Raw genomic sequence first — 72,089 nt, forward strand, 5'->3', positions numbered from 1 at the left:
CTTGTACCGTACACACAGGGCTAGGTTACAGTAATTGGTTATTATCAATCAATAATCACTTTGATTTCTAGAAGACAGTGCTAGCGCATTCATGTTTACAGAGTACACAGTCTGCATCACACTTGCTGTATTACTACACTGCTGTTACTACACAACCCCCCCCCCCCCACACACACACACACACACACACACACACACGCATAATGTACAAATATACATATTGTTGTGAACCAACAGACTTCCAGACTGATTCACAACAAATAAATCCATATTAGCCGTCAATGGCTTTTTAGGTGGTGATGGAGGCTATATGTAAAACAGTATGAACTGTAACCCCCTGATATTGATATATGATATTACTACTTCTATGGACTGTAAAAATAGCCAGATACTTGAGGGACACTTTGGGATTCCTTAGCTTACCACTCTGGAAATGCTTTTAAAGAGCCTTCAAGAGCTCTTTTGACGTTTCTTAAGGAATGTAAGGTTCCTTGAGTAACCTGATCTAAAAACTATTGAAGTGCATCAGCAACTTATATATGTTGCATTTTCCAGACTAATCACATAGAAGCTGATTGTATCAGTTACTATTTGTATTATTGCTATTTACCACTACCACTATTTTACTATTACTATTATTGCCAGTTTTAATTTCCTGTCAGGACCATGGGCTTTAATCTACCTCCTTCATGCCAGAAGGTGGCAGCACACCCACTTCTCTACAGCCAACGTCCCACTGAATCTCTGCACTCATTCTAAAACTCATTGTCATCTTTGTCCTTACCCTGTACCGACAAGCAGTCAGCCATGACGAGGTTCGACCTCAAGGTCAGAGCCAATCACAAGACTGTGGGATAAAAATCCTCTTAGATATGAAAGCAGTGACGCCTGCAGACATACAGTCTGCAGACATGAAGACTAAACTGTTCAGTAAATGAAACGCTGTTGTTAAAATGCCTACACCCACTCTCCAGTAGTAGTCTTACTGTTACAGTTACTGCAGTGAAAGAAAGACTGCAGTATCAGTAAAAGCAGCCTACTTTTCCAAAAACAGCTAAACCAGCAGAACAGCTGAGTAACCAAAGTCCAAAGCAATTTCTGAAAAAGTGGCCTTCATGTTCAGCTGAATGAAGAAATCACATAAACACCACACACACAACCACTGTGTGTTCCTGCCTTTGTGGGGACTGTAACGAAACTCTTCTGAGCTATCTCACCTTATGGCACAGACCTATAAAAAACTACTGGAATTTCTACAGGCCTCCAATGAGAGGCTGGCTGTAACAATGGCTATACATGAATAATTACTATAGTTTACTAATTGATACACCAATAATATAGATCACTGTAAGACAATGATACAGGGGGTTGAGACTGCAATGCTAAATCCAAGAGATAGCAATCCTTAAAGTCAGGTTAAAGGGTCAGTTTTAGCTATATTAAATCAACATTGCAATGACTGCGTTTCCTAGTATTTTTGCTCCCTGAAATAACATTTAAACAACATAAACATTAACAAAACAGTTTTACTTTTTTAAAGAACAACATTAACCGGATTCATGTTTAGTTTGAGACTTTCTTTCATTTATAGTTTAATGCTGATCCAACACACAGTTAGCATTCAAATGTTAGCCTTGACTGTAATTATAATTTTTAATAATAAGTAAATTGATAATGTATTATAGTGCTATCTGGGATTATATGGATGATCTAAATATGAAAGGTTATAACAGAAATAGAATGCATAATTGAAGCAATTTTTATAGGTTCTTATATACTGTTGTTCAGAAGATTAGGATCTCTGTATGATTACAATAAAATTATAATCCATAGTAATTTTACATGGCAGATCTTATATCACATAAATATATAAAGTATATTTATATCAGTATACATGTGATTTGATGTTTAGCAGTACTTTTTTGTCTAGCTTAGAGGATGTAAGTGTAAAGTTAAATGTGTGACCTGGATAAAAGAAAAACCCTGAATTTTCACAATTTGGGAGTTTTTACAGATGTATATAGCTGCAATATGGAAAACCACATATAGTACAGGGTTCCTTAAAAACCCAGATAACTTTATTCATTCAGTTTTTCACTTCTGTTATTACTGTTATTACTTATTACTAGCCTAAAATGTCAGGACTGCAGGTGGGCGTGCAGCAAGACAAGATCCAGAGCACTCAAGCCTTCTTTACAAAGGTTAAAAATAAGAGCTGAGCTGAGGTCTGCAAGAAACATTGGACCATATTTTCTCTACTTGGTTGTGAGACACTAATCATCAACTACAGAAATTGTTTGATTGCAGTAATTGCTGTATAGGGGTTGGGGTGTAACCAGATTTTGATAAGAAAGGGACATACACATTTCATTGGGTGTTGACTATCTTTTCCTACTACATATATAAAGCCATACTGTTGTATATGTTGTCCATGGTCTTTTTTATGCATAATTAGATATTGGTTAATTACCAAATGTTATCAGAATGTTAACAGCTGCTGTCCACTGAAAACAAATTATTTTCATTTTTGTCCGTTTTTAGTTTTATCCATGGTTTGAACCGTGTAGCTGCTCTGTACATCAACCTGGATGATTAGACCAATAGAAATGCTCTAAATGACTTGAAATAAACTCATATTTTATATGAACTTTCATTCAAAGTTAGGCACATTTTGACCGTCTCCTGTAAAGTCAACATTTTAGAGATACCTTTTTTTCATTGGACAATGACGATATACTGCCCTGCTGATACTGAGAATACTGGACTGAGACGTCCACCAACCACAAATATCCAGCCATCAGCATCCTGTGACCACTAATAAAGGACTAGAAGATGACCAACACAAACTGTGAGACAAAAAGATGAACTTCTGACTTACATCTACATGGTGGACAAACTAGGTAGGAGGGTCTAATAGAGTGGACCGTGAGTAAACACAGTGTTTAAAAACTCCAGCAGCACTGCTGTGTCTGATCTACCACCGAAATTCTACATGCTCTCCAGTGGTCCTGTGGGGTTCTGACCATTAAAGAACAGGGTGAAAGGAGGCTAATAAAGTATGCAGAGAAACAGATGGGCTACAGTCTGTAATTGTAGAACTACACAGTGCTCCTATATGGTAAGTGGAGCTGATATAATAGACAATGGCTGTTGAAACAAAGAGGTGGTACTTAGGCCAGTAAATCAGATTCTGACAGACATTATGTTTACAAAAACCTCTTCATCATTGAATTTAGGTGTTTCATTCAGTACCATTGCCACAGAAGTATAAAACCCAGCGTCTAGCCATGCAGTCTGCCTTTACACACATTAGTGAAAGAATGGGTTGTTCTAAAGAGCTCACTGAATTGCAGTGTGGCACTGTAATAGGAGCCACCACTGCAGTCAGCTAGTGATGTTTCTTAAAAGTGGAAGCGTTTAGAAACTGCAGCAACTCCATGAGCATGTTTCATAAAAGTCACTTGAGAAAAGACTTGAGCCACAACAATATTGCTAAATGGGGAGATGCTAATGATTGTATTGTTAAAATTGTACAGCAGGTGAAATAAGTATTGAACACGTCACCCATTTCCTAAGTAAATCTATTTCTAAAGATGCTATTGACATGACATTCTTAGCAGACATCGGTAACAACCCATCCAAAACACACATGCAAAGAAATCAAAACACAATTGTCCATACATGAGGTTATGTGTAATAATGAGAAATGACACAGGGAAAAAGTATTAAACACGCTTACTGAAATAAGTGTGTTTGGGATCACTGTATCGCTCAAATGTTCACCCTTGTTTCATCTTCATCATCCTGGTGGATGGCAACAGATGTTTATCCCGAATGTCTCGGTACATTTGTCCATTCCTTCAATTATATAAAGCATTCCAGTGCCATATGCTGACAAACAGCCCCACACCATGATGTTGCACTGTTGTCATGATGGTTTGGGGTGATATGCTGTGCCTTTTGACCTCCAAACATGGTGCGTATTATGGCATCCACAGAGTTCAATTTGATCTCATCTGATCAGACTATATTACTCCAGTATTTCACAGGCTTGTCTAAATGTGGTTGAGCTCAACATGCTTCTTCTTCAGCAGTGGAGTCTTGCGTGGTGAGGGTACAGACAGGCCATAGTGGTTGACTGCTCTGTACATCAACCTGGATGATTAGACCAATAGAAATGCTCTAAATGACTTGAAATAAGCTCATATTTTACATGAACTTCCATTCAAAGTTAGGCCCATTTTGACCTTCTCCTGTGAAGTCAACATTTTAGAGATACCTTTTATTTCATTGGACAGCATGCTGCCCTGCTGATACTGAGAATACTGGATTGAGACAAGTCCACCAGCCACAAATATCCAGCTATCAGCATCCTGTGACCCCTAATAAAGGACTTCAGCAGTGGAGTCTTGCGTGGTGAGCGTGCAGACAGGCCATAGTGGGTGAGTAAATGATCTGTTGTTTACTTTGAAACAATTGTACCTGCTGATTCCAGGTCTTTCTGTAGCTCGCCACAATTTGTCCTTGGCTCTTGGACAACTCTTCTGATCATTCTTTTCAGTCCTCTGTCTGAGATCTTGCGGGGAGCACCTGGTCGTGGCCTGGTTATGGTAAAATGATGTTCTTTCCATTTCTGGATTATGGCCCCATCCGTGCTCCCAGGAATCTTCAGTAGTTTAGGAGTTCTTCTGTAACCAGTAAGGTCTTGAGGGAGCTCACTGGTTTTACCCATCATGCGATGCTTTTTGAGTGGCACCTGTTTATAGACCATCAGTTGAACCAGCTGGTTAATTTGCAGTAAGTGGCAGGATTGCTTTTTATTACTGATGGATTCAGCTGGTGTCATGACTTTCCATGGCTTTTTGCACCTCTCTTTCTTTATGTGTTCAATACTTTTTCCCTGTGTCATTTCTCATCATTACACATAACTTCATTTATGGACATCTATGGTTTGATAGCTTACTGTATTTAAATACATTATAGAAAGGATAAGGCTTACTGCCTATTCTGGTGGACACACAAATGTCCCCATAACTGCACAGGGTCCAGATCTGCAGTCACCGTGCTGACACAGGGTCCCCAAAAGACTAAACACACACCCACACATGTCGCTTTGCGCGCCCCCTGTAGGCGGGGAGCGGGGCGGGACCGGCGGCCACACTGCTCTCCATGATCTCACTCGTACTTAGCGGAAAGTCTCCAGTCCGGCGCGGTCATTCACCTCTCATCTTTTTTTCCACGACTAGAAGATCGTCTGAAACGGGCTCGGGTCCCTCTGAATGGCCTCTGAAAGCATGGAGATGAACGGAGCTTTGGATAAAGGCAGCGGAGCAGAGGTGGGTGCTTTTCTGAAGGAGCCGTTAGGAACTATCAGCAGCTTCCCATCCAGCGTAGACTGTAAACACAGCCCCGTCCACCAAAAAAAGGCTGTTTGAGTACTACGATTATGTCAAACTAGGCTTGACATCACGTTAAGGCTTCGTTTTCGCATGGTCAGTACTTACTCAACACCAGTAGGTCTTGTGCAGTGGTCCAGATGTAGTTAAACATGGTGTGTGGCTTTTACCATCGTTTCCAGTATTGGCTGACCATTGAGAGACTGCAGTGTGGAAAAACAGGTTGGAGAACTACAGGCTGCAGAAATGTGATCACACTGCACAGTGAATGGGTTCAGTTGGTAATGTGGCGGAAAATACAAAGAAATGCAGAAGTGGGGCATCTGCTTTTTATTCAACAGACTCCAAAGGCTTATTGTGGTGAATAGAGTAGCTTCATTCATACCCCATACCAGGTAAACTAGAAGTTACTGCAGTCAGGTCAGGACAGGCCGTAAGCGAAGGCATTCAGAGTGGGCTTGGTGTGGAGCGCTCCTTTCTGTAGAGCTTACCAAGGCAGAAGGTTCACAGGGCTGGTGAATGGACCAGACATCTCAAAAAATATTATACTGCCACTAAAAGATCCCTCACGGAAAGTTGTTGCGAATTCGCTGGCTGATGTCTGAGACACTGCTTTCCCATAGTTTTGAAAGAAGCGTTTGCCCTAGAACCTGTTCTAGTCCATGGCAAAGGGGTACAGGCAGGGGTACATTTTTCAGATTTCCGCTGTTTCCATCATCAATATTACAAAAAGACATGTGGGGGTTCACTGGTGGGTTTTGATAGTAGATAAAATGGCTACATTTGTGATGTAGTCTTGGTGACCCCTTGCCACCTCCTGGTCACCCTCACCACCACTGTAAAGCAGCAGTGAGGCTGTCTGGAGTTAGAGCTGAACCATCACATATAACAGTATTAAAGGTAAAAAAAGATATTAGGAGCTAAAAAGAAAGATCTACAGTGTGGGCAAAAGTATTGGGACACCTGCTCATTCATTTCTTCTGATTTCAAGGGTATTAAAAAAGAGTGGATGCTGCTTTTGTTGGAGTAACTGTCTCTGTACTGTCCAGGGAAGAAGGCTTTCTCCTAGATTTCAGCTGAGCATTGCTGTGTGGATTTGAGTGCATTCAGCGAGGTTAGTGAGGTCATCATTCCACAGAACACAGTTCCACCGCTCCACAGCAATGTTCTCAAAGCTGTGGGGCTTTATACCCCTCTAACCCACGCCTGACATTAGGCATGGTGTCAGGAGGTTCATGTTTATCCTAATCTATTGGCAGCACTCTACAGGGACTGGGCAAGCTGTATGTGTGTGTATGAGTGCATTTGCACATCTATGTCAGCAATGGGTGCAACTTAAAGTAGCTGAATGCATTCATTAGAAGGGGTGTCCACAAACATTTGGACGTATAGTGTAAATTATTGTCCCCACTAAAAGTAAAATAGTGATTTAACCAATATCCAATATCTGCTATAAAAAGGTCACAAGCGTAAGAACCTGAAGGACGCTCTTAAGTGTTGAGAGGTGCAATGTGGTTAAGGTAATGTTTATTTGAGGTGGCGAGGCAGGTGCGGTAAGACGCAGGTCAGGAAGGGTTTAGAGAAGGGAGGTTTCCAACAGAGCTCACATTCATTTTGGTTAAAACCCACCAGTCCCTGTGAGACTATGAGCTCACTAGACTGTGCAGTGGGGTTTTCTAATTAAGTGGGTCTCTAAGTTTGGAATAGGGGGGGTCTTTTTACTGTGGACACCAGCGTGTTGAAGAGAATTAAACTTCTAATAGTAAATAAATACATGATGTAAGTTTATTTATTACTTATTGTTATAAGCGTTGTACTAAACCTGAAGACAGCCAGAGGTGCTATATATGATGAAAGGAAGCGGGCTGAGGTCTAAACTCCATGTCTGATTAAAGGAAGTCGGTTGAGGTATTAATGCAGCTAGTGTTAGGCTTTGGTGTGTGTCCACTGGAGTGCAGAGTTGGTAACTCACTCTTATGGTGAGGGAACTGAAACACTTGACCACAAAGCTAAAACCCAAAGCATACCAGCGTAATAAAAATAACACTGATTAACAGAGATGTGTTTGTGTTTCTGTGTGGGAATGTTAAAAATAACAATACATTTAGAATCAGAATAAAGTTCCCTTGCATGCGAGTACTTAGACTTGTTTTGGACTTGGACTTATATTGGACTTACTACTTATATTGAACTCAGTAATATTTGTACTCTGACATTTTTAGGACTTTAGTATTTGTACCTTAACTTGTTTCGGACTTTAGTCTTTGTACTAGGACTTGTCCTGGACTCAATAGTATTTGTACTCTGATTAATATTGGACTCAATAGTATTTGTACTCTGATTAATATTGGACTCAATAGTATTTGTACTAGGACTTGTCATGGACTACATAGTATTTCTGTTAGACTTGTCCTGGACTTGTCCCGGGCTTAATAGTATTTGTACTGGGACTTATTGTGGACACAAAAGTATTTGTATTCTGACTTTTGTTGGACTTTGGTATTTGTACTGGGACTTGTCCTGGGCTTGGTAGTATTTGTACTAGGATTTGTTTTGAACCTAATAGTATTTGTACTCTGACTTATATATATATAAATGAGAAAATAAATAGAAATACTATCTAGTCCAAGACAGAGTCAGAGTACAAATACTATATATAAACATTTCATGTTCATGTGTAATATGCCCTCCTCACCACAATGTTCCAACAGCCAGTGTAAAGATGTAAAGGAAAGGAGCGAACCCCATGGCTAATACCCTTTATTTCAGAAGATGGCCTTACCTACTAAAATTGGTGTCCAGCAGTTCATCTTGTCTGTTCTCTAGCTGTTGCAAAAGGCCTGTTAATGAAATACTAGAAATTCAGGCTTCAGGCAAAAAAGGGTATGAAAATGGGGAAGTCCATGTCAGCTGACCTGGAATTAACATTCCAACATTGTATTAACAGCAGCTGAAAGCCCTGAAAATCCCCCTCCTCACTTTCACTTTCAGGATAAAGTGGAGGGATGATACACCAGGAATGCAATGGCCTGGTCCTCTGTGACAAAGGGGAACTCCACCAACATTTCACATATGTCTACATAATTAAACTATTAGGATGGTGAACAAAGTCATTTAGAGTGGGTCTGGTGTGAAACGCTTTTTAATAGAGACTCTGGCCCGTCGTAAGTGTTCACAGTGGTGGTGAATGGAGCCAGACGTCTGAAGCTCTGATAATAGCTCCCTCACTGAATGCTGTTACACCAGACTATAAGAAATAAACTACCTGATGCCCGAGACACTGTTTTACCAGAGTTACCTAAAGCTTTGAGAAGATCTTTCACGCTGAAGGGATACATGCAGGGTGTCCCTCCTTCACCAGCGGGTTTGGATAGTAAATAAAGTGGCTGTAATAGTGTTGTAGTCATGGCAACGCCTGTTTCCATTCACCACCACTGTAAAGAAATCTGAGCTGGTCAGTTTCTTTACAACCTACCAACTCTGATTTTAAGGCAAGTGCCCACTCTGAATGACTATTTATCTCACAACCACTAAATTATGCAGAAAGGTTTGCCAGATTCTTGGAAATTCTCCTTTACTTTACTTTAGGCACAACAACAATACAACCATTTTCTTCGGAAAGAAAAATGAGCAACTTCCCTAAAACTGGGGGCAGTATGATATGTGATGGGGTCACTGAAAGTTTTCAGTGTATAAAAGAAGAAGCATGTTGTATCTCGGGTTGTAATTGTTTGAGTTTTTACAGTATCACAGTATACGATATTTCCTCATGTTACACTTCTTGTTATTATTATTATTATTATTATTATTATGCATTGACCCTTAAAAGATTGAAAATAAGAAAGATTTTTTTTGTTGAACAAAAATGTACTATACTTAAAATTAAATAAATGAAAAATATGAATGGAATTATGTGGCAATTTGCTTTTGAAAATAAATAAATACATATTATAAATAAATAAGAAATCTGCAGTTAAGGTAACTTGATTGTTTTTTTAACTAGAAAGAAATTGGTTGGATTCTCTGTCGGTTGCATTTTTTTTTTCAGTATTGGTATTAAACAAATGCACACGATATGATAACCATCAATCGTCATATCATGTCACACCATAACTTACAATGGTGTACCACTGCAACCCAGGTCATATCATGTGCAAAATCTTATTGTTGTGAAGCTGTTTTCTTCTGTCTTCATGACAAAGCAAATGGCTCTCCATCAGTAGATGACCGTGCAAGCCTGATTTCCTGTTAAAAGAGCAACATCAGCATGACATGTTTTCTTCTCTTTTTTTAAAAAACGTTAATTTGCCTCCACTACAGATGGATAAAAGTATCCAGACGGCATTTCTAATGAGTGAATTTATCATTACTGATCTTACCTGAATGCAGTCAGATCCTCCTTAAAGCAATGTTTCAATAGAGTAGTGGCCAGTACTGCAGGGGGGGGGGGGTTAAACCTGTTAAATTTAAGATTTAAGAAAATACTGTCCAAGAAACGTTATATAAACGTTTGGACCGATATGTGTATGTACAAAGGTTTGGGTTCTGTCTACATCAGTGGTTCCTACTGTTGTTTCCAAAGGAGCCGAGATCACATTAGCCTAATGTACTGCTGTGGTAGTAGACAATAGACCATTGCATTTACTGTAAAGTTTGGATGCTGCATTTTAACTGTTCCTCTCCTGAGTGTAAGAAAGTGTGCTTCCTCTCTGTGTGGCCTGTAGTGTGAACAGATGTGTTTTCACACTTGTTTCAGGCCTTGGATAGACAATTTTGGACACAAACACTCAAGCAGTGAAGAACAGTGCTAAAAACGCTAGTGTAGAAACGCCCTAAAACTTGAAGGGGAATTCCAAAAAACATCTGCATAATTCGGTGTTTGAGACGCAAACAGAGTCGTTCGGGTTCGGTGTGCAGTCTGGTTCATTGTAGAGAAACTTGCAGACTCCGATTTCTTTATAGTGCTGCTGAACCAGGGGTTGGTCCAGGGATTGGTCGCCATGACAACAACACAAACATGGCCCTTTTATTTTCTATCCGAACCCACCAGCGAACTTTCACGTGTCTTATGAGTAAGGCTGTGAGCTGAAAATGTATTACGATAAAATACTTAATTGCAGTCAATATTGATCATTATTGATAACCCATTTTAAATAATAAGGCCAGCATTCAGATGTTCATTGCTATCTTGGCAACACCCCCCGCTTTGTGCCATTGGTATAGCAATCCGCCATAGTCAGATCGCTCCTGTCACTAAAAGGGAATGACAAGTGACATGCTGATTGGTTTATTGCACATTATGCTCAAAACACACCCATGATTAATTAAGAGACAACAGCAAAGACACACTGACACACCCCAAATCACCTCACTCGCCTAAGATTGCTAAAATAGGGCCCAATGTGTTTAAGTAAAACTATCCAGATTTTAAAAAATGCTTATTGCTATTAGTAATGTGTCTGTCACAACACATATCACTGATGTTTTATTGCCCATCCAGGCCTACTTCTGAGTGGATGATGGTAAAATAGCGGGCGATCTGAACAGATACATTTCCTTTGGGGACTATTTTTCCTGCATGTATCCTTTAGCCATGAATGGCTCATAAAAACAGACATAATTTACAAAGTAGACCCCAAATCTTCCCAGAAGTATGATAAAACAGCATATCAGGCAGTCTATTCCTTTCAACCATGTGGTGTAACTTTCTGTGCTGAGCTTTTAGAGGTCCAGACGTCTGGTTTTGTTCACCCCCACGGTGATCAATTCTGGCTGGGTAAGAACACTGAGAAACCGAGCCTTCCACACCAAACCCACCCAGAATGAGTTGGTTCTCATTTTGACCAGTTAATTATGTGGAGGGTTTTAAGAACACACTCGTTTACACTCTTCTGGATGTTTAGCTGTGCTGTATTAGCTACGCTATTCTGTAGGCCGGGCTAATGATTAACTCTGGCTACTGTATAGTGAGCAGCACTGAATGAATTGGCTCTATTGAGAAAGGGGAAGGATGAGACAGAGAGAACAACGGTAAAGAGGAGACCAGAGGGGGGAGACCAGAGGGGGGAGACTCGCTCGTTGCAGCAGGAAAGACTGATATTGAGGATTAGATATCTGAAGAGATAGTGAGAAGTTACTGACACAAACTGTCACTTTCAGATAAGCCCTTCTGTTACTGAACCCTGCCGCACTGTGGCGGGTTGTGTGTGTGTGCGTGTGTGTGTGTGTGTGTGTGTGTGTGTGTGTGTGTGTGTGTGTGTAAGAGAAGCTGTGGCAAGACTCTTTCCTTTCTGCTTTTGCCAGCTCACACACACACAAAGGTCTTCTGTTGGGCACAGCGACCTCACCCAGCCCCGGTTCCTCTGCAGTTCAGAGACGTAGAGAATGCTAGAGTCTCCAGGTCTTATAGTGTACTTTCTTTTCACTGCAGTCCTAATATCACCACAGTAACAGTCCCTTCACCGGAGGATGGGATTCAGGCTGCTCTCAGGCTGCTCTCTGTGTATCAGTCTGAGCATGTATTTTTTCCTTTCTCCCCCCTCAAGACACCACACCAAAAAGAGCTGAACTGAGCTCCAGACTTAGCTAAAATGTAAATACATGTGTAAATATATTTTACTGAATCAGGTGTAGAAAACTTTTACGGAGTTTTCCTGTAGATATTTGGCACAAAATAACAAAGATTTGAGGTTTGGTTTGTTTACAGAGATGAAATGGTGGCTCAAAGCATAAATTACACTTCCTGACAGCAGGGGGAGCCCATGAGCAAGCAAAGCTAATTCTCGCATAATACTGCTTTAAATAATAAATTCTTTTTTAATTGCTAATATATCGCAAATTCATTTTTAAGGCTTGTATTTATAATTGGTACGCCTTGAAGCTCAGTGGTTCTTACTGTTGTTTCTAAAAAAGCCATGATCAAGATTAGTTTAAATGTACTGCTAATGGAAACACTCAAGGCCCTTAGCAAATTGGCTAATTTGTCTTCCCACAGCTGCATTGTGGCACAGCTTGCTCTTCAACCTAACGTCTGGTGCTGTCCTAAGATAAGATTGGTGACAGTCCAAGTCTAGTGTTTGTTAGCACTGTTAGCTAACACTGATCAGCTGCATACTTCCATATGAATGGCAGAATTAGCCCAGACTAACTGGGCGCAGTGCAGCACTTTCAGATTAAACACCAGTGTACTAAGCTTTGTTAAAATATCAAGATGCATTGTTGAAAAAAAAAATTTCCCCTTAAGTGACCCCAACACCCCTCCTGCTGTTACAGCCCACCATTCAGCATCTCACTGGTCGTAAACGGCAAATAGCATTGTTATCGCTCATGGCAACACTGTGTTTAGACTATGGACCAAACATTACAACACACACTAAATCTTTTACACTGGTGTTGTTCAGTGTCAGTTCTTTATTCGTGTTCTCACAGTCTGTGACCGCCGAATGATTCACTAGTTAGGGGCTTTAAGCATTAATAATTAGTATAAATAGCAGAGCTGTCAACCAATTAAAGAATGAATCATGACTAGTCACATTATTTTGTAAAGCTACTCCTGATTAATCTCATATATATCATATATACATTATATATGATATATATATTATATATATATATATATATATAATATATGAGGTCAGTGGTTCAGCTCCTACCCCAATGACTGTATAGATCACATATATATCATATATATGCAGTCAGTGGTTCAGCCCCTCCCAGATTGACTGTACAGATCATATAGATCTTATATACAGTCATTCTGTCCAATCACAAGCACTTTCCCACATTTTTCTTAGAGAGTCAGGGTAAATCCAGCTATGTGCAACAATGCCTATAGGAAATTACAGCTGTCATCCATCCAAGTCATTGGTCCAAAATGTGAGGAAGGAAGTGAGGTCAGGGAGACTGGCCATATCCCTTTGGTTTCCTTTCACAATGGTCAGTATGTCCTGCAGTAAACCTCAAACTTACTTTCATTTCCTCCCTGGGAAAAAAGCACAAAGAGGCCCCAAGGCCTGGGATTTTACCCCCTGATTTCATAACAGCACACCAGCCTGCTTGAGTATTCAACTAATTGCTTATGAAGGAAAAAAACATCCTCAACACGAGTACACAAATGCAGAGGACCATGCCTGACTAATGCATTGCAAAGGCATGCTCCCTTTGCACAAACCCTGAGTCATTCTACAAAATGGGTGCCATTTTTCAAAACGTTTTTAAATCCACAAAAGGAAAGAACTTATCCTCCAAAAACCCACCTCAGGCATAAAATCCATGTTAATATTATTTAGCCTTGGGAGCCAAAGTCATAATAAAATGTATGTAATGGGGTGGTATATGACACAACATTGTTTTTAATAGTTATATCGTATGCGAACAAGGACACACATATAACCCCGAACATTTATTTGGTGATGTTTTAGATGCCAATGTCATATTGGTCAAGACAGATATGGGAAAAAAAGAAAAAAAAGAGTGTGTTCTCATGTATCATGTTAACAAAAATACTTGAATGAATAGCTGCAAATCCCCAACACACTTGGGTCTGTGTAGGTCTTACGTTACTGCTGCAGTAAAGCACCACGACAGCCACACATGTGGACAGAAGTGGTCTGAGCATTGCTTTAGGTCTGATGGAATGAAGAGGCGATGTGTTTCATAGATCTGGTGAAGTAAGGAAACCAGTTCTGCGAGACTGGAACTACTGGAACTTGCTGCAACCACGTGCTAGTAGGAGCTTAGCCAGGCTTGACTAGACTCTTGAAGTTGTGTTTGAAGCTCCAGATCGGATGTCCTAAGATAATCAAATAGTTCTAAATCTGTCCAATAAACTACACCAAATATTAAGGAATTGTGTGTGTGTGTAAAGGTGGAACTACTCCAGTAAAATGAAAGGACAATAGAAAAATTCCTTCTGCATGAACCACTAGATTGTCTCCCCCTACAGGTAAGGAGTGTAATTTACTTTTATACCACTACAGTAAACAAAGGTCACGTTCATGCACAGCTGTACATGGGCATTTGTTGGTAGGAGATATAGAAGTGGGATCTAAAGTGAAAGAAGTATGTGGACTGAGGTGGTATGGATTGGGTTAGGCATCATTACAGGTTCTTTTAGTTACTTTAGCAGCTTATAATAATGTGAAATGGAGCCTTTTGTGTCAGTGCATCTCTGTTAACAGGACATTCCTTCTCAAAGCACAAAATTATAGGGTGGAGATTGATATAATGGGGCTAGGCTGATGGTAAAAACTGACAGTGTGCATTTTAACATCTTGTCAAATTTTGTCTTGTTTGACATCAATATATAATTTTGAAGTCAATATATTAAGAAAACAGGTCATTTTGACATAAAAGACTTTTGTACCAAAAGGACATGAGCCAGACTGTGCTGCTCGTATGTTAATTATGTAGTTGAGTTGTGTTCATTTGCAAGAGTGTTCTCAGTGAGTCATCCACTCAGCGTGACAGAGATTATACATAATCAGCTCCTAACGGTTCTTAAAAAGCACCGCACACCTCCTCTGAGCTAGCCCACTCTCCCCAGGTTAATAACTGACCATCATTGAGGCCTGAATGCTGTAATAACAGAGTTTCTGCACGTGTGTGTGTTTAGGCTCCTAGACGTTCAAGTTCATGGAGGACGATGTCGCAACCTCTCAACATGAACAGCTACGCCAATAAGAAGAGTGCGGCGGAGAGCATGCTGGACGTGGCACTGCTAATGGCTAATGCCTCTCAGCTGAAGGCTGTGCTGGAGCAGGGTCCAACCTTCAGCTTCTACACAGGAATTATCACCCTCATCAGCATCTCCCTCATTCTACAGGTCCTCGTCGGAGTCCTGCTCATATTCATAGGTGAGCCCAGCGTCTCTTCTCAGTATCCGGTAACCTGATCAGCTATTCAAACAAGGCATGTGCAGTTTGTGTGACTGACTATCTGAAATATAGTATAAATAATGTAATATAAATTATATTTAATTTATTAATTAATATAATATAAAAGTAGGTCAGCTGGTAGGATGTTAACTCACACACACACAATCCACCCAAAGGAAAGTCACTACATGAACATGTTACTAAATGAGCCCAAAGTACAAAGATGCATCATTAGAATCCACATAAAACTATTACTAACCGATAAAAGACTTAATCATCCTAAAACCCAAGAATAATTAAAGTTAGTCGAAACACAGATACATCGCAAAATCTAAAGGGGAAGTAAAATCAGTACATGAACCTAAAATGCAAAGAGACATTATTAAAGCAACTTCAAATCAAACCACTAAATGAATCTGAAACATAAAGACACACTAATAAAAAAACTTAAACCACTTAAACAGCCTAAAACATAAAGATAAACCACTAAATCAACCTGCAATGCCAAGTTAAACCACTTCAACTGCCAAAACTCACCAAAAAAATAAGTTAGCCTTAAACCCAAAAATAAACCACCTAAAATACAAGATAAACCACTAAAACAGCCAAAAATATATTACGTTAGCCTGAAAATAAAAAAAAACACTAAATCAACCTGATGCCTAAATATACCACTAAATCAACCTGTAATGCCAAGTTAAACCACTTAAACAGCCTAAAATCTCTAAATAAGTTTAAGCTTTTAACTCAAAGATAAATCACAAATTCTACCTGAAGCCCAAAGCTAAACCACTAACTCAGCCCAAAAAAAGTTAAACCACTTAAACAGCCTAAAACCCCACAATAACTGAATAAGGTGGCAGAAAACATGAAGTTAAATCTCCAAATCAACCTTAAACACAGAGTGTTAAGTGCAGAGACAGTAAATTAGTCATTTAACCCAGCTAATTAGCATAATTATTCACACACTTGCCACAAAGCAGAAGCTGTTCAGTAATCTCGGATAGACAGTAATCTCTTATCTTTCATAGTTTGTGTGGTTTCTCACTTTAATCTGTGAAGCAGCTGGAACATGGTTGAGGTTAAGAAGCTGTTCTTCACAGGCTGTTTTGTCTCCTGTTTTCTCGACTGTGTAGTGAAGTGGAATCTGAATGATGAGAAGAAACACTATCAGCTCAACCTGCTGGAGAACATCAGCACCGCACTCGTCTTCATCATCGTCGTTGTAAATGTCTTCATCACAGCGTTTGGTGTACAGAAACCAGCCAGCTCACATTCGCCATGACAGCCAACATACTTCCTTCAGGTAAACACAGTCAAATCCCAACACACTCATTTTATACTGGCTATAGTGAGACTACTGCCCTGGGAAAAAGACACACACACACATACTTAGGGTCTAAGAGGTCTAAATTACATTTAAACACAGTTACAACTTCAGACTTTATTAGAAGTTTAATCTGAATATTAATGTTATTAGAGATTCATTCTGGATATTAATGTTATTAGAGCTTTATACTGGATATTAATGTTATTAGATATTCATACTGGATATTAATGTTATCAGAACTTCATACTGGATATGAATGTTATTAAGAGTTTCATACTGGATATTAATGTGAATGAACTTCATTCTGATTATGAATGTTATTAGAGCTTCATTCTGGATATTAATGTTTTTAGAACTTCATACTGATTATGAGTGTCATTAGAACTTCATACTGGATATTAATGTTATTAGAGCTTCATACTGGATATTAATGTTACTAGAGCTTCATTCTGGATATGAATGTTTTTATAACTTCATAATGATTATGAGTGTCATTAGAACTTCATACTGGATATTAATGTTATTAGAGCTTCATACTGGATATTAATGTTACTAGAGCTTCTACAGATGCTCCATCAGTTTTGAATCGTCTGTGTTCATAATTCTGGACTTGTCTAACATTAAATGTAAAATCATACCATACTTATTTTAAATCTATAGGTATTTAATATATTCCCACCTGAAACTGCCTGAAATTAACTGCACTTTTAATAATTAACGGTTGTACAGTATTGTATGTGTGCAGCATGTTTTTTATATCTAAAATAAAATAATGACCCTTTTTTGTCACAGAACCACCGAGCCTCCCATTCACGAAGAACTGCTTCCACAACCACAACTTTCTCCAGCAAACCTGCGACACCTTCTGCATGACCAGCAGGCTGTGAATGCATGAGCTCCAGTTTCCAGGAGACCTCATAACACATGGTTCTCAGATGAACATGGGCAATCTGTGTGGATGGTGCTCGGATATATGTGTTCCCTTTTGCAAATGAGAACAAATGAAGATTGCTTTCAAGACCAGTCGTCACAACTTCAGCCTTACTGTTCTTCTTTTCCGCAGAGCCTCTTTTACTACTGCCAGTGTTTCAGTTGTTATGACGTGCACACATCAGTCTGTATAAACACAAAGAGCTGATCTATTTCTGTATATATTTATTATTTTAGCTCATCCACCTCACTGAGAGCCCCTGTCCTGAAGACACATGTCCCAATGGCTGTAGCTAGTGCTGTTTTAGCAGATTTAGAAAATAAGAGGGAGATATTTTCTTTTACTGTTCTGCAGGATGTTCCCGTGAGGGCAGATGGGACACTCTTGATGTTTACCCTACTCATATTTTTGGATCAAGTTTTTTTTAATGAAATATCACTGTATGAGCGTATATCAAGTGTATGTGTGTGTGTGTGTGTGTGTGTGTGTTTTAAGAAAATGGCCTGCAACGCTGAAGAAGTTTCCCGAATCCAGTAAATCAAGGACAGAACAAATAGTGTAAGCACAAAAAGATAATATAAGCAGACAGAGGGTGTTTGAATCAAACAGACTGTAGACAACACTGTGCAGCAGAGTCAATGGCCTGATGTTAAAGTACCCTCTACTGGTAAATGCCTTCATTACAGACCAGGGGAAAACCTCGCCCCTTTATTTTAGCTTTTATTGTACTTTGATTGTTGACATTGCTGTCAAATCTCAATGTATTATTTTATTATTTTTGTTTCATTATCATTAACCATTATTGTGGACCAAATAAATCAATAAAAAGTTTTTAAATGATATTGTTTAATAGTACTGTTGAAATGTTATTTTTGTATGTACAATATATATTTATAGTGTTTATTATATATTTATTATATAATATATAACTAGGTAATATAAACAAGTAAATTTGGAAATTATATAAATAATCATTTAAAAAATGTAATTCATTCATAATATTCTTTGTGTGTGTGTATAGCTATATCTCGCTGCTGTCCAATGAAAAACATTCTCCATTTTTGTCTGTTTTTAGCTTTCTCCATGGTCTGTAGTAGCTGCTTCTGTACACTGTGTAAATAATTCTGGATGAATAGACCAATAGAAATGCTCTAAATTATTAAAAACGTATTTTACACTGACCTCCATTTATAGCTAAGAACCCTTTTGTCTTCTGTAAAGTCAACATTTTAGGGATACATGTTTTTCATTGGACAGTTGGACAGATTATATATATATATATATATATATATATATATATATATATATATATATATATATATATATATATATATATATATATATATATACATAATAATACATAAAAATAAACAAGCAAAATAGGCAATGAAAAATAATTGAAACCTCATCATGAAACACAAAAGTATGTATTAAAGTAATTTAATGTTGTAAAAATGACACTGAAAAGACGCTGTGCATATTTTAGAGTTTCCATTTCCATTAGGCATTGATACAAATAGTTTGGTTTATTATTAGTTGAATTTATGAACTCATCTAATCTGAGCTTTGTTTAGCAGGGTTCAATTTAATCAATGTATTGCTGAAAGTCTGAAGCCAGGACACATCACACTAATACACTGAATTAGTGTTTACATTCAGACCCAGGAGAAACCCCCTGACTTGGTTTTAAAAGGCACAGCTAACAAGGGGGACTAACTGAGTTATTAGCATGTCCTTGTTAGCTTTTTGTCTCCTCATGGACTCCACTGATTGTTAACTACATTTGCATTTTTGGCCAAATTATCCATTTGCACCATCAGTAAAATTTCAGATACAGAGACTAACATTCATCATGTTTGGAACAGGGGTTCCCAGCCCTGTTCCTGGAGATTTACCACCATACACCTTATTGTTTCAACCATAATCACTTGAGCTGAGGCAGTTGGCAAAGCTGCTCAGAAGCATTTAAGATTTAGCGCTATGCTGTACTGAACGCTAGGTGACAAGTCCAGGATCAGGATCAGGGTAGAAACTAAAGTCTGACATGTGGTAGATCTCTTTGAAGCAGTTTAGAACAGGTTTACAGATTTCTGAGGAGTTCTCCGGAGAGCTCGGCTTCAAACTAAGTTTCAAAGTACAGATATACGTTATATGGACAAAAGTTTTGGGACACACCTCCTAATCATGGTATTCAAGCGTTTTATTCAATCCCATTGCTACAGGTTCTAAAGAGCTCGCTGAACTCCAGCGTGGTGCTGTAACAGGATGGTGCTGTCAGGGGTCAGCGGGTGAAATTTCTTCCGTCCTAGATATTCGACTGTAGGTCAACTGTGAGTGATATTATTGAAAAGTGGAAGTGTTTAGGACCCACAGCAACTCAGCCACCAAGTCTACACCAGACCACGTAAAGTTACAGAGCAGGGTACGAGTGCTGAGGAGCATAGTGCATTAAAGTCTCTAATGCTCTGCTGACTCAATAACTTCAGAGCTCCAAACCTGCTGGTAGAGCTGCAAAGGGGGACCAACTCCATATTAATGCCATGGGTTTAGAACAAGATGTCAAAAAAAGTCCTGTAGTGCAATTCTTTTGCCCATATAGTGTATCTTCAAATGTATAAGGCCAAAGGTGCTAAATCAGAATGAAAGATCCTAACACAAGTTGCTCTAAACAGTGTAACCTCAAATTCTTTGGATTTCTTCTAACAGTGTTTAAAATGTTACTATAATAATAATAATAATAATAGTATAATAATCTGTGCTCATGGCTCAGATTAAAGGCAGCCTGAGTTTGTTATTGTTGGTGTAGAAAGAATAGTTAGAAAAATTAGTGTGATATAACTGATGTCTAGTGAATAATAAATGTCAAGTGTATTTGGACACAGCTGGCTTAAGTCAAGCTGCCAGAGCTATAATAACTTTCTTGAGATTTGACGTTTTCATCAAATTAAGGCAGATACATATTTGAAAAGGGGGCTCTGTGGTCACCCCCTGGGAACCACTGACTCATAAGCTGCCACAATAAACTGCCTTAAATGCCATGTGCGTGTCATCCTGTATAGAAATCTACTGTTGTATAAAACTGCTCTGACGATTGGCTAACATGTAAACAACCTGAAGGCAATTCAAAACCTGGTTTTTACTGGTATTCCTCATTTCCCATTATTTCCCAACTTAGCATAAATACATTTCATTTTCTGTCCACTTTTACTTATAAAACTGCACGACAGCAGCCCCAGCGCTAGCTTAGTGTTAGGAGTATGCTAACAGTATGATTGCTGTGTTCAGATATTTTCATATGGAGCATTTGTCAGTCAAATCTGTCTTATGGGTGGAATTATTCAAATATATTCTAGGTCAGTAGTCGGGGTGGGCAATATGACTATATATTAGTGCTATTGTGATCAATAATACCATAATACACTTTCCTGAGCATATTATGGATACAGTCTGTACTTAAAACGCTAATAAAATAAATGCTTCACTACAAACAACAGTGTAATTGAATTTTTGGTCCCGCATCATATTAACTTTTTTTTAATAACTGTGTAATTACATATAACAATCCATGTAATAACAGTGAAACTGCTGGTGATGTATTTACCATCTTAGAGGGATTATTCTCGCCCTAGCATAATCCACCTAGAACAGCAAGTACGCCACCAGAAGTTGTTTTGCAATATTAAGGATTAATAGTGTGTAACTACCCAGTTATTAGAGACACTTAATATATAGCAAGATTAAGCTTTTTCTTTTAATAATGTTACATTTTAATCACTGATCATTTTGATAGTATTTAGATAAATCTAGCAATACCTGTGCATTTCAGCTATTTCTACAGAAAAAAATAAAAGTAATTGAGAATTTTGAAAATGTATATTTGTGTCATATTGCCCACCCCTAGTGAGCAGTCACCAATGGCCAAGGTCAGAACTCTAAAATATGTCATCTATCTGGTAAAAAACATTCTGATTAGTTAGAACAACCAGAATAAGAGAGCCTAATTAAAAAAATAACTTTGCAGGACGGTAGATTGTCAAAGGTAAGTTGGTGACCCTTGTTCTATAAGGACTAATACCAGGTAGTCCGTTCTTGAGACCATATATTAACAATAACAATACAACCAATTATAATAATAAGTAATATGCTTCTATTGTTAAGGACACTTAAAACTTCTGAAAGTCAGACTTCTGATCTAGGATCAGTTTTATCTTAAGAAACTCATCCTAGATCAGCTGGTACACCGACGCAGCACTCTGCAGTCTGTCATATACCTCGCCAGCAATTTCTGAAGAAAATATAGAAGCTTTAAAAATGGCAGTTGTTGCATTATTTACAGTTACAGTATGTACAGATTCATGCTAACACCCTGAAGCCGGCTGTTGCGAGGCACTTAAACCTGGGGATCTGAAGCTTTTCCCAAAGAAGATGTAGCCCGGTTTCCATGGTAACACCGTTTGCTGTTATCTCGGCAAGCTCATCTTATGTGTACCAGATGAGAACTTCTCTGACCTTTCTCCCGATCCCAAGAGCGGCAAGACCAAGGGCACTGCTTGAGCCCGACACACTCTTAAAGTCTGTATAAACACACACACACACACACACACACACACACAATAAACAATTTATATAGTATAAAATATATAAAATATACTAATACTACAAATATATCGATTATATAACAACACACACAGGGTTTGTATGATTATATAGTTAAGCGCAGTTGAACAGCTCATACCCCCATGGTAATATAACAAAGCTGCTCCTACAACTGCAGTGAAACAGCTCAGAAAGAACACTGGACCTGGATTAAAGCAGAGAGAGGATGATCATCACAAATGAGAAATACATGCAAAAGAATGTGTGTAAAATGTCTGTGTGTGTGTTTGTGTGTGTGTGTATGCATCATGCGAGTTACCCTGATCATTCAGCACAAATCTGTTTGTTGGGATGACAGCTGGACTCGGAACTGGACCCAGGGACTCTGGAATAACCAAACCAATAAATATATAATCACGCAGACACAGGGTTTAATATTCAGAGATTAATATATAGACATGTTATTCAGTTAGTACTATAAATTAAATTATTACTATGAATTATTGTGTATTTCCTATGAATAATTCAGTAATTACAACAAGTATGCTGTATTAAGTATTAATGCATACTTAGTTATTATTTATTTGGTCATTATTTATTTGGTAAGTATGAATTATTTGATAAATATTATTCAATATTGTCAATAAGTATTTTGGATTTTACAGTTCCTACTATTAAATATTCAGTAAATATTAGCAATTGTCCAGTACAAATAAGTATTACTCATTGTTCAGTGAGCGTTATGAATTGTTTAGTAAGAATTATGAATTATTCAGTAAGTACTATGAATTGTACAGTAGTATTATTATATGTTCAGTAAGTATAATGATTAGTTTAGTAAGCATTATAATTATTAGGTAAGTATTATGATTTGTCCAGTACATATTATGAACTGTCCAGTAAGCATTATGGTTAGGTAGTATTATAAATTATTCAGTTAGTATTGTGACAGTATTGTCCAGTAGGTTTTTGAAATATTCCAGTATAATTGCCACGAATAATCCAAAACATACTATAAATTATTCAGTAATTATTGTGAATTATCCAGTATGTATTTACTCAGTATTTACTATAAATTATTCCGTTTTTATTATAAAAGATTCTGTAACCTAATTACAATGTTTAATCAGCAGAAGGCCGATGAGTAGAATCAGTTTCATTTGTCTAGCTGTCTAGATACAAATCCAACCACAGTGTTGGGTTGGCCTATTGTGTTTGAGCGGTGCTAATTACAGAGGTGTTTCTGAGTGGTTGTTTAAGATAGAGCTAAACTCAGGAGGCCTAGGAGTTATGTTAGAGTCTTGAGTTCTGATGCAACAGAATGGGTAGGAAAACAAATAAAGATCAGGAATTTACTGCAGGTATACGGTAGATATGGGTTTTACACTATTGTAAGCTACAGAAAGAAAAAAAATAGATGCCCTCTTTCCTACATTCTATGATTTGGGACTTTAACAGGCGCTTACCTGTGCGGCGACGGAGGCGTGTGGGCAGGCTGAAATACACCTCCTCCACGTGCAGGTGGAGAGCGCGGTAGAACTCTCTGCACGCCTCCTCCCCTTTCTCCTGCAGGTACGTCAGCAGCTCGGCCAGGCGCACACAGGTGGGCACGTCCAGATCCCGGAACTGCACAGAAGAAAATAATGTCAACGGACCGTCCACTTTATTGGAAACGTCTAACTTGACATCCACTATTTAGGTTTACAGACTGCAGTCCATCCGGCACTACACAATGTACCAGACCCCTCTACTCCATTCATCTTTGATTAGTCTTTTTACACACATTACTGAAGCTTTTCAAAAGGTCAGTGCCACTGCTAGGTTAAAAGAGGGTCCACCACCCAAAAATATCCACCCGAAAACAGCTTTGTGGTCAGAAAACCACCACTGATGAAGGGCTAGTAGAGCAGTGGTTCTTAAACCAGTCCTCAGGGCCTCCTAGACGACCCACATGTTTGCTGTATCCTGTAATATTATCCCGTAACACATAATATCAGAGCAAAATATGGACCATTTGAGGGGCCACGACTGGTTTGAAAACAACTGGGCATCAATAGATGGGCTACAGTCCGACACTCCACACCAGCAAGGTGGTCTGTGTAGGTTCAGCATACACAGGAGCCTTGAATGGCATTTTGAAGATGGTTCTCTGAGAATGCCTCTGGCCATGAAGATAACAAGTCTATACCTGGAGTCTTTTTCGTTAAAAGTCTTACCCTGGTGGCCTCCTTGTCAGTGAGGATCTGAGGGTAGATCCGGTTTAGCTGCAGAATAAGTTTATCCACCAGCTCCGTGTCCAGACGGCGGTCAGACCTCAGGAACCAGCTGTCCACCCGTAACTGCTCGTGGAAGCTCTCTGTCGTTCACAAAGAAACAGATACACACAACAACACTTTCACAAGCATTCATATTTTTCCATATCATTTTCTGCATGATGACATTTGTAAACACAGTCAGTCAGAGTGGGTTTGGTGTGAAACGGTCTATTCCAGAGAAACTTCTTCCTAGTGGTGGTGAATAGAAGCAGACATGGTTGGTGTGGCCCAACAGGTAACACCACTACATGCCACTGAGCTACCACACCATGTGGGAGACTGGGGTTCGATTCCCGGTCTGGGGGACTATTCTGCGCTACACAAATAAAGAGTCCTTGGGCAAGACTCCTAACACTACATTGGCCCACCTCTGTAATACGAGTAACCTTGTAAGTCGCTCTGGATAAGAGCGTCAGCTAAATGCCATAAATGTAAATGTAACATCTGAAGAGTAGGCTGCCTCACAGAAAGTTAGTACACCAAATGACTGTGAATACACTGTCTTTTTGAGCTTTGAGAAGATACGGGGCTAAAACTTCAGGGTGGAGGGATACATGCAGAACGTTGTGAGGCAAAATAGCCCCCACAGAAAACTCTCAGATTTTTTCTCAGATTTGCCACTATTTTATCACAGTCATCAACATCTATATCACACTTAGAGGGCATGTGAAGCTTTACTAAAGTTCAAGATATAATTGATATAATTCCCCCTAAATAAACCAGTTTGTACACCACCAGGTGTGATACTATGCTTGACCACCAGTGGGCGCTACGCAGGCAAATTATACATGGATTAAAATTAACATAAAGTGACAGACTTTTGTTCATATTAACTATCATTCATATCATATTATGTACACGCATCGTTTACTATTATGCCTGAACGATGTAAATAAATGCTTTATAATAATAATTAAACAAGTATGTGTCAGGAAAGTTGAAGGAAACCTGTTGACAGTCTGCGGTTGACTGAACCCAGGCTGGCTACGTGGACGGCTTACCAAACAGACCCAGCCACTCAGACTCAGAGCAGTCAAAGGTCGACAGAATTTAGTGAGGAAGCTCCTTAAAAGTGTAGGAATAACTGTGCAGCAAAGCTCAATGACAAGCTGAGGTGAGCTGAGGATCCCGTATCTGCGCATTTTCTTGAAGTTGGAGCCAAAACCAGCATAAAGCTCTTAGTTTCCAACTGAAGACGTGTACAGCTCTCTAATACCCGCCGATAATGTAGAAACACTCTTCACAGCGCTGCTCGGGTTGTAAGGTTAAGTGAAAGTGCCCGTGTTTGAAACCAACCTCCCATGTTGGATCCTCTTGTCCTGCCCTTTGTTTGGACACGTCGGGCACTCCCATCACATGAGGGGCGGGGCCAGAGCTTGACAGGCAGGAAAGGAAAGGGAACCCGTGGTAAACATAACCACGCCCACTCAAGGGCTGCAACGCATTACAGGCACGGTAGAGGGCGCCCGAGAGACAGCGAGCAAACATGAACGTACATCTCTGTAACCATTCAGAATATAGTAAATTATTATTATTATTATTATTAATTATTATTAATAATAATATTATTATAATACTACAGCATTAATTATGCAAGCTGATGTGCAAGCTGCAATTGTTCTAAAACAGTGTTGTTTTTTTATGGGAGAAGGTGCCAGCACTGCAGCTTGCTGGGTATCGGTTGGCTGAGCCAAAGAAACAGATCATGAATCATAAATCAATCATATCAATATTAATAGATCATAAATCTGTGTATTAGAGACCCTGTGGAAGATGGTCTGATTAGATTATCTTGGCTTTGCTTGCTGATGAGATAAAGGTGAAGTTTAATTTTACTTCTAAATTTGAGCTTCCTCCAAGTGATCAGTCAGTTTGCTGTATGTGATTTTGGCTCTGCATGCATTAATATTAATATGAGACTGGACCACGTGGCATGTTGCAGGAAGACCACTGGAATAAAAATACTTTACTTTATATTGGCTCATATTTAAATATTATTACTTGTACTATGTGTTCATGTTTGGTTGGTTATTGTACTTAACAACAACAACAACAACAACAACAAATAGTAAAAAATAATAAATTAAGTAATAAAACAAACTAAATAAAGAAGTTGTACACACCCATGTGCATTTTCCTGGCCAAAAAAGGCCATAAATAAATAAATATGTAAAATAAATGTATTTGTTTATAAATTAAAATACAAATAAAATAAAATAAAAATAATGAATAAAAAAATAAATCACATATTTCCCAAAGCAAACTAAAGTCAAATGTAAATGCAAATATGAAAAACAACACAAAAGCAGTATTTTTTCAGTCTGGTTTATTTTGCCATTTAAGAACCGTAACACATTGCATTGCCATGGCTCCCATGACATTTAGCTTCTCAACTTTCCCTTGAAATGCACCACAGAAATGACCAAACAAGTTTCTTTTTGTTCATTAAAAAACGTCCAGCTTTGTAGCTAGTAATAAAAAAGCGCCAGACTGCTGACCACAGCCTAGTCTGTAATTCAAGTAGACATAAAACAGCAAGACATTCAACAGCCTACAACACTCAGCTTAACACACACACAAACATTACATATACATACATACACACATATGCGTAACAGTCTAACATTAGCTGATGTCACGGGTTATGAATAAATATCACTGAACAACATTATTTCATATGTTAAAAAAAAAGAAAAGAAAAGCAAAAGCTGTCTGAAGTAAAAACTGGACAAAGTGATCTGAGCATGATGGGATAAAATGCACTTAATTAGCTAATTCCAAAAACGCTGACAGGTTTTCATTGTCCCAACAAATGGGTTCAGTTGAAATGGTGAGTTTCTGCTTATGAAGTTAGTAATAAAGTTACATAATGAAAGATTGACATTTAAAGGGGGATTGTACTTATTTTACTAAGTTCTTTGCATAACTCAGAAATCAGAGTGGGAGTTTGGTTTGAAATTTGATTAATTGCAAAGAAACTTACTGACTCAGATTTCTTTACAGCGGTGATGAAAGGAACCAGACGTCAGTCGCCATGACAACACCAAGTTAGCTATATTTTATTTAAAGGGGACTACTTTTCTTGACTCACAGCATGCATCCCTCTGTCTAGGTCCAAGGATCAAAATCTTGTTATTAAGATGATGCAAAACAGCATCTCAGGCATCAGGCCTTATATTTCTAACCATTTGGTGAAATGTTCTGGTTCCATTCCATTCTGGTGAGCAATTCGGTCATGGCAGGTTTCACACCAAGCCCACTCTGAATGACTTTGTTTACATCTGAACTGATGAATTATGCAGGACCTTAGAAAATTTGGCAAAATTCCCCTTTATTAGTCAAACTGATACACAGCCACTAGTACACAGCTCAAAAAACATACACTATTCACCAGCACGGCGTCTCGTCCATGTTGAAAACGGTGCAGAGAACAGACGGAGCTTAATACTGAACCAAACACTGAAAACACTGAAGACTGCTGCTCTCCTTATAAATGTGTTAATAGTTTTATAAAAGGCACAAGTGGTCTACAAGGAGACTTCTTCAAAAGCTTCTCCATTTTTTTTGTTGTTAAAACCCGATCCTGACCTTGTCCAAATACTTGCCGAGCTCTGGAGTGGAGAGAGAGGTTTTAGCTTGCACTGAAGCCAGCGTTGTGGTGATCCACTCTGAAACATACTCCAGCGCTTCCTGGAGTAACGAAATGTAGTTTTCTTTCAGTTTTTAGGACACAAAAGTGTCAAAACAGCGTGAGAATGAACTTCTGCCTCTCTTGTATCGATAAGAATAAGACATACACACCTTTCTTAAACCTGTAACTACAGTTTTCCCTGGGTTTCTCTCAGAATATGGCAGAAAAGAATCCATAATATAGTTAAAAAAAAGTAATAATAAAATAACACAATTATATTATCTTTTATGTTAAATACATAATATTAAAGGAGTGGTGTCCACTGAAATGTGTATGTCTTATATAATGTGGAGAAATGTCAAAAGTGCAGTTAAAAAAAAGCCCCACTTTATAATACATGTCTGTAAGAACTGTGTAATTACACAATTAATAGTCCATGCAGTAACAGCATAAGTGCTGGCTGTGTATTCACCTGTTACAGATGGATTAGTGGAACAGCTTACATAATTACACATGTGTATCAACTGCAGGTTTAACTCATTATGTTATGCAGTATTATAAAAGCAGCAGTTCATACCAAACTATTACACATTTATAACATAAGAGGGACATATACTGTTCCAGCTACTGAGATCCACGTGTGTGATTACACTTTGCCGAGTCAAAACTGAAGGTGGTACACCTGTGTGTACAACTGTAGCCCATCTGTAACATTGAAAAGAAAGGATCAGCACTAGGGACAATGCTGTTCGATTAATTATTAATGTGTAATAACAGTTATTAGACATACTATATAAAGTGTGACCAAAAAAAAAAAAAATGAGAGAACAAACTTGAACTAAGAAAGAAGAAAGACAGAAGACCAAAGCTGCAGGACTCCTTAAATATTATTAAGCGCATTTGCCTGCATAACTAAGGAAGGGAAGGAACTGTGTGTGTGTGTGTGTGTGTGTGTGTGTGTGTGTGTGTGTGTGTGTGTGTGTGTGTACACTTGTGTACTTTGAAGCGCTCTGGAGCAGGACTGTCAGTGGCAGGGCGATTTGCTTTGCAGTCAGGGACTAACCACTGTTCTCCTGGGCAACTACAATTACTGTAAGATTAAAAAATACATAAAAATCATCATTAGAATCATCACAGCGATTTCAGTCATACCGAATAATTTAATAATTGTATTTACAATTGATACAAATCATTTAAGGGAAAAGTTAAAGAGTAAAGCAAAGTAACACAACTGATCTCTGACCTCAGATACAGTCGACCAGCCCAAGACACGTTTGGTATTTGACATGTGATTCTTTAGTTTTGCAAAAAAAGGAGATGCTAGGCTAACGTTGCTAACAAACACTGGACTTAGGCTGTCACAGCGGTCTGTGAGGCCAATAAATGCTTTGCAACGTGTTCATTTCACTGCCATCACAAATGAGAGAAATTGAGAACAAACCGTATCACTGTGTCCATATGGCAGTGTTTTTACATAGAGATGAGACAAGTGACAGTCTAAGGCCAGTGTTTGTTAGCGACGTTAGCCTAGCACCTCCCTTTCTAAACTAGAGAAGCACACAACAGATACCAAACAGGTTTTGGCTGATCGATTGAATCTGGGGTCAGTGATCAAACATGTTAACTAGATTTAATCTTTAGGGTTAATATACAGACACAGACAGTTACTATGACAACATGCCACAACAAGTAGAGAGTTAATGGACCACAAATAACTGGAGACTCAGTTACCCATCATGCAGCTGGTTTGCGGGAGGAGAACTCGCATGCAGATGGCATTGGGTGGTGATTTATGTACAGCATGGAATACAGTCTTCCGTAATGGAATACAATGGAACTGAACACACAGCAGTATACAAAAGACTGTAAATGGAGATTCTCCATTAAGGATAAATTAATATAATCTGATCCAGGTCTAATATCAATCAAAGGGCCCTGCTCCATTTCAGTCGGACCTCCAGAGCCCCCAAATTATGTCCAGTCTCAGACATTATCAGGACGTCCAGTACATATTCTCCAATCAGTATCCCTTTTAGCTTACTATTAGACTAAAAATGAGGTCCGTATCCCTAACAGTGACCTACTTAAAAGGCTGAATGAGATGTTTTGCATCTTCAGGTGTTGTTTAATGAAGGACCACCTCTTCAGACATCAGCACAGCCAAAGGAGTCGCAATATGGGTCAAAACGGCACAGAAGGTAGGTTATTTCCTGCTCCTGGGCTACGCGTAAAGTTGGGTAGTGTAATAATCCAGATTTCACTTTTGAGAGTGCCCTCATGGACAGCTGTACACATGCATTTAATGACAAACGGAGAGATACAAAAGTGAAAGCAGCATGTGTACTGAATACTGGATTTTACACAAATATGACTCGTTAGCAGCGTTACGCAATTCTGACAGTGTTCCAGCCCAATAGTGTACAATCAATAAGATTCTGGAGCTGCTATTTTAAGGTAAAATGCTACAAAACCAGAACTTACTGCTATTGGTTTCTTTCAGATTAGTTAGAAAGTTTCAGATCTCCTGGACTATAACTCTGGGGCCCATCGCTTTATCCGTGGCTGTAAATGGTACAGCAGGATCAGGCTCAGTAAAGGACGTCTGACCGCAGGATTACTACGACTTATTCCCACTGACACTCAGATGAGAGCTTAGCAGGCTAATGCTGAGGAATTAGCCACACACAGCTGGAGTGTGTGTTCCCTCTGAGCTGAAGTTGTGGGTCACCAGAGGGCAGCCCCAAACTCACAGAACTGATCTAAGAAACAGATTTAATGCAGGTTAGAGTTACGCTTTCCCATTTCACACAGCTGAAGGGCCGGCTCTGTCTGATCCCAAGAAAAAAAATATAAATAAATAAATATATGGTCTTGAAACAGAATTCTGACCAATCTGGTCTAACCAATCAACATTATTTTATTAAAATAATTATATATTTTTATGTCCTAATAAAATATTTATTAAAACTGTATTTAAATTATGCTTAAAATATAATTTCACACTATTTTAAACCATCACAACAGTCACAAAACACAGGAACAGCATGCATCAGATGCCTTCACACACATTAGCACAATCAACATGCTCCCAAACATTCAAGACATTAGAGCGGCATTTAAAAACTTCCCCACTTCAACTAACAGTCAGGTTTTTGCTGGACTGTAACTGATGAATCAATTATTATTTCACTGACTGAATAATGAAGTCTGCTCACTTTGCCTCACAGCTCCATCGTTCAAAATCCCACCTGTAAGTAATTTGTTTTCACCATGCAATACAGCAACAGAAGTCATATCGCCTCCTATGCTTCCTGCCATGTTCTGAAATGTTTTAAAAGAGCAAGTTTGCTAATCCAGCTTCCAACTAATCTTAAGAATTCTTTTCATGCCTAGACTGTGCGAGCATTAATGCTTCTTCCCATGTAGATCATCATTGGTGCTGTATAACCCTTTAGAGGTCATGGCTGCTTTGACCAGTCAACAAGGGGTATTCGTGGCAATGCTCAATAACCAACACTGCTGCCTTAAAAGACATAAACTGACACCAGAAAAGTTAGTGTTAATGAGGATGCTGATGCAAATGGCAGGTGCGTTGAAACAGCCATGCAAACATGATGCTGATGATAGTGGTTGGTTAGTGGATGGTTTCAGCAATGATTTAACAGTTCACATGGAAGATGATTAGTCCAAACATACATCAGTGAACCAGGCCAGAAGACTGACAGTTAGTTGCACTGAGCGATGAAATACTTGGGATGGTAAATGGTTAGTCAGGTTCAGCGATGAAGCAGGGGTGCGCTGGATTAGATGGTAGATGGTTAATGTCACACAAGATCTTGTACTTCTCACTGCAGAAGACCACAGGACTGCCCACGCGGCTAACCACAGGGCTGCCCACGCGGCTAACCACAGGGCTGCCCAGGTTGCCATGGGGATGTGGCCGGCTTCTGCATGGCAGTCTGGGACTTACGTGCGGGCTGGACGACGAGGCCGGTCCCTTGCCCCTAGAGAATGGCCCTTTCCCTCGGGCAGCAGGGTTACTGCCCCTGCGTGACTGCTCGTGGTCAAACTCCAGGTCCTCCAGGCGTTGGGTCAGAGCCAGCTTCTGTTGGATAGCCATCCGGAGCAGCGAGTTCAGCGTCTTCTTCTCATCTTCAGCTGCTGCCAGCTGTCTCTGCATGTCGTCCAGCTGAGTCACATACTCGTCACACCTTCAGAGAGGAGAGAGAGAGACTTGACTCCTGAACACTCTTACCCACCATTTAGAGAGAACAGTGGAAAGACTATGATGACTATGACTAATTATACAAGACTAGAAAACTTCATCACAGCCATTTTTCCTCCTAAAATCAGACATGAGTAATTTGATAATAGAACAAACCCATAAGCACAATAAAAAAGTTTTAAGATCCATCTTAAAGATTTCAACATTTCTGATTCATAAAATACTGACCTAAAAATACAGTGAAAATACAATGTAGATCAACAGAGCAAGGAATGACATGGACAAGAAGAAAGTAATCTATGAGAATGAGAACACAGAGCTGCCTGACACTTCCTCAAAGTTTCTAAGGATCAACCAAAATCAATTAGTGTAACTCTCAAACCTCTTACCCCTTTACCTCGGTAAACCTGCACCTGTACCTGTATCTATTACAAACATAACTCCTTCCAAGTCAGTATAAATGATGTTGCTCATAAACCAAAAAGTTGCAAAAGCATTTTGGTAGCGGTGCAGACATGTTTTTCCCCATAAACAACATTGCTGACTACTTATTGCATCCTTAAAAAACATAAAAGCAGCCAAAACATGGACAAGGAGAATCTAATCCATTAGAATGAGAACAGAAAGCTGCCTGACCCTTCCTCAAAGTTTATAAGGATCAACCAAAACTACATAATTTTTAAGGAAACTGCAGGAGTGCTGAAAGGCTTAGGTAGTGATACCGGTCATCTGCAATAAGTAACCAAACCTGCAAAACAATGTCTTAAAATAATGTAAAATGTGTAGCTAAACTATGTACAAGCTAATCTTAAAAAGGTGTTTTTTCACTGAAGACACTGTCAATCTAAAGTTTTAAGCTCATGACTGATCTCTGTTCACATCATTTGTTTACATTCTGACTTGACAAGCTGACCTCACATGGGCAGTTCAGACATTCTGAAGACTTTGCGACACGACAGTACGCATGAAAGCCTGCTGGTTAGTAGCACAGTAGCATGTGCAGGTGGTTCACTGGTGAAGAATCAACCAGCCAAGAGGAATGGCTATGATGCTAAAGCTATGTGTGAGAAATGTGTCTGTACCCAAGGAAGGAAGGTGTGTGTTTACCTGGTAGCAAACATGGCTCTGAGGGAGGAGAAGGTGGCTGCGTCCTCTTTCAGAGCCTTAAGCTCGTTCCTCAGCTTCATCATCGTTTCCGTGACAATAGTCTTCTCGTTCTCATATTTACTCTTCAGGTTGGCCAGGGCCACCTCCGCTGTCTGCAAGGGGAAACAGATCAGGTCAGAACAACAGAGCTCATAACCAGTCATAACTACCATCACTGCAGGATTGAGAATGACCCACCACCCAAATAATACCTGCTCTGTGATGGTCAGTCCTGTGGGGTCGTGATCATTGATGAAGAGGGTAAAAGGTGTGCAAAGAAACAGATGAACTACAATCTATAATTATAGAACTACACAGTGCTCATATATGGGAAGTGGAGCTGATCTAATGGGCAGAGTTAATTCCAAACCAGGGGTGCTCATAATATTCTGATATGACTGCATAGATGGAGATAAAGCTGTATAGAGGGACTCTGATTTCCCCAACGGTTTTACTCTCATCAGGAGACCGCAAGTTTGATTCCTGAAAATGCCACCGCCAAAATAGTCTGTAATTACTGGCGCACTGTCAGCATTAATTTTGTAGATAGACACAAAACCACCAGTCACCAATATCAAATGACAATCATCAGACTCAACCTATAAAGCTACTACTGTTGGCACACATATCCCAAAACACACACACACACAAACACCTCACCTGTTTGTTGGCCTTGAGCACAGTCCTCAGTGTGGCGATCTGTTCTCGTTTAGTGCTCAGCAGGGACTTAAGCTTCAGGATCTCCTCCATGCAGGCTGTCTGGTCTTTATCTGGCACAGCAGTCAGCTCCAAAGAGGCCACCCTCTGCCTGGACAGCTCAGTGGTGCGGTCCACTGCCTGCTGGAGGTGCCGAATCTGGTCCCGGATAATGGCCACCAGGTTATAAACGTCCATTGACTCCTTTTTGGAATCTTCTCGTGCCGGGCCAGCGGGGGCGCTGTTCATAGTGCTGTTTGCGGATTCAGAGGCAGGGGTTGGTTCTGAACCAGCGGGAGTTTGAGTAGAAGTTGGACGGTTTGTTTTGCCATCAGCTCCCTTGCCCTCCTTGTAGAAGTCGAGCATGACACGGCTGGGCGTCTCGTTGTTGCACATGCAGACGTGGTGGTAGAGGTTGGCCAGCTCCTCGCTGAAGGCCACCAGCTCGTCCTGGGCCACGCTGAGCGCCCCCTGCGAATCGCCAGCCAGCGCACTGGTCTCCTGGAGCTCCCTCTGTAGCCGGGCCAGCTGCTCCCGGTCCGCTCTGCCTCCACTCTCCAGCTGGGACACTTGGGCACTCAGCTCACGCACCTGGCTCTCCAGACGCTCCTGGACCTCAGCATGTTCCTCCCTCACCTGGGCACGAAAGACAGCGAGACTTTTCTCATTCATACAAAAGAAGGGATAAACAATGACGTGCGCCACACATATGCTAGTGCTTAAAAGTTTTGAATTAATGAATAATAGTTATTTCCCCAGAGCGGATTATTATTAACTAGACTCCAGGTTTGTTTAATTTTATTTATAATTTCAAGCATTTTTGCATCATTTTTAAATAACAATATAATAGAGATCTTGGCCCAGTCTGAGTGTGTCTACAAAGAGACAACAGCTAGTCTCTGAGGGTCATTTGATGGGGGTCAGTTCTTTCCAGACATTGTTTTCGAGTGTAAACAAAAAGATACAAGCTTTTGAATGGTAGCCCTGGCAAGTGAAATAATATTACTTGTACCCAAAAAAAAATAAAAAAATAAATAAATAGGCAGTAAGGTTTCCTGAATTATTATGAAAAATGTATTTAACAAAATCTAATGTTCTAATATAAATATAACTATAAAAAAACTAATTTCTGGATATAATCACTTCTTTAAGTAATTATATGCAGTAAAACTGTCCATAAAGTAATAATATCCAGAAATTAGTCAGTTTTTTTATTTATTAGATTGTATTTATATTCTTTATCAGAGAAAATTAGATATATTAAATATTTACACTACATGTAAGGTGACAGTAGAACAGGTCTTAAATAGTGTGGTGTTATACTGAGATTTAAATTTAAGGCAACTAAGATGGTGTTAGTTGGGGCTAATAAGTGACCAAGGACCCATTTTACATGTGAAATTAATATTATAGCTAATAACATCAATATAGATATATTTTTAAATTAAATTCAGCACTAGCAAGGGTAAAAACTTTTGATACATGTGAACCCGCAGTGATCTCTTTTAGAATTGCTGCCGATGCTGCATCGTCAACGTGCTCGATTGAAAATGCTGGGTCCCCAGCTCCATCACACCAGCTAACAGATGTCTGTGTCAGCCAACACTGCTTTTTTAAGAGTGATTAGGGGAGAGAGCACCATCTACTCTACCGTAGAGAAAATGGCCCAGTGTGCTCTCTCAGAGTCCCCGTCCCTGTCCCTGTCCCCATCCCATAATGACAGCACTGTAGAACGCCGAGACACATTTTCTTTCTGCTGCAGTGGCTTGCTCTCTTGGATTAACATTTAGAATCAATGTAATATATATATGACAATGATATGATAAAACACTATGCTAAAAATGGTCTATAATAACAACTGTCCTCATCAACAATTGGAAATCTGTTACAAATTTGTAATTAATAGTTTTTTTACTTCCAGGTTGCCAACAGCAACTGGTACATTTATCACATGATAAACATGCATATCTGTTAGGATGGACCAAAGACATCACCAAAACCAAGAAAAAGATTCGTACCAGCCACGTACTCCGAGAACATGGCAGCACAGTAGACAAAGGTAACAAACGACTTTTTAATGGAGCACCAGAATGAACCATAAACCATGTGACTGAACCTGAAACCCCGCCTCACCTCCTCATGCTCCACCTTCAACGCCTTCAACTCCTCCCTCAGCTCCCCAGCCTCTGCGACGGCCACCTCGTATTTACAGCGCAGGATCTCAGGGCCATGGATGTCCAACTCGTAATAGTCCACATCTCCTTCCTCACGGCTGTCTCGTTCCCGCTCGCTGTCCAGAGCGGACTGCCTCTCTTTTCCAGCATGGAGCCTCCGCATGGCCCCCAGGTCATCGCTCAGCCTTGCCATCGCCTCCTGCTGCTCAGCCAGTGACCCGCGTGCCTGCTCCAGCTGCTTCTGAGATTCCTGCAGGGTGGACAGGAGAGCAACCTTCTCCCTCTCAACCTGAGAGAAAAAGTTACCATTTTAAATCCAAAATATCAAATTAAAAAACAAGTCCAAATGTTTGTGGACACCCCTACTAATGAATGCATCCTGCTACTTTAAGTTGTACCCATTACTGACACGGATGTTCCAAATTATTTTAATTTAGGCATTCAAGTTTGAAGGATGCTAACTGGTGAACATAAGTTTGCATTACTCATTTGCGACATAAGCCTTATAGCTCCAGTGCAAAAGTCAACAACAACGGGGGAAACATTTAACTCTCATGTACTGAACTTTTTCTTTAAAAGCTCACCTGCATGAGCTGCTGTTTGAGTTTCTGGATCTCAGAGATGTTCAGCTCGCTCAGCAGATCATCCACCAGGCTGGGAGCTGGCCGGAACCTCTCACCCTTCTTCGGAGTGGACGACCTGTTGTCTTCGTCACTGTCGACCATTTTAGCGAAGCCGTTTTCGAAGGCGCGGACGGCCTCATCGTTGTTGGGCTCGTCCAGACCCAATTTAAATGTGTCCAGAGAACTGGCAAGGAGAGAGTCCCCAAGGGTCATGTGATTGGTCAGTTCTTTCCGCAGGGCCGCTTTCTGCTCACGCTCGGTCTTCACCGTCTCCAGTGCCTCGGTCAGCTGCCGCTCAGCGATCTCCCGCAACCGGACAGCATCCTCCAGCTGACTGTTGAGGTACTGTGCCTCCTCCTCTAGCCGCCGGATCTCATGCTTCAGACCCTCAAACTCCACCTAACCAATCAGACACAGGGACAAAGCACGGACAACAGGGAGGTTAAAATCATGGCCTCAAGATTTGATTCCATACTGAACCAAAGATTCAGTACTAGATGATTCCTTCAGTTCTTTAGGTGTTGATTTAGTGCATCAGTATATCGGTTACCTAATTTAGAATTAGGTAAGTCCAGCTCTGTTTCACAAAGTGGGTGTGGTTGTCAGAGGACCTGTCCACTGATCCACTACTGTAATAATTACACAGAAGTAAAGGAAGGAACCCAGCAAACCATAAAATCTGTGTATGGAAAACTGAAAGCAAAAACAATTTTCTCAATTAAAAATTACATTAAAAATTACTTTAAAAACTGAAATGTAACTGTAGATTGTATTTATTGCTTTTTTATTTCAGATTTGGATTTCTATCATTTAATATAATAATATAATTTTAAACTAAAATAAATTAAACCTAAAATGAACTAAAACTAAACAAAATTAAATAGATATAATTTTTTTTTAAATAATCACTTTGAAACCAATGACTAATTGTTTAATTATAATTATACATATGACTCTATATGTAAATATGAAAGGGTTGATCAGTGAACCATGGTGATCAAATGTGATTTAAGTGGACAGTCATGAAGCCCTCTGTCCTGCCTCACCTGTCCCTGTTTGAGCAGAGAGACTTGTTTCTGCAGACTGATGTTTTCCTCCTCCAGCTCGGTGTAGTCCTGCAGCAGCCGTGATTCTCTGACCTTAAACTCCCTGATATCATCCCGCAGCCGAGCACGCTGCAGCTCCACCAGCTCATTACTCTGACACAGAGAGAGAGAGATTTCAGAGTAAACTTAACTCAGAGTTGTATATGAAATGTTAACCCTAGCCCACCAGAAATGCCAAATGCCAAAAGCATACTGTACAATTACATTTATGTGTACATTATAAATGATTCAATAACTGCTATGAATGATTTAATTACTGCTATAACTGATTAAGCATCAACCACAAACGAGTCAGTAACTGCTACAAATGATTCAGCATTTGCTATAAATGATACAGTAACTTGTATTAATGATTCATTTACTGCTAGAACTCATTAAGTATCAACTACCAATGATTCAGTAAGTGCTATAGATTATTAAGCATTTACTATAAATGAATTAGTAACTCCTAAATGATTTATCATCCAAGACAAATGATTCAGTAACTGATTTAAATTATTCAATTACTGCTATGAATAATTCAGCATCTACTTTAAATGATTCAGTAACTGCTATAAAACTGTAACGGAACTTATGTTGTAAAAATAGGTCTTTATATCCAGTTTCTGGCCTTGGCCAAAATCCAGTACTAGAATATGGACTCAGGGTCTGGGTTTGAAGTCCTTAAACCCCATATTGCCATAGTTGAAACATAGCTCTGGCCCATTCAAAGCTCCGCCCAACTCACCTCTCTCATCTCCAGAGCAAGAGCGGCCAGTCGCTCATTTTCGGTCTGTGTGCTGGTTAGCGTGGTTCTGGTCTGTCGAAGCTCTGCCTGAAGCTCCTGAACCCTCTGCTCATAGAAGGCCTCTTTAGACGCGGACTCCATGATTAGGGACTCCTCCCGGCTCTCTCCGTCTGCCGCGACCTTCCGTTGGTTGGAGTGGGCCTGGCCATATGCCTGCGTACAGGACCAGAGAGAGAGAGCACCCTGCTGAAACCCTCAAACTCTGAGAATAAATAGAAGGAGAGTAAACTCTCATACTGGCTGAACGTCTGAAAGGGGCTGTATCCCAAATGACTCCAGATTCCCTATTAAAGGTCTTGAAATGATGGTTCCTTCATTCAAAACACTGCATAGTATTTCTAACAATAAGTAATCTAGGATTGTGTGCAATTTCCTACTGGATATAGACTGATATTTGGCTTTACTTGGAAGTAGAGATCATTTGAGATTCATTCATTTGAGTGTTTTTTTTTCGTGGCCTTTTGTGGAGTTCTATGAGTTGAAACAGGAAGGCCGCTGACTCAACAGAGAAAACCCTGAATCTGTGTATTGAGCATGAAAGAGCAGCTGACCTCTGACTGTCCATCTATCACACTTTTCTACACAAACTATCAGAACAAGGTCCAGTCCGAGGCCTTCTTTCGTTCTCCCTCTTTCTGCTACATCACTCAACTTCCTCTCCTTTTCACCCTCTCTCCACCCCATCCTTCCCTCTTTCACCCTGCTCTTCCCATCCACCTCCCAGTAGGCCCCTCCATTTCTTTCTATTTTTTTTTCTTGTTCCCCTTTACCCCTTCCAACTGGACCCCCTCCTCCTCCACCCCCCTTCATCCTCCCTTCTTCCATCTCTTAACAAGGCCTGTCTTTCTCCTTTTCCATCCCCCTCTCGTCTTCCTTCTCTCTTTCTATCTTTTGTTCTTACTATCTCTCTCCCTTTCTCTCTCTTGCTCTCCTTCCCATCTTCTCTCACTCTTATGCTCTCTCTATGCCTCTCTCTCTCTCTCTCTCTCTCATCAACTCCCTGCCTCCCTCCCTCTCCCTCTCTCTCTCTCTCTCTCTCTCTCTCTCTCTCTCTCTCTCTCTCTCTCTCTCTCTCTCATCAACTCCCTGCCTCCCTCTCTCTCTCTCCTTCCCCCATTCTACTGTCTCTGTGCCAGGCTGGATGATGTCACTGCTCTGTGCTGATGAATGCCTCAGTAACTGAGAGACTGTGTGACAGCTCTGTCTGCTGAAGCTAAATGCTAATGGTCTCTCAGTGGAGAAGTGATGCAGCTCAGTCACTGTACAACAGCCATGACATGATTACAACCTAATCTCTCTGTAACAACTCGCACACTCCGAGAGACACTCTGACCATCGGTCACTTTGCAGTGACCCCGAAACACCTTCACACTTACAGGGTCTTTCATTCTCTCTGAGTTTCGCTGAAACAGGAGGAGCAACGGTGTATAAGAGCAGATTGAAAAATTTCAGTCCTGATCATTTCAGAGTCTGTCAGGAAGGGAGCACATAAGGTACACTGACACAGAGGGAGAGAGAGACAGACAGACAGAGAACTGAATTTAACAGAGAGAGAGAGAGGGAGGGACAGGGACACACACAGAGAGAGAGAGGCTGCAGTAGTGGTAGTGGTTTGTCCTGCTGGGCTGTATGACGAGGCTTTGGACTGAATACTGATGTGGGCGTCTGAGATTTTCTGGCCCTTAGCCACAGAACCGCGTGGCCTCGTCTGACTAACAAAGCGAACATGTTACTGAAGAGCAGCATTCGCACAGCATTCGCACAGCAATGTAAAATAATAATACAAAAATTATTATTTAAATACAAATACAGAATCATTAATAGACTAATGTAATTTATTAATGGTTATTAATTCAGTAATAAATACCTTTAAGACCATAAATATGCAGATATAGCACAATTGAAAAGGCCAACAGTGATCTTTTCACAGTCCTTCAAAGTGATCTTGTCTTCTGGACCAGTCAGTGTTAACCCTCTCAGCTTTAGCAGACTTTTCAACAAGTTACATTATTTATAATATACTATGTCTTTATAACCCCAATCAAGGTAAAAATAAAAAAATTTAAAAAAAGAAAGAAAAAAAAGAAAAAGAAAAAAGCTTTTCCTGTCTATTTTATGCAATGGGGTGTTTGGGTTGAGCTTGACAGACCCAGTCTAACATTTAAATAAATAAATAAATAAATAAATACAGTAAATTTTTTATAGGCAAAACAAGTTAGTGTGATGGGGTGGTCAGATGCTCACACCTAGTGAACATCTAATAATGAACCAAAAGAATTAATTTTAAACGGTATACCTAATGAATCGTCACTTGGTCCAGCACTACAATATATATTCATAATATACTATATTATATATATAAAAATCGTAACCCCTGTAATAGGGTAGGCATTGTATCGACAGTTTCTTGTCAATATACAGTGCTAATATAAAGCTTCTGTGTGAACGCCTCTTACAACAGTGAGGTTAAAAGGAAGGTGGACGGTCAGACAGGAAACACCACCACATTACCTGTTCCAGACCAAATCCTATTGGGGAGGCGATCAGATACTCATGCATGTGCATGTGCGTGCACCAGCGTGTGTGCAGCAGAGTGTGTGTGTGTGTGTGTGTGCGTGCATGTTTGTCTGTGCATATGTGCGTCATCTCCTGGACGAGACTCACAGAGGAGAATAAAGGGTTTTATTCTGTAAACACAAATCTTCCTGTGGCCTGAATCTGCTTCTAAGCACCAACAGTCGACCGGCCAAGAGTGAATTTAGCTTCTTTAGTTTTACACTGGAGCTACGAAGCTAATGAGCATCAGACGTCTATATGGCACCAAATAGCATGGTGCTAACTACAGACCTAAATCATCACACATTCTCCCCAAACAGTGTGGTGGTGTTCAGTAATCTGTGATAGACCTGATTATGTTGTTTGACACTGTATGACTCACATACTGTGAATTAAACATGGAAAAACTTGACAAAATATAAAATATAAAAGTTTTAGTTCACATTTTTCCATATTAAGGGTCATCAACTGACTAATCTTAAATGACCAAACTGAACTCAGTCTTAATTCATTTTATCCAGAATCCACTATGAATTCAATCAGCACTAGGAATAATTTAGAAATTGCTACAAATTGTTTGGTAACTTTTATAAACAATTAAGTAACCACTATGAATTATTCAGATACAACCATAAATTTGTCAGTATATAGTATAGACATTTCAGTTTCCAATAATAGTTTTCCTGTATCTACTACTAGTTATTTCGTAACCACTATGAATTGCTCAGTAACTATAAATTTTCCAGTCTCCGCTATTCAGAAGCCTCAATGAATTGTTCAGTTATGCAGTATAGATAATTCAGTACCCACTTTGAATTAATCAGTAAAAACTATTAGTCAGTAGCTACTAATGGAAGTGGTTGGAGGACAGTGTTTAATGGTTTAAGCAGGCAGTTAGCACCTTGCTACTTGGTGCCATATAGATTTCCATAACTTGTTAGCAAAAGTCTCATTAAAAATTAAATAAATAAATAAAAAGATGCGGACTAACATATCTTTACTACATGTACATTTAGAGTAAGGGAGAAAACGGAAGCCTTCATATTTTCCTCAGCTATCACTTCATAGATCCTACAGTAAAGGCAGGTCAACGCTCTGGAGCTACTCTATTAGACTTTAACTTGAACAAAACCTGAAGATCTGTAAACTCTCTGGCTCGAGGGTGGACCACTGCAAAACCTCTAAAATGTTTGCATGCACCCATTCTTTAAATAGACCTGGGCCCCCATAAGAACGGCAGCCAAGCCTCATTAGAAAGAGCCAAAGACCCAGACAAGCGGCTCAGTGGCTGGGAAAGTCCCGCCCCCACGCAGCTGTGGACACTTCTGACTGGTGGAAACCATGTTCTAGCTGTTTCCTATTGGTGGAACACACATTCCACTCTTTTTTCCTCCCCTTCTTCTGATGAAGAGCACAGCTGTACAGCTCCACTTCCTCACTTCACTGCAGTTTTTAGACAGAGCCTGACAGAGCAGCTAAACGGAGGCGTGAAAGGCAAACTGTTACATAAATGACATTCCAGCAGCCTCCCGTCAGCACTGTAACTGTCTGAGAAGGTTCTTCACACATGGTTTGGTTGGCACAATAGGACTTTTTAAATGGGTCCACATTTCAGAACTTGGACATTACATTTCCTTATAGTACATAGTTCATAGTAGGTACTGAATAATTCACACTGAATACTAAAAACTGATAGTAGTGATGGGAGTGGTTGGTGATGCTTACATACATCTTTATTAATTATTTTACTATTTGTATTTGATGCAATATGCATTTTATTTGGCTCTATTTAGCTCCGTCACAGTCACAAGGCCTTTCAAGATTGCTTGGAGGATTATGTTTTATGTTTTTCAGGAAACTGGGGTGTTCTGCTGAAGGCCGTTATAAACATGCTTTCGCTGTGTTGGGCAGAACTGAAGCTGAAGAGTGGGGTCAACCCACAAGAGTATAAATACAAGAGCCAATAAGTGACATTCTTCCCAACCAGTATGGCCAGTGCACGCCTGTTCTGCACAGAATGAAGGCCAGAAGACCTTCTCTCAACCACCCACTTCTTCTCTTTTACCTTTTCACAGCCTTTAAGACGCTTACAGAGTCAAGACCTGGCTGTTGTGTTTAAGAAGGCACGGTGACATTAGAAAATAACTCATGTTTAAGCTGTAGGAACTCGCACAGTGGACCCTTCACGGTCATCTGAGCTGAACAACATGTTAATTGGACACTGCAAGGCATCTCCCAGGAGATAACACGATGATGTACAAGAGGCATCATTGTGGGAAAAAGTATTTCTCAGCTTTTATACACATTTGAACAAAAAGTGGCATGTCCAAAATTATTCATACCCTTTGAAAACTGTCACAGTATATGGGAAAATCCAAAGTTTTATACCATTCCAAATAGTCCAAGCTGTTTTAAAGCATCCTAATTACCCTGATTCATTGGGAACAGCTGTTTTAATCAACTCAACAAGAAAAACAGCAGCTCTCTGCAGTTGGTTTGTGGACAGTCATGGCTAAGACAAAGGAGCTCACTAAGGACCTGCGGCTGTGCATTGTGGCCGCTCACAAGTCAGGAAAGGGCTATAAAGCCATATCAAAATGTTTTCAAGTTCCAGTGGCTACAGTGCAAAGTATTATTAAAAAATACAAGAAGTTCTGCACTGTGGAAAGATGTGGTCGGAAGCCAAAAGTGACACCTGTGCTGGCCAGGAGAATAGTGAGAGAGGTGAAGAAAAATCCAAGGATCACCACCAAGGCCATCCTGGTGAATCTGGACTCTGCTGGTGGTGACATCTCAAGGCAGACAGTTCAACGGACACTGCACACTGCTGGGTTCCACGAACGCAGGCCAAGGAGGACACCACTTCTCCAGAAAAGGCACACAAAAGCCCGCTTGACCTTTGCAAATGCTCATCTGGACAAAGAAGAAGACTTCTGGTGTTCTGTTTTATGGTCAGATGAAACAAAAATTGAATTGTTTGGCCACAATGATCTGTGCACCATTTGGCGTGAAAAAGGAGAAGCCTTCAACCCTAAGAACACCATCCCCACTGTCAAACATGGTGGTGGGAACCTAATGTTTTGGGGGTGTTTTTCAGCCAATGGACCAGGGAACTTGATCGCAGTAAATGGCACCATGAAAAAAGAGCAATACATCAAGATTCTCAACAACAACATCAGGCAGTCTGCAGAGAAACTTGGCCTTGGGAACCGGTGGACATTTCAGCACGACAACGACCCAAAACACACAGCCAAAGTGGTGAAGAAATGGTTAGCAGACAAAAACATTAATGTTTTGCAGTGGCCCAGCCAGAGTCCTGACTTGAATCCAATTGAGAATCTGTGGAGGGAGCTAAAGATCAGGGTGATGGCAAGGAGACCCTCGAACCTCAAAGAGTTGGAGCTCATCACTAAAGATGAATGGGCAAAAATACCAGTGGAGACATGCAAAAAGCTGGTCAGCAATTACAGGAAGCGTTTGATTGCTGTAATAGCCAATAAAGGCTTTTCTATTAATTATTGAGAAGGGTATGAATAATTTTGGACATGCCACTTTTTGTTCAAATGTGTATAAAAGCTGAGAAATATTTTTCCGCACAATGATGCCTCTTGTACATCATCGTGTTATCTCCTGGGAGATGCCTGTGTCATTTCCAGGCAAAAATATAATTTCTGGTTAAATAAAAGTAAATTTAAGTCAAACTTTGACAGGGGTATGAATACTTTCGGGCATGACTGTGTATATATATATATATATATATATATATATATATATATATATATATATATATATAAAAAAAAAAATATATATATATATATATATATATATATATATATATATATATATATTAATGCTGAATCAATTTTCCAAGTAAATGTTTTACTATCTTTTACATTTTAAACATTTTTCCATTTTTTTGTTTCAGATTTTGCCAGCCATATATCAGCATTGGGAGTTCTCATATAGTTTATATAGTATGTTTTATCTTGGGTAATTTAACACAGAATGACAAAGTAGAGACTAAACAACTCATAGTGGATACTGAATAACTGACAGTAGATACTGAATCATTTCTAGCAAATAAAGAATTCATTGTAGTTACTAAATAATTAGCTGTTGCTAAATAATTCACTGTGGAAAATAATTCCTTTATAGCAGATATCACTGATCAATTCACAGTGACCCCTACATAATTTATAGTTTCTGTCAAAGAATTCATAGTGGTTCCTTTAAAAACAAAACAAAACAAAAAAAAACACAGTACACATTGAAGCAAAAAATTATTTGTAGGGGTCATTAAACAATTCCCAACGGTCACTGAGAAATTCCCAGTGGTCACTGAACAATTCATACTGGTTACAGAATAAGTAATAGTAGTCACTAAATAATTCACTGTTTTTAAATGAAATGTTGGACTTACTTCTAAGAGAAGACTGTAATTGGTTGGTATAACCTTTCATTACTTGTTGGCTACATGTTAGAGCAGCATTAACACTGGTGTGTTTACCCATGACATGTGTGTATGTATGTGTCTGTGTCTGTATTAGGGGGATTACACTGTCCTCTCGTCACCTTGCCCAGAGTCTGATCCTGGCTGTCTGAGCCATTGCCGCTACACATGTCTGTCATGTTTTTAACATGTTCTTCATGCACAGGAAAACACACAGTCGTTACGTGATGTGAGGCCTGAGGGTAATCGTACCGTTAGAAGATGAACACCTAAATCCCTGGTACAAGCACACTGCACTGTAATGCTACTCTCAGAAACTCAGATGGGTAAGACCTCTTGTCTTAATTTATTATCAAGTATTTAATACTGACCCATGCTTTTACTGGAGGGGAATTCAACTTGCTTGTTTCCAAGATAAGATATGACATTCCATTCTTTGTTAGCAATATTAGCTTAGCATCTCCAGCTGAAAACTAAAGAAGCACATGTTTGATAACAAACATGTCTTGTTTATCAACTTAATCTGGGATTAGCGATGAATCATTTTACTTTGATGTTTTGCAGAATTGCTCCTTCAAAGATATTTTCAGTTCATCACACATTAGTTTAGTTTTGACACTGTTACCAGTGTAGCCATCAAGCTGAATTAACATACACTGTTCCGATCAATGACTGTAGAAAACACGTACGCCGTGGTTCCTGTCCCTACCGTTCTATAAAAATGAAGCCAAAACTGTCTGCCACGTTGTGAGATTTTCAACCAGAGGTGAAGTCAGACTCACATACTCATTTGGTAGACCCGCCCCCTTCTCCGTGACCAAGGGTGTCTCAGACCAACTCTATATGTGCAGAAGCAGAGAAGATACGGGGATGTCCGGAAGGTCGAATATTCAACAGTAAAAGTGTAGCTCATGTAAGTTCCTCTACAAATCAGCACCATGTAATGAACAGAAAGAGTGTGATGCAGCTCCTGTCAATCACTGTCAATCACCTGTCAATTAGTTAATTCCTTTTTTTTCCTAAAAAAGCAAAAAAAACAAAAAACAAAAACGGGCCAATATTAGCACAGGGAATAGTAGACACTGGAATCAGACACTAGAGATGGAACGACAGTTTAGAGGAGAAAAACTGTGAAAAATGTGCTGGTTCGTCTTTGGGGGCTGTGTGACATCATGCAGTTACACATCATACTGCAACCAGACAGTGCAGTGCTAGACCTAAAATTTCTGTAATAAACAAAAAACATGGCCTACAGTAAAGCACTGCACCAGGCTGAACCAAGCTGCGCTATACTGTAAAACACGTGCTAGTGGAGCTCCAGTGTTTGGGGTGAGGTGTTGGCGCGTTTCCAGCCCCCAGGGGCTTTATTTAGCTCGATTTTGACACAGATCCTCTTACTGCCCCAACCGACCTTCCCCTATATTTAGAACTTACTTCAATCAGAGAAGAATAGATTTCTGACAGCTGAGAGAAACACACAGTCAAAACAATGATAAGGAAAGAGTTCAGATATGTGTGTGAGTGCTGACATCCGAGACCGAGAGCAAGAGGGAGAGAACCATGAAGAGATATAGACCTGAAACTAATTCCTGGTGGAAAGATATATACAAGATGTTGTGCGGCAAAGACAGAGCCCAAAGAAAACATATTTGTTGAGGTATGCCATTGTTTTACTATCGTCAGCACTGCATTTAAAGCTCTTATGGAGGTTTACTGATGGGTTTGGATAGCAAAAACAACGGCAATGCCTGGTTTCATTCACCACCACTGTTTACATCTGAAACACTGAATTATGCAGCAGTGTAGTAACTACAGTGATTAACCAAGTCACATACAACTAAAAAGAGTATTTTTCCAAGTTTCTTATTAAAGGTAATGGTTTATATGGGGCCACTTCTTTTCTTTCCTCCCTTCCTCCTCTCTCTCTCTCTCTCTCTCTTCAGTGGTTACAGTGGGATCTATAAACTCTGGTATTCATGGCTGTGTTCAGATCGACTTCTGTTCTACCGAATGACGCTCTAAACATCCTGCTTTTTCACTGCTCGCACACAGGAAGGAAGTATGGGGGCTTTTTTAAGGCTATTTGGGTGGGAAATGTCTGATTTCTCCAAGCTGTATGTGTGTGTGTGTATAAAAGATGATCTTATGATTTTAATATGGAAAAAAAAAGAAAACACCTGTTGCACTTTGCCACATCTCTTATTATTTCTTGACAGTTATAACTTTATAATGTTAAAACTATAATGTTTTTTAAGGGTTGATATATGAACAGGAATGCATACAGCCATATGCAAAACCCAAACTCTAAATGAAAATAAAATATATTATTTTGTTATTATTACCATGTACAGCACCAGTTAAAAGTTTGGACACACTTGGTTAAACACATGCTGATTATCCCAAAAACATCTGTACATCCAAACGTGACCATGTTTTTGTTTTTAAAATAATCAAATTAATGAAATATAAAAAAAACTGGGGGGGATAAAAAGTTGTATGTTGAACTGAAAGGAGATTATGTGGTCAGATTTATTGGGCCATTTATTGGTCTTGTTAAATGAATTAATGTTAAATGTACTAATGTTTATTAACATACTGCAGTTGCATGGTATGAGAGGTATTTCCACCATCACACATACACACTGCCACAGTCCTCACTGGATTCAATATTTATTGCACTGCCCATAAATTATATATTATATTGTATTGTTTGTCTGCACTTGTACTGTGTTGCACTTGTGTTCTGTATGCACTGTGTCTATATTGCACCATGGTCCTGGAGGAACGTTGTTTCATTTCAAAGTGTACTCCGTATGTAGTTGAAATGACAATAAAAACCCACTTGACTTGACTACTTAGGCCTACTTAAACCCCCCAGCCACAACGTCCAACTACAGTGGATACCTGGGTGTCTCCAGTGGATGTCCTAATCCTAATAATAAAGTTTCACCAATTCATATTTATATATGCTATACTAAACTGCCATCCAATCAGCCACTAATTACCAGGCAGTTTATGCAGTCTGTATCTCTATAATTGATCTCTTTTCTGATCCAGGTGTTCAGTGATCTAGAAATATTGCCTCAGACCGGTCATACACTCAGAACGTTGTCCTCTGCTGCAGTTTATCACAGTCATCACATAACTCATCACTACATCACCTACATCATCAAGTGTAGGAGTGTGTGTGTCAAAAGATGAGATCACACATACACGTCTGCATTAAAGGGAACTAAAACCAAATCAGCGGTGCTCCACTGAGTCAGTGGTCCAGTTCCTCTGCTGTAAATACTTCAGCATTCTTAAACTGTTCGGTTACGTCACTGTGGAAAGATTAGTGCTCCATCGCTTCGAGGACAGGACAGGCCGAGAACACCCTGAATTACTCTGAACACAAGTTTACTGAGTTACTGAAACTGGCCAACAAGTTTAATCCACTCAAACCTGACACACTTTCAGACAGTTTTATAACAGGACCTCTCTCTGCCCTGTTCACTTCAACAGCAGCGGAATTTCAGGGCTCATCGTATATGTCCCGCTGTTGTGTTTTATACAGCATGCAGTATACAGGAGACGTTTTAATGAACACAGAGATGTATTCAGAGATGTATTCAGTATGAATGTTATTAGTTATTAGTACTGATTCTAATAATCAGTGTTTTATTGTGTAAATAAGCACTTACTGCCCAGATAAGCAGCTTTTCAATCTGATTTACACAGTTAAGTAACTATTGCCCAAAAACAGTTACTGGGTTAATATTTGTGTCTTGCTAGCAAGAGAGCATGAGAGCACAAGAGAATAGTGGCTAGATAATGCTATGCTAATGACGATGTTCAGTTGGGTTCTCTTTTTAATTTTTATATATATATTTATTTTTTTATTTATTGGTTAAACCTTTTATTTAATTTCAGTTTTTAACATTACTCCACATTATTTGGGCCTTTCATTGTTTTATGGGAGGGAAATGTTGAATGTGGGGCCTCTGCTTATTACTGTGAAAACAATAAGGAGAAGTTAGTTAGTAGAGGTTTATAAGAACTTTGAGAGTATTACTGTTTATCTGAATCACTGCACAGGAACTTATGTCATAACCTAATTCTTACAGCATGTGGTCTAGTCTGACACACTTCAGCAGTCTGTCAATCTCTCTCTCTCTCTCTCTAATTCTGTAACTCTTTTGTTTCTTTCAGTAAATTATGGAGCAGGTAAAGAAGGCTGCAGAAATGACAGGGTGGGGACAAACAGTACAGACAGTACAGACTACACTCCCCAGCTGCTCCTTTAGGGCTGATTGTTTCCCTCTTGTTTGTAAAACAGTTCAGAACACAGTCTATGGAGATATAGAGAGGTACAGAGAGGTAGGGTGTGTGTGTGTGTGTGTGTGTGTGTGTGTGTTTACTCTTAATCGAATATGCACCGATGTTTTTCTCAGCATAAGCATCAAACTCAGGGAGTCTGAATACTATTGTATTTAAACACCAACAAGATATTCCTACTGATATCAGTTTAGTTTTGGGGTGTATTTGAAGTGTATAGGTAATTAATGCATATTCTGCCACTTTAAGTTGCATCCATCGCTGACACGGAAGTGCAAATGAACACACACACATCTTGTCACAGCTGTAGAGAAGTACTGCCACTAGAATAGGACACTCTGCAGCAGATATACATCAACCTATTGGCACCATGCCTAATGCCAGGCATGAGCTAGAGGGGTATAAAGCCCCCCATTATTGAAAAGTGGAGCAGTGGAACTGTGTAACTATCATCGTTAAAGTGCTAGAAATGGTTCTTCGAGTGATGCCATAAGGAACCACACTTGTGTTAAAGGTTTAAAGTAGATGTAGATGTTATTTACCCTCTTGACAGTTCTTCACATTCACATCCATGTTAAAAGGGTTCTTCATTAAGAACCGTTTGTAGCATTTTTATTTTCAGTGTATTATATGCTGTAGAATATCAGTGGACAGCAGTGATGGACAATGTTGATAAATATCAGTATTTCTAGCATCACAATTTAAGTCTGTGTCTTAACCATCAGCTCTGTTATCAGGAGGTCGCCGGTTCGATCCCGGTGATGCCACAGTCATCCATGGACAAGAGCCCCAGAGTGCATAACTGGCCTTGCTCTTGCTCTTGCTCTCGCTCTCTGGGAATTGTACTATTGTACCAATAGATAGCTGCATTAGTTTTACTGGGGTTCCAACTCCCGCTTAAGTTCACATATAAGCCCATCTCGTTTAACCGAAGCCCATTTGTAAGAGTGCATGTGTGAAAGGGGTTCCAAATGTAACCTTACCCAGCACTGTAAGCATTAACCAGACAGAAATCTACACAGTTACAGAAAAGCAGCTGCAGTCTACCTACTGTGCCTTTCCCTAGCCACAACCAATAGGATCCTGACAGCTGCATTCTGACTGGCTCGCTGCACAACTGCCTGCACAACTACATGGATATGATGTAAACATCAGACTGGGTTTGGAGAAGCTGTCAGAATCGTTCACAATGATGGTGAACCTCTAAAAGCTCCCTCACTGACAGGTTTACCATGGTTTTGAGAGGGTTTCAGCCTGAAACCTATTCAATGGTGGAGGGATACATGCAAAGAAAACCTATTGTATTTTACCATCAGCATCATTCTTATCAAACTTAGTAGACACGTGGAGATTCAGTGGTGGGTCTGGATGGTAAATACAGTGCCTATATTTGTGTTGTAGTCAATTTTGACACCTGTCTCATTCACCACAACTGTCAGAAAGTTTCAGAAATTTCACTCTGAATGACTTCTTTTCCATTTTCACTGTCAGACTGGATAATAAGAGTGAAGTACACAAAATGAAACTTAAAAACAGGACTATTTTAAGACATGAATCGTATGTATTGTTCATTAATCATGCACTAAACTAGACCCCAATACCACGGTACACCAATATATCGCCCCACACTCGAGCTGTTCTGCTCAGCAGACAGTCTCACCTCTCTGAGCTGCTCCAGCTCCTGTCTGAGGGTCTCATATTCTCCTTCCAGCTCCTCATATCTCTGTGTGAGCTGCTGTTTCTCCTCCAGCACGGCCAGCCCGTACTCCGCCGCCTGGATCTTCTCCCGGGTCGTCTCGCCCAGTTCCCGGGACAGCCGCTCCACCTCGGCCCGCAGCCATGAGCCCTGCTCCGTCGCGGACATTTTTACCTCTCTTACACTTACTCACCCCCCACCAAAACACTCCTCAGCCTGCGCTTCATCTTCACTTTCCAACACTAAACACTTCAACCGCTCCGAGCAAGCAGGGGAATCCAGCTGGCCTGAAAAAAGACGCGACTTCTTTAAGACGTTTGAATTCCGTTGACGGGAAATGGAGTTCCGCTGCAGCGGGAAAGTGTAGAGGCGAACATTGAAAAGACTACAAGACCCAGAATGCTCAGCGGTGTGGACACGAAGGCGACTTCTCCCGTGGATACTGACGTCATTTGGACAGCTGAAGCGCTATTTTATTTTTATTTAATGTACGTTTAATATATTTAATATATTTATAGTAATCAATTATAAAACATATTTAATTAACTTACATTTTCTTTTATTTCTATCCCCATGTTCACATTTTATCTCTGCAGTGTATTTTTAATACATGTTAAATATTAATAAAAAAGTTTTTTTGTTAATTTAGCGATTTTGCACAGACATGAAATTACATTAGAAATAAAATTAAATAAAAAAATGCTTTGGGAAAACTTCATTTTATTGTATTTTTGGTTACGTCACACGTTGACTATTCCTCTTGCATTTATTGGTCTTTAGGAATGGTGAGAGAATATTACAGAAAGAAAGTAAAGTTAAGCTCTTTAAGGGTTCTTCAAAGGTATTTAAAGGCCTGTGGTGTTTTATGTAGAAGGACAAATAACCCTGTAGTTTATTTATTACATGGGAAAGCCTGGGGGCTTCTTCCCCCACGTCACCCTACAATCAGGGTCGTACACGATGCTAGAAATGGTATTATTTAAAATAACTGGGTACGCATGGGTGAAATGGGCTTCATACAGGGCTAAAAGTCACATGGACACAGACACTGCTCCCTGCTGCCCCCTGCTTGATATAATCCACCATCACATCGCTGCTGTATTTTGATTTGCCTCTGATTAAGCCTGTGTGGTGGATAAATATATATAATTTGTCCAGACTGTTTGTTCTACACATTTGAACAGGGGCCTACTTACAACAGGGGTGCAAAAGTATGTGCACCCTTCTTATGTCAAAATGATACAAATATAAATATATCTATATCATAGCAACCATAGCAACTGCCAAATTGCCGCCACATGGAACGCCTTAGCTATCACCTTAAAGACCATAGCAACTACCCTACCACCCTATCACCAATAAACACCTTAGCAACACCATATTGGCTGTTCAGCAACCACCTGAAGTATCAGGACCACTACCCAAGCAATTACCCATTTTGAAGTACCTGCCCACTCAGCCAGCTCTGCCCACTCATACTGAAGTTATAAGGTGGGCTTCAGCTCTGAGTGCTTTACAAGAGGGACAGCCAATCAGAATAGAGCTCAGTCTAAAAAATAGCATAGTATTATAAACAAAGGTAATGAAAATGGTCATGTGAAAACAAAGGAAGACTGTTGTAACTGTCATATGTGGAGCTCTGGGGGGAGAGGGGATTAATACAAGTAAAAAATAGAGGATAAATATTTTAAATCAGACATATTTATTTTAAATATGATGAAAATGAATGAATGACTTCTTCTTACTTCACGATTTTACTGGAGGTGCTTGGTTTTCTACACCTGTGGCAATGGGACTGAATAAAATCAACGATTAAGAGATGTGTCCCAATACTTTTGTCCATTTACTGTAGCAACAAATAGCTTCTGATATTGCTACAAGCTACAAAATGGTCTTTTAGGTATTTCATACAACCCTTTATCATCAAAGTGTGGAGTGCTTTGGATCTACTTTGGTTAGAGAAATGGTAACTGTGAAGGAACTGATTTTGACATCTTGGTATTTTCTGTATCTTCTGATTACACCATGAAAAAACACTACGTTAATAAACCCTTTCCAGATTGAATATGTCATCAGATCTGACAGCATGAAAGTGAAACTAAGTGTGTGGGGTTTTCCGGCCCTTTGTTGTCAGTGTTTAATGTGTGTGCTGTCAATAACCTGATTCACGAGCTTCCCCTGGAAGTGTTCTCATCACTCCTGAAGTCAGACACTTCAGCTGAGAGTACCTGAGCTGATAAACGCTCAGGCCTCAGAACAGAGCACTGCTGATTTCAGGACACCCACAGCAACATGTTGGATTTCTACTATCACCGTAAGTGTGTTTCAGCAGGAACGTCATTGTTGGTGGGTGAAGAAACCAAAAGTAAACTGGCATTCCCGTGACTCTGAGATGTCTGTGTTGTTCCAGATAAATTTTATCATTTCTTCTCTGTTTGCTTTGGGCTGGGCTGTGGACTGTGCAGCTACAGGCCGTATTACCGTGAGTGCTTCCATCATACCTGTACTCAACTGTAATTGCTTCTTAATTACTAATAGCACAAATGGCACATCCCTGACTCAGCTTCTTCATTTGCTCTCTTGTTGAAGCTCATTTTCAAACCTGTGGGCATGTCTCTGCTATTTTGCAGCTTTGGTGATGCCGGCTATCCTCACGGTGTTCTTCATGATTGCTTTTGAAATTGTGGGAATTTGTGTCGGTAAGAGCCGGTTCTGATTATTAAAAAATAAGACAAATCTCAAACACATACATTCAGCTTGATCACATACTGACCTCCTCTCATGAGGACTACCGTGTTCTCATTGTGTAAGGATTACAAGTTACAGAAGGTAAAACTCACCCGAAACAAGCCCACCCTAGTACTCCAACTTTTGGCTTCTTATTTAAATGTCTTTAACATTTTGCAGTGCAGTAAACAATCAGGTTGTAAACATACCTAATGTGGGTCCTCAGACAGGAAAACAATGCTGCCTACCTGCTTCAGGTGTGTCAGGAATGTGGATTGCCGTGGCTTTCTGAACACTAGACTTAGAACCTTTTATTTACAGTAAGGTTTTTTTTTTTTAGGTGTGATCATGGATGTTAAGGTGTGCTCAGGTGTGAATCAGAGGTGTTTGATGATCAGGTGTATGTTCAGGTGCATTTAAGTGTGAGTGTGATGTATGTATGTTTGCTTGTGTTTATTGAGGTGTGTTTTGGGACTTTCAGGTGTTTTCAGGTATGATCACCTGAGTTCAGGTGTACTGAAGTGAGCTCAGGTGTGAACAGGAGTGGTCAGATGAGATCAGGTGTGTTCAAGTGATTTCAGGTGTATTCTGCTGATTTCTGATGTTCAAGTGAGTTCATGTGTTGACAGGAGTGTTTACATGAGTTCACGTGTGATCAGTTTGTTGAGGCATGTGTAGGTGTGATCAGGTATGATCAGGTAAGTTCAAATGTGATCCGATATGAGCAGGAGAGTTCAGGTGTTATTATGTTTACATGTAAACAAGTGTGTTCAGGTGTACGTTCGTGTGTGATCAGGTGTGTCCAGATGTGTTCAGGTGAGCTCAGATTTTTTAATAACAGGTGATTTCAGGTGTGCTCTGGTGATTTTAGGTGAGAGCCGTGATTTCGGAGGTTCAGGTGAGGTCATGTGTGAACAAGAGTGTTCAGGTGAGTTTAGGTGAGACCGAGTGTGTTCGGTTGTGATCAGGTATGATCTGGTGAGTTCAGGTGTTCACATGTTATCAGGCGTGTTCAGGCGTATGTTCATGTACGATCGAGTGTGATCAGATGTGTTCAAGTGAGACCTGGTGTGTTGAGGTGGGAGGCAGTGGTAAGGAATTTTAATGCCATACATATCAATATATTTGGAAATATCCACAGGTAGTTTTAGCAGTTGGGCTTCGATTGCCGTTGAATGTAATGGATTTCTTTTTTAAAATCTGTTCCAGGTTTGCCCTCACATACTAAAAAATGTAAAGGACCGCCTTTCCACCGGAAAGGTAACACGAACACCTGCAAACAAAATAATAGAAACAAATATAATATTCACCAAGTAAAATTCACTGTCCTCTCTGTCTGTCTCTCTCTCTCCTGTCCTGCCTTACTCTCTAGATTTAGTCTGGGGTTTGATATTTGCCCTGTTTGTAGCCATCTTACATCTCAGATCTTACCATGGTAAGGATCAGCTTTTGCCTGTCCGAGCATCAGGATTAGGGTTAGGTTTAACTTTTGAGTTAGAACTGAGCCCCTTAACTTTTCATTGGTTTAGTCTCCCCTGTAGATTGGTTAGAGGAATTCAGTAAAGTAATTAGGTGAACTAATTAAAATTCAGTTGAAATCAATTAAACTGAATTAAACTAAATGTAAAAAAGAATTGAATATAATATATATTGAACTGAACTGAACTGAATGAGGTTTAATGATGAGTTAAATTTAATCAAAGTCAACTAAACTGAAATAAAATGAAGTTAACCAAACTGAATCTACAGAATTGGACCTAAAACGCATTCCATTTAAGAAATGGAAAAAAAAACTGATTTAAACTGATTTAAATTCTCTTTAATTAAACTGAATTTGCATTAAAGTGAACTAAACTGAATGTACCTTAGCTCTAACTTAACTGAAGTGAATCAAATTCAGTTCTCATGAACAGCTCAGCGAAATTCAACCAAACTAAACTCCAAATAATCCAAATAATCTGAATTCAGGGAACTGAATCAAATTGAAGTTAACTTAGGTGAACCAAACTGAACTCCATGGAAGTGAAATGAGCTTGAACTCAAATGACCTGAACTGAACTGACTGTGCTGGGATTCACATTGTTCTGTCTGCAGTTTACACTCTGTCTTATGGAAGTGGGATCGTTGTGTTCGCGGTGCGGGGAGCTAAGCGGAAGTCCAGCTCTCTATGGTGTGTAACTGATTCCACAAAATACTGTTCGCACATGCTCCCCTATGCTAAGCTAACAAGCTAACAGCTACGTGCCCACTGGGCAGTTCTCTTAATTCAGGCAGAAATGTGTTTGGTCTAAACTGTACAAATGTGCCTGAATGCAGGGAGATGTGGGAACATGAGCAGTGAACACACTGGACAGGCTGAAAGTATTGCTGGTAAGACGATCTGTGCAAAAAGCTTCAGTACAAATATTTCAATGTTTCATCGTGTGCTCCAACTGATGAGTGTCAGAAGTGACACAGAGCTTCACTCAGGCTTGTGTATGTGTGTGTGCTGCAGTGTTAAAGCCATGAAGATTAAGAGGGAACTCACCAGCATTCACCGAACTGGAGAAGGGCCTAACAGACTAGACTCCAGCTTTACCAGCTGAACCCACTGAGGTTAGAGAAAATCACTCTGGACTGCTTTCAGTTCATGATTAAAGCTTAAAAAACAAATCTCAGCAATAATTTTCCATAAACCGATGAAGTAAACGCAGTGTAGAAGGTGAAATTGAAGTCACATGCTATTGTGTTTTAGCTGAAAGTGGAACGCTCTCAGATTTCAGATCATTTTTTCTTCTCTTACACTGTTCTGTTATTTTACACTGTAGTAAAGGGTGATTCTCTACTATGTGCTACTGGAAAGGGCTCTTTGACTTGTAACAGTAGTGCTCCGTAGGGTCATAGGATCATTTTTCATCTACAAGAGGATTTCTTTGTTTCTGCAGAACCCTTTAACCAAAACAGAAAAGAACTATGTAAGCCTCCAAATAGTTCTTTGAGTTGCAAAGGTACTAAATACATGCATCACTGAGCTACACTTGAAAAGGGCAAGTAGGACAACAACAATACTAGTAATAATTATTTATTGTATTTTTATATGTATGCGTTATTGTTGTTGCTGTACTTATTATTATTATTATTATTATTGTTATTATTATTATTGTTATGATAGTAACACAAAACAATCTGCCGTCTTCCTCTCAGTGTAAAAATTGAAAACAGCGGTTAAATCACTTCTGTTCCTCTAAGACTTTTACTGTGAAATTAAATAAAAGCACTAATTTGTGGGTGTGTTTTCTTTAAAATGAATGAATGAATAAATAAATAAATAAAGTATCATTTTTACCAAGTTACCATTAATGTGCTAAATATTAACATAACTGATGTGGGTGTGGATTTTCTTTTAGAAAAACAATTAAAATATATATTTATATGTATGTTATGTATAAAGTACAGCTAAAGCAATCGCATTTCATGTACAGGTAATGTATTAATTTTACTTATTTCGTCTTTTAAATATAGTTTAGTACAAAACTACAAAATAAAAAATGGACTAAAATAATAATGATGACAATAGGACTGATAAATTGGGGTTTACGATACATGTACACTATTCTGACCAGTAGGTGGCGCCAGTGTGAAGTTTTAAGCCCTTCGAATCATTTTGGAATCATTTTTCAGTGAACGGTTCAGTTGGTTCAGTTTTAGGAAGCCACATTTCTCCATCAATACCTGTCACACACACACACACACACACACACACACAAACACACACACACACACACACACACACCTAAATTGAATGACTTTCAAACTTGGACAGCCAATCAGAAAACAGAAAGCTGTCAGAATTCTGATTAGCTTAGAGATCAGCTGCGTTCCAAAGCGTGGCAGGCTGCATTTCTCGGCCTCTACATCTTAGAAGGCTGTTCCAAAGTGAAGGACCCTGTGCAGCCTACGTCCAGAGCAATTTGGATGTCTCACCTGATTTACCCTTCCCGGAAAACGAGAGAGCAGAGTTCATTTAAAAATCCAGAGGACCCATCCTACCTAGGCTTCGAAACACAGCTTCTGTCTCTGCCTTTGAGGCAGAGACTATGTTGATGTCCAAAATCACACCCTACTGTGCTAAATAGTGTACAAAAATAATAACAGTGATAAATCAGCCAGTGGACTAAACCGTGAGGCCTAGTAATGGATTGGTTGATTGATTTGCTTCGGTTCTTGCATTCACAGAGTCTCAAATTCCTGGTGAAATAAAGCACACACACACTCCTGATCTCTCAAACTCAATGCAGAGGGCTTTAATGAGCAGATTAAAGGTACATAGAAAAGTAAGAAAGGGTGTGTGTGTGTGTGTCTGTGTCTTTTACAGGATGACAGGCTGGTGGGCACAAACAGTACACTCCTGTATTTCACTGAACACACTATTTATAGAATATACAGGTCTGCTGTTTGCCCTCGTGTTTGGGTTGAAGGCGTAGTCTGATGAGAAATCAGATGATCATGATTGATCATTGATCCTAGATACAGTCAATCAAACAGATGCTTTGGTATGTGATGTGTGCTTCTTTAGTTTATAACAAGAGATTCTAGGCTAACATTGCTAACCCTCTCGTTTTAAACATGTCTTGGCTGATCAACTATATCTGGGGTCAGTGATCAATCAAGGTCATCTGATTTTTCACCAAATTGATCCTTAACTGAATTTAACACAGTAATGTATTGCTCTCCCCATACTCTGTAAAACAACAGCTCACTTTACTGGGTGTACGTCATTCGTACATCATGCTCAACCAGTTTGGTCCTACTGGTTGACTAGCATGGTAACATTGGTTGACCAGTTTGGTCAGGTTAGTCATCCTGGACAACAAGCTTTGTCATACTAGTTGACTATAGCTTGGTCATGTGGGACAACAAGCTTGGGCATACTGGTTGACTAGCTTAGTCATGCCAGTCCACATGCTGGTAAAGTAGCTTGGTCATACTGTTTGACTAACATGGGCATGTTGTTCATACTGGTCAACAAGCTTTGTCATACATGTTGATCAGCTTGGTCATAAGGGTTGACTAGCTTGGTCAGGTTGATCATGCTGGTCAACGTGCGCGATCACACTGGTAGACTAGCTTGGATATGCCGGCCATTCTGATCATCAAGCTTGGTCATACCGGTTTACTAACTTGGTCAGGTTAGTCATGCTGGTCAGTGAGCTTGGTCATACTCCTTGACTAGCTTGTTGATCATGCTAGTCAACAAGCTTGGACATATTGGGTGACTGCATGATCAGGTTGGTCATGCTGGTCAACAGGCTTGGTCATAAGGGTTGACTAGCTTGGTCAGGTTCATCATACTGGTTGACTTGCTTGCTAAGGTTGGTCATGCTGGTCAACGATCTCGGTCTTACTGGTTGACTAGCTTGTATATTCCGGCCATTCTGATCATCAAGCTTGGTCATAACGGTTTACTAACTTGGTCAGGTTAGTCATGCTGGTCAGTGAGCTTGGTCATACTGGTTGAGCAGGTTGAGCATGGCGAACACACACAACGGTAAAAAAACAAATGGTAGAAACTCCTGAGCCAACTCTGTTTCCTGTACTTTAGGTCCTGTAATGTAATGATGCTCCTTCTCCACTGGACTTCATCGCCCCGCCCTGCGTACATCTCCGTTTGGTCGTTTGCTTTATTTCGTGCCTTTTCTTTTTTTTCTCTACAGTCTACTAGGTCATCACAACAATGAGATTCTTTCAGACATGGTTGCCATAACAACACATACAGTACACAGACCCGTAACCACAGAAAACAAGCCCCGCCCCCTTTCCAGAGCAACATTTTTTTCAACGGTTAAAACGTTAAACTAACGATAAGAGCTTGTTCGGTTAAAAACTCACAAAAACATCACTTAGAACATTTCCACAACTTCACCTTTAAACTCCCACCACGACCTGGCAGTGACTCTCAACCCTGGAGCAGAATCAAGGGGTGTGTGTGTGTGTGTGTGTGTGTGTGTGTGTGTGTGTGTGTGTGTGTAAAACAGAACAGTGTGACAGTGATTTTGAAACGTGCATCACATACTTCACTTTACTACAGTACTTACACAGTGGGCGGTCACAGTGAATAAGTGGGAGGGGCTACAACTTCAAAAAGGAGTCAAGTGACACTGGCTGTGGCCAAAATATGTCCTATTTACTTTGTAGTGCACTACTTTGGGTTATCTTAAAAAGCCATGCTATTTATTAAACTTAATTATTTTGGGCAACGTCTCAAATTACACGCTATTAACTATGTAGTGCACTATTTTGTTCCAACATATGTGTTACTGACTTTGCTTTAAACTTAATTATTTTGGGCAACGTCTCAAATTACACGGCATTCACTACATAGTGCACTATTTTGGGCAATGTTCCAAAGTATGCCCTAATCACTACAGTGCATTACTTTGGATTATTTCTTAACTTACATCCTATACATTGTAAAGTGCACTATTTTGGGTTATGTCTCAAATTACACACGGTTTCTTATGTCCCAAAGTAATCGCTGATCACTCTGAATTATGTCTTTAGTGCACAATTTTGCCAAATTTAGTGAACTATATTTGGGTGTCTCAAATAATGCCCTATTTTCTATATAGTTCAGGATATGTCTCAAATTACCCCATGTTCCCTAAATAGTGCACCATTTTAGACTGTGTGCCAAAATCAGCACATTCCCTATAACAGTATTCTGTGCACCTGATTTTCCATTGTAGGAAACAAATATTGTTTAAGGGACCATTTTGGACACAGCGACCGTCTTAGTGGACTTGGCTTTCTGACTGGCTGGTTTGGGTGAAGTGGGCGGGGCTACACATGGTGGGTCTATTTGGCATTGGCCGAGCTGCTGATCATTTTCCTGACGGCCTGGACGATGGATTCCCGGTCGATGCCGTAGATCTTGAGCAGGTCGGACATTTTGCCACTGCGGGGCACGTGGGGGACGGCGAGGCGCTGCAGGACGAAGCCAGACTCGTTTACTAGTGTAGAACACACTGCCTCCCCAAGACCACCTGGGAAAGTTACAGCCAGACAGGACAGAAGAAAAAATAATGAAGGTAAATAAATTAAATGATTAATATGGTCAACTCTAATATATATTGTGCACTATACATAATATATCCCAATAATTATAATGAATAATATTACTATTATTACTGTCTCATAATGTTTTGATGTTCTGGACAGCGTTGATGTGTAGGTTTGTTTTTGGCGCCTCCTAGTGGACTTCTTCATACAGCAGTAATTAGTACCCAGAGGCGTCACAGTGGCTTTATAAAAAAAATTACAATATAGTGCACAGTAGGATATTATAAAAAAATATATAGATATTTAAACCCAAAAAGATGAGGATCACCAGAACTACTCTCTTATGACCCCAGTGTGACCCCTGGTGCCGCCTCCATCTGTGGATCTCAGACTTTTCTGATTTTGTTCGCTATTCTTCATATGTTTGAAAATCCGCTCACTTTATCTGTTCCTTCAGGCCTTTCCTGTCTGTTATACCAATCTCTCTCTCTCTCTTTCTCTCTCTCTCTCTCTCTCTCTCTCTCTCTCTCTCTCTCGGCAGTGTGTGTGCTATGTAGGTCAGTGTGAGCCCGGTGGGCAGTCGTTTGCTTAAGGAGAGATGACAGCCCTCTGCCATAAAAACCCACCCACTATTCTATCTCTCGCTCTACTTTTCCTACCGTCTTTATCTCCACTGCAGTCCCTCTCTTGCTCACACTCTCCAATCACTCCATTTCTTTACCATGTATCGCTCGCTAAAGCCTTAATGACCCTTACGAGAAGCCACCGTTTAACTTTTTAACGTTTAATCCAGACAGCATCAGTGTCTGTAAGAGGAGTAGATCATTTATTAAGACTTGAATTTGATGATCGTTATTATTGTGTGCACCTGTGTCTTGTTTATAGAAGGTAAAGACATGATTTACATTTTTTCCATGTTTTGTCATCTTTTTTTGACACTAAAATAAACAGAAATGAGTCAAAAGTTCAGATTTGAACATGTTCATGTAAATGAAATGTCAATGTAATTAATTACATTCAGAAATGTAATTAATTATGTAATTATCTAGTTAACAAATATCAATTGCGATCACAGGGTCTGTAAAGGTTGTCTCTTTGTTTCTGCCTCTTTCTCCCTCAGAAACAGACAAAGCCTGAAAGCACACCCAGTATGACAGCCAACAACGCATTTCATACTCTGGACCAATCCCAAAGCGCCAACACATCACATGTTCTGCCATCAAACCAATAGCAGCTTGCCACAATGGCACATTCTGCTGCCGTCAACCAATCAGACAACTCCATTGGGATACAGTGCAGCCACCCTGCCTAAATGCTGAATGATGCTAAGCTTATCTCAAACCCACCTTCGTAGTAGTGGTCCTCTACAGTGAGTATGCGGCCCCTGGTGCTGCGAGCGTGGTCCATGATGACTTTAGCATCCAGAGGTTTGATGGTGAAAGGGTCGATCACTCGAATGTAGATCCTCTCTGAAAAAAAAACCCCAGAAACATTCACATTTGTGTGTAGCATTAGCATGGCAGCATAGCAGGGCTAACCAAAGGTAGCATTGACCCTAGTGGGCATCCAATGTGAAACCGAGGACAAAACGTTCTGGTTCCCAGTTGGGCTCCCCATACAGGCCCCACATGGACATCTTAGCTGGGTTGTGTTGTACATGAGTCTCATAGCTCCAGTTCACAAACATGCAAACACGTCTTTTCTTTATCACACCTTTCTTTAGCTGTTCGGCTGCAGCGAGAGCCTCATGCAGGGTTACTCCAGCTCCAACCACCGTCACCTGGTCCTCCTTACTCTGACACACCACCTGAGGCAGCAACAACCTATTTATTAATGCTTTTAGATCTTGTATTACACCGATATATATCACTAGGCTCCAAAGAACTCCAGATCTTTGAGACCTCCAGAGTTTTATTAGCTGGTATTAATGTGGCATCGCTTGGACAGGCATATTAAGGGCTTCATCCTCTATAATATCAGATTTAGAGCCATGTTCAGCACTAAACATGCAGATACCTTGGCCTGTCCGACATGGAAGTCCTCATTGCTGTTGTAGATGATGGCATTCTCAGGGCGGCTGGTCCGGATGTAACACACTCCCTGCAAACAGACACATCACATTTTCCTGGGAACTTTCTCTCTACCATACTAAAATGACCATGGTCTGAAATACAGGTAGTACCTTATTTACATAATGTCTACATTCATCATATCTCACATCATATTTTTTAGCTTTTGTAGTGTACTGTATGAGTAAGCTGTTAGTGTGGAGATAATGCAGTATTCATATGCTCTGTAAAGAGGACGCAGGACAATTTACACCAGATGTCAAGATGTTTGTGGACACCCCTTCTAATGAATGCATTTATGTATTTTAAGTGACACCCAGTGTACAGAAAAGGATTCTCTTTAGCAGTATTAAACTTAAACCTTTTGGCACCATGCCTAATGGCAGGGGTGGGCTAGAGGGGTATAAAGCCCCCCTCCCCAGTATTAAGCTGTTGAGAGGTGGGACTGTGTTCTCTTGAATGATGGTGCTTCATCTAATACTTTTGGGATGAGGTGGGGTGGCGATTAACAACATCCTGATCTCACTAACGCTCTTGTCGCTGTATGCCCTCCAGCAATGCTCCAAAGTTTAGCAGACAGACCTTCCCTGGACAGTAGGGACAGTTACTCCAACGAAAGCAGGATAAACTCTTTTTTAAAGAAACAATGAATGAGCAGATGTTCCCAATATTGGAATAAGTGGAATTTATACAGTTTCCTTGCAGAGCAGTAGTGCAGGTACCTTGGTGTTGGCGGCCAGCTCTACAGCTTTCTCAGTGGACACACCGTCACTGGGATAGAAAACAGTAGCATTGGGAAGAGCCCTGAACATAGCCAAGTCCTCCAGACCCATGTGGGCAGGTCCATCCTCACCTATTATATGCAACATACACACCACAGATATAAGCATAAACACTGAACATTAGAACTGGGGCATAACACTACTGGAGCTGGATTAGTTTTACCAGAAGAGGCTCTGTACTGTAATTTGTAATTTGTTAGTTTAATACAGGCTAAATGTGACTGACCGTATCTGTTTAATTTGTCTGCAACCCGTGTCACACTTGCAGATTCATACTGGATTATAATCACTCCATGGTTGTTACTGTCAGATTGTAAAAACAGATTCGTACTGGAACAAAATCACTCCATAGTTATTCCTGTCAGACTATATACACTACATACACTATAGATTCATATTGGATTACAATCTAATGTAACTGTCAGATTGTAAAAACTACAACGGATTCATACTGGATTTAAGACACCTCAAGACACCTGCTGCTGTCATACTTATATATAAATATAAATACATTAATGATTCATACTGGATCAAATTGGGTTAAACTCCTCAAATATTACTGTCCGACTGTAAAAACTGCATATACAGCAAATTCATGCTGGAATGAAATCAGTCCATAATCACTACTGTCAAAACTCTCACTACAGATTCATACTGGATTAAAATCACTGGAATCAAACTGTCAGACTTCAAGAACTACACACATTGCTTATTCAAACTGGATTCAAATCACAGGTCTCAGATCAGATAAAACTAATGCTGCCACACTTGGGCTGCACAGAATGCAGCATAGACAGACAGATAGACATAAAGGGCAGGCAGTTATACAGGTGTACAGACAGATAGACAGACAGTTACAGTGACATGCAGTGTACCTGTACTAATGAAGGGACAGGTGGTCACCCGGAGACAGCCTCCGAGATGGCCCGGGGAAGTGAGAGAGGGAGGGGCTAAAGAGTACTCCACCTCCAGACGGGCAGGAAAACAAAACACATAAACTCAGGAGAAAACAGAGAACACGATAATCGCCAGGCTAATCAACTGTCGTACAATTACAGTAACATCACCGTCATCCCAAAACCTCACATCCCAATACAGGAAAAGACAAAACGTTAACATACTTTAATATATGCTGACGTAACAAGATATTATTTTGTATTTTTGAATATTTTTTATTGGCTTAATTACCAAACACTATATGGACAAATGTTTGTAGACACCCCCTTCATTTGTTGACTTAGACATGCAAATGCACATACAGAGCTTGTTCCTGTAGAGAAGTATTGCCAATAGAATAGGACTCTCTGGTACCTATTGGTACCATGCATAATGCCAGGCGTGGGCTAGAGGGTTATAACATCCCCTGGCATTGAGCTGTGGAGCAGTGGAACTGTGTTCTCTGGAATGATGGTTGGTGCTCCATCCAATACTTTTAGGAGGAGTTGGGGAGTTGTGGGTGAGATAAAAAAGAAAGCCTTCCCTGGACAGTAGAGACAGTTACCCGAACAAAAGGAAGAAACAATGAATGAGCGGGTGTCTAAATACTTTTGTCTGTATAGTTTACAATGAGGTTTTGGTATGATGATAACCTACATAGTCTTATATACAGAGAGTTGGAGGTGCTGGAATATACAGTAGGTGCAAAAGACAACAGATCAGAAGAGTTTTGGGAAAGTGCACGTGACTGAGAGGGTCAGGAATTGTGTTAGGGTGGACTCAGATGGTAAAGGAGAAGGAGCCACTAACCGATTGACAGGCCGCAGTGCGAGCCACAAAGATTGATGTTGCTCTCGGAGATGGTAGCCATGCGGAGCTGGTCATAGGCGCGGGTGAAGAAGGTGGCGAGTCCACTGGCGAACACGATGTTGCGCTCACGAGCAGCACAGCCTGTGGCCACACTCACCTGAACAGGTAAGCAGGGTGAGACAGTGAGCTAGTGTTCATTCTCTGTAGCATTTCTACTGTCTATAGACACTCAAGGCCAAATAAAGCACAGTCAAATTAGGCAAAGCTCATGGGCTCCCCCTACATTTGGGGAGTGTAATTCAGTTTTACTCCACTGCAGTAAATACAGTTTTTGCTTTGAGTGCCCCCTCATGGACAGGAGTACTTGAAAGAAGCATGTGGACTGAGGTGGTAGAGTAATAGTATGTGACTTCACACAAATATGACTTGGGTTACACAGTCTTACGCAGTTCTGGAGAGATGCCTTGTGCAGCTGCGTCATGGTCCAGAGTGCCAATGATGGAGATGACATTCTCCCTGTTACACTCCGTGGCACATCTGCATGGTTCTGAAGCTGCTATTTTAAGGTGAACATGGAGGAGATGCATGTGTGGGTCCTGAGTGTGAAAGGGGCTTTAATTGTGAGTTAATGACCTGTGGTGACTGCATTAAAACTAATGTCTAAAGGAACATTCTCCAAGAACAACCCTGCAAATACCTCTCCTGAACATCTGCTTAACATCTGCTTTAAAGAACAACTTAACAGCCCAAACCTCCTGCTCTCAGAGAGCTTTATCAAAGAGACAGAGGCAGAATGCTCAAACGGGAATTCATCCAAACCCTGCATATGAGTGTGATCATACACACACTCATGGTCATTTCCTGTTTCCTGTGTCAAAATCCCCTTCATCCAGTTCATTTTTCAAGCAGAAATCCATCGGCCTCTCAACATATGTGTAATTCAGAAGCTCTCAAATCTGCCGGTCAGCTCCCTACTCCAACGGAGAAGAGAGAGTCACATCAAGGACTGAAACAATGGAAGTCAAAATTTGCAGGCATGAATGTAAAAGTTCAAAAGTGTGCTCAGAATTTAAATTCACCCATGTTGGTTTCTTCAGAGCCTCTTAAAACAATGATCTGCCTACCTAACACTGATTTTACAACAAATATTCACTGTAAATCAACTCATGTCTAGTTAATAAATGCTGACAACAGGTTTATTTATTAGAACTGATGAACCATGATGACCTCGGCCTTCAGTTCAGTTCAGACCCACATAAGGTACCACAGCAGTCATTTTGTAACACCCTGGCAGCAACCTAAAAGACCATAGGAACCACATGGAATACCATATCAACACCCATAGCAATCACTAAGGAAAACTGTAGCAACCACCTAGAAACTATGAAGAAACTCCATAGCAAGTACCCCGGCACAGAGCTGCCCTGGCTGGCAGGTCGTATTTACAGTCAGTGAGGTATGTAGGGCTTCCAGGAGGCCTACAGTGACAATTTTTTCGACTAAACTACTCCCACCCACTCGAAATCTAAATGCAATTGGTTGACTCCTCTGTCAGTTCCTATCAGTCTAGTCACATTTACATGATGACATTGTAACAGTAATGAATCTGCAGAATAACAGATAATTTGCCTAAGATGTTCCCATCTGCCAATGTTTTGACCCCTGCCTGCCTTACGAATCCTGAACCGGTTTTACATATGTCTGGAAAATCAGGTCTGGACATTATCTAGATTTGCCCTTTCACATATGTAGCGTACAGCCAGAGATTTCTGTTTCAGATGCGTTCTCACTTCAGGAAATGTTCTGCATGGTTTAGGCAAGGGACAGCGACTATGTAGAGCATGCAAGAGATACGGCAGGACCCACTGTGAATTCTCCGGAAAATTACCTGCTCTCACACATGGGCTCACTCTGTACTAGGGGACTGGCAGGATGAAGTCTGGGTAATCTGCTGCTCTCTTGTTTGATTTTGCTGCTGTAAAAACTGACTTTCCCTGTGGGATAAATAAGTGATCTATCTATCTATCTGATCTATCTATCTATCTAATGTCTGGTACATATGATCTGGATATTTGCATTTATACATGCAGCTCCTCCAGGTAATGTCTGGAAACATTCCTGACTACTGTGCATGTTTGAAAGGGCCTTTGGTAAAGTCTAAATTTTGTATTTACTGCTTCCTAATATTTCTCACTTCAGTGCAGTGAAACCCAGCTCATGAATCCTGCAGTGGTGTTGAAATCATGCAGAGGGCTTTTCTGCATGGCAGAGTGCAGGAGGAACACACTGCAGCATCATACCCTGCAAACTGGAGCGTAAGTGGGTCACTGCTTCACCGCAACTGCATTATTGATGCGCTGCCATGCATTATTCAGCCAACCAGCTTTTGCCGGTTTACAAATGGCTGTTTCTATGGGCCAATCAGAGTGTCCAGAGAGCGGGAGAGCGCAGATGCCCATTCTAGGGAACATCCAATAGCTATAGGTTCAGACATTAAGACTGGCTCTGTAATGTATAGACACTTCTGAGTCAGCTAACACACACTGTCTTAAACCCTCCAGGGTCTTATATACATATGACCAGCCTATACAGTGCAGCGCAGCGGCAGCTACAGCCTGCCTCACACAGCGAATCAGCATTACACAGCAGGAAGACCAAAGCAGTTCGGCAGCTATGGGATTAATTACTGTTTATTAGATTTTCATTATATATTTATTAGAACTACTATTAATAAATTATACATTTTTACACTGAAACTGAAAACTCTACACATTAATAACAAAAACATGCCGTATTTTTAATGAATTATTTATCACTTGTAGATCATTTAAAAAGATGAGAAATAATTAAACTACATACATAATTATGTCATTATGGTTAAACAGTATTGCAAAACAAATAATTGTAGACTGCTAAGGGTTAACTCTTAACAGGTTTTTGAAAAAACAGTGTCTCATCCTATTTGCAGCTGGGCTATTAGAAGCAGGAATATCAGACTCTTGTGAGGTTGAAATTTTGGAAGCTGAAATACCTAAATCAGTTGTGCAGTTGGAATATTAGGAGCTGGGATACCTGACTTTGCTGTGCAGTTGGAATATTAGGAGCTGGGATACCTGACTTGGCTGTGCAGTTTAAATATTAGGAGCTGGAATACCTGAATCAATCGTGTGGTTGGAATATTAGGAGCTGGGATACCTGACTTTGCTGTGCAGTTGGAATATTAGGAGCTGGGATACCTGACTTGGCTGTGCAGTTGAAATATTAGCAGCTGGAATACCTGACTTGGCTGTGCAGCTGGAATATTAGGAGCTGGAATACCTGACTTGGCTGTGCAGCTGGAATATTAGGAGCTGGAATACCTGACTTGGCTGTGCAGTTGGAATATTAGGAGCTAGGATACCTGACTTGGCTGTTCAGTTGGAATATTAGGAGCTGGGATACTGACTTTGTTGTGCAGTTGGAATATTAGGAGCTGGAATACCTGACTTTTTATTGTGCAGTTGGAATATTAGGAGTAGGGATACCTGACTTGGCTGTTCAGTTGGAATATTAGGAGCTGGGATACTGACTTTGTTGTGCAGTTGGAATATTAGGAGCTGGAATACCTGACTTTGCTGTGCAGTTGGAATATTAGGAGCTGGGATACCTGACTTGGCTGTGCAGTTGGAATATTAGGAGCTGGAATACCTGACTTGGCTGTGCAGCTGGAATATTGGAAGCAGAAATATCAGGCACAGTTGTGCAGTTGGAATATTAGGAGCTGGGATACCTGACTTGGCTGTGCAGTTGAAATATTAGGAGCTGGAATACCTGACTTGGCTGTGCAGCTGGAATATTGGAAGCAGAAATATCAGGCACAGTTGTGCAGTTGGAATATTAGGAGCTGGGATACCTGACTTGGCTGTGCAGTTGAAATATTAGGAGCTGGAATACCTAAATCAGGCGTGCAGTTGGAATATTAGGAGCCGGAATACCTGACTTGGCTGTGCAGCTGGAATATTAGGAGCTGGAATACCTGACTTGGCTGTGCAGTTGGAATATTAGGAGCTGGAATACCTGACTTGGCTGTGCAGTTGGAATATTAGGAGCTGGAATACCTGACTTTTTTTATTGTGCAGTTGGAATATTAGGAGCTGGAATACCTGACTTGGCTGTGCAGTTGGAATATTAGCAGCTGGGATACCTGACTCAGTTGTCAGTGGTTATGTCTATGATTCTTTTAAATATTAGTGATGAAGGATCCATACCATGTTCTGTTCTGCGCTGTAGCACTCAACGAAGCGGTTTGGGTGTTCATTCTTAAAAATCTCTGAGTAGGTGAGGTTTTTGGTGTCCACATCCATGGCTACCACACGTTCGTTGTAGCGCCCCAGTTTGGCCAGAGCCATCCCATACGCCTTACGGGTGGACACCTGCAGCAGGACAAAGTTTCTGAGTACAATAGTGACCAAAACACTTCACTTGTCACTTGGAATCACTTGTTACGATATTTGCCTATATTATATACTAGATATTAGAGGATATGATAAACAATACACTGTATTTATGTATTTACACAAAATAAAGGTTCAAATGGTTTTCTGAGCAATGCCATAAAGAATTGTTCTTGTAAACGTTCATATGTCTGAAAAAATATTTTAAAGGTTAAAAGAAGTTGATGTAAGGGGCCTTGAGTGGTCCAGCTGTCACAATAACCAGAGAATTGCTAGTTTTGATTGAAAATATGAAATAAAATGTTACAAATGAAATTAAAAAGCAGATGTAAAGGTAGCTTACCGATTTAAAGGTTTAAGAGAATTTACAGTCTTAAAAATAAAGGTTTTACAAAGGGTTCTTTGAACACTGCCACTGTCATTATAAATATTTATTTATGTGTAAAGGACTCTGTAAAGGTTTAAAGAAGTCAATGTAAAGGTTCTTTACCAATATGAAGGTTCTCTAACAAAACGGGAAAAAATAATATAATTAAATATTAACTGAATTATCACTGTAGCCGGTTTTATATGATCAAAAGCACTCACTGCCTCTCTCACCTTTTCTCCCGGTTTATAGCTGGGAGCGTTGGGCATGCGAGCGTTGCGCAGGCTGACAGGCGGGGCATCCTCTGTGGGCGTGGCCGGGTACATGCGCTTGTTGCTGTTGAGGATGCGGCTCTGCAGGTCTCTGATTACACCCTCCGCCATGTCCTTGGGCAGAACCTTCGCGTGCCACCCCATCTTATCCTCCGCCACTGACACACACGAGAAAAGGGACAGATCTGTGTCATTTTGTCTCACGGCTCCAGTCCTGCTGCTGGATTATCCAAATCCTGGATTGGCAGCAGACCTCTGGGATTAGGAATGGACACCCCTTTCTTAACAGCAATGCAACAGTGACTGACTGATTCTATGTGGTGTAGATCCTAATTAGAGTCACACAGTATTAAGGGTTAGGTTTAAACTCAAGCTTAACTTCAACCTGAAATCAAAAACCACTTGTATTTGCCTTGTTAGTTTAACTCCTTCTTCATCTCAAGCATAACTGCTTATCATTCATCATAGCATTGAAAATAATAGGACAAGAAATCTTGTTGATTTGTGACGTTTGCTGGATTAAATCTTCACTTACAACTACATAATTTATGTAATAGTCATGGTAGTTGCCAAGTTTTTAATAAGTAAGTACAGAATAATAAATCTTAAAGTTAATAATTTATCTTAATAAATTAATATTTAATCCTAATAGATAACAGTTTAAGGGGCTAATTTGTTTTGCTGTATCTGATTTTGCTGACATCAGCATGCATCAGTAGGTGGGGCAAAATAATATTAGCTAATATTAACCAATAATTTCATGTTTTACACCACTTGAATCCATCAGATATTCACTTACTACTTA

The 72,089-nt window shown here is 40.0% G+C and overlaps 4 protein-coding genes and 1 long non-coding RNA gene across 6 annotated transcripts in view; 2 read left to right on the forward strand and 3 right to left on the reverse strand.

Annotated features, from left to right (window-relative positions):
- The first annotated feature begins 5,140 nt into the window (after positions 1-5,140).
- Positions 5,141-18,372, forward strand: ninj1 (ninjurin 1). Its single transcript, XM_072666008.1, has 4 exons — positions 5,141-5,336; positions 15,010-15,250; positions 16,408-16,577; positions 17,394-18,372. The coding sequence occupies exons 1-3, from the start codon at positions 5,280-5,282 to the stop codon at positions 16,554-16,556; spliced, it is 447 nt and encodes a 148-aa protein (XP_072522109.1). The 5' UTR covers positions 5,141-5,279; the 3' UTR covers positions 16,557-16,577; positions 17,394-18,372.
- A 584-nt stretch (positions 18,373-18,956) lies between these two features.
- On the reverse strand, positions 18,957-25,819 carry card19 (caspase recruitment domain family, member 19). The gene is made up of 6 exons (XM_072666007.1): positions 25,740-25,819; positions 24,345-24,484; positions 23,595-23,754; positions 22,448-22,513; positions 22,268-22,333; positions 18,957-22,106 (listed from the first exon to the last, which is right to left on the reverse strand). The coding sequence occupies exons 1-6, from the start codon at positions 25,744-25,746 to the stop codon at positions 22,012-22,014; spliced, it is 534 nt and encodes a 177-aa protein (XP_072522108.1). The 5' UTR covers positions 25,747-25,819; the 3' UTR covers positions 18,957-22,011.
- A 3,185-nt stretch (positions 25,820-29,004) lies between these two features.
- bicd2 (bicaudal D homolog 2 (Drosophila)) lies at positions 29,005-52,143 on the reverse strand. Of its 2 annotated transcripts, XM_072665712.1 has the most exons (9): positions 51,815-52,143; positions 38,772-38,984; positions 37,985-38,137; positions 36,900-37,337; positions 36,275-36,604; positions 34,106-34,777; positions 33,407-33,558; positions 32,045-32,285; positions 29,005-29,164 (listed from the first exon to the last, which is right to left on the reverse strand). In XM_072665712.1, exons 1-9 carry the CDS (start codon positions 52,016-52,018, stop codon positions 29,162-29,164), a joined length of 2,406 nt encoding a protein of 801 aa, XP_072521813.1. In that variant the 5' UTR covers positions 52,019-52,143; the 3' UTR covers positions 29,005-29,161. The 2 variants fall into 2 exon arrangements, with proteins under 2 accessions (XP_072521813.1, XP_072521812.1); XM_072665711.1 differs by lacking the exon at positions 29,005-29,164 and having other exon boundaries at positions 29,658-32,285.
- Positions 52,144-55,988: 3,845 nt separating this feature from the next.
- LOC140543448 (uncharacterized) lies at positions 55,989-57,260 on the forward strand. The gene is made up of 4 exons (XR_011978178.1): positions 55,989-56,012; positions 56,672-56,747; positions 56,894-56,947; positions 57,072-57,260. It is a non-coding gene; the product is annotated as an uncharacterized lncRNA (long non-coding RNA).
- A 1,601-nt stretch (positions 57,261-58,861) lies between these two features.
- Positions 58,862-72,089, reverse strand: part of tkta (transketolase a) — a 27,835-nt gene continuing 14,607 nt past the window's right edge. The window contains exons 10-17 of the mRNA XM_072666119.1: positions 71,246-71,442; positions 70,460-70,624; positions 66,213-66,369; positions 64,407-64,537; positions 63,632-63,715; positions 63,329-63,422; positions 62,962-63,084; positions 58,862-61,599 (exon numbers count right to left, since the gene is read on the reverse strand). Coding sequence (XP_072522220.1) covers positions 61,412-61,599; positions 62,962-63,084; positions 63,329-63,422; positions 63,632-63,715; positions 64,407-64,537; positions 66,213-66,369; positions 70,460-70,624; positions 71,246-71,442 — 1,139 coding nt within the window. The 3' untranslated portion in view covers positions 58,862-61,411. The remainder of the gene's footprint in view (positions 61,600-62,961; positions 63,085-63,328; positions 63,423-63,631; positions 63,716-64,406; positions 64,538-66,212; positions 66,370-70,459; positions 70,625-71,245; positions 71,443-72,089) is intronic.

Source organism: Salminus brasiliensis, chromosome 21 (assembly GCF_030463535.1).
Source record: "Salminus brasiliensis chromosome 21, fSalBra1.hap2, whole genome shotgun sequence".
NCBI classification, from domain to species: Eukaryota; Metazoa; Chordata; class Actinopteri; order Characiformes; family Bryconidae; genus Salminus; species Salminus brasiliensis.

Coding starts and splice junctions, on each gene's coding strand:
- ninj1 (XM_072666008.1), top strand. CDS start 5,280: ATGGCCTCTGAAAGCATGGAGATGAACGGAGCTTTGGATAAAGGCAGC. Junction 5,337..15,009: donor ATAAAGGCAGCGGAGCAGAG/GTGGGTGCTTTT, acceptor GTGTGTGTTTAG/GCTCCTAGACGTTCAAGTTC. Junction 15,251..16,407: donor AGTCCTGCTCATATTCATAG/GTGAGCCCAGCG, acceptor TCGACTGTGTAG/TGAAGTGGAATCTGAATGAT.
- card19 (XM_072666007.1), bottom strand. Junction 23,755..24,344: donor CTGACAAGGAGGCCACCAGG/GTAAGACTTTTA, acceptor TCTTCTGTGCAG/TTCCGGGATCTGGACGTGCC. Junction 22,107..22,267: donor TTTGTTATATTACCATGGGG/GTATGAGCTGTT, acceptor GTGTTTATACAG/ACTTTAAGAGTGTGTCGGGC.
- bicd2 (XM_072665711.1), bottom strand. CDS start 52,018: ATGTCCGCGACGGAGCAGGGCTCATGGCTGCGGGCCGAGGTGGAGCGG. Junction 38,138..38,771: donor TTGCTCTGGAGATGAGAGAG/GTGAGTTGGGCG, acceptor TCTCTGTGTCAG/AGTAATGAGCTGGTGGAGCT. Junction 32,286..33,406: donor AGAGCCATGTTTGCTACCAG/GTAAACACACAC, acceptor TCCTCTCTGAAG/GTGTGACGAGTATGTGACTC.